Genomic DNA, 72,089 nt, shown 5'->3' on the forward strand with positions numbered 1-72,089 from the left:
TCCACGGATCTTTATGGGGGCACAGGTGTTCCCAGGTTAGGGATGTAGTTTAAACACCTCCACAAACCATAGAGAGGTCATCGCAAATACTTGGTTTTGGAGCCCAAACCACACTTTCCCCCGCACTCCCGCCTAGGCTTTCCATCAGGGAAGACAAGCAAAGGGATTCAATTAGAACCCAGGCGCTGCTGTCAGTTGGAGGAACTTCCCTGCACTAAGAATTCCAGAACACATTCTTAGGTGTGGGAGAGATGTGCAGCCCCACTGCACCCAGATGAATGGAGGAAAAGGTGTTCCGTTTAGGGAGAAGTTCTCTAAGTACTTCCTCAATGGATCAGGGGGCACTCACTGCTACGTGGCCTCCAAGCCCAACCCCCAGCTTTCCCTCATGGCCTGGCCTAAAAGAACACTCAGGGAACAGAAGCGAAGGGATACTAATAGAATCCAGGTGCTGCTGTCAGTTTGAGGAACATCCCCACACTCAGAATACAAGAACACATCTTCGTGTGTGTGCTGGATGTAGGGAAACAGTCAAAGCATTTTTCAGGGGGCACATTTATTCCATGGTTGTGGGTTGTAGGTTAAAAACCCACATCCCATGGATAGGCTCTCGCTTATACTTGGTTTAGAGCCCAACCCCCACTTTCCCCCACTCTCCAGCATAGGCATGCCATCAGGGAAGACAAGCTAAGGGATTCTTTTAGAACCCAGGCGCTGCTGTCATTTGGAGGAGCCTCCCCACAATCAGGATACCTGAGCACGTCTCCGTGTGTGTGCTGGAGGTGGGGAAACAGATTCCACGAATCTTTATGGGGCACAGGTGTTCCAAGGTTGGGGAAGTATTTTAAAACCCTCCACTACCCACAGAGATGCACTCGCTAATACTTGGCTTTAGAGCCCATCCCCCACCATCGCTTACTGCTAGGCCTAGGAAAACACTTATTGAAGTCTAGCTAAGGGATTCTATTACAACCCAGGTGCTGCTGTCTGTTGGAGGAACCTCCCCACACTCAGAACCCCAGAACACTTCTTCCTGTGTGTGCTGGACGTGGGGAAACATAGCACACGCATTTTTCAGGGGTCACAGTAATTCCCAAGTTGTGGGTTGTAGTTTAAACATCTCCACTACCCATGGAGAGGCACACGCTAATACTTAGTTTTAGATCCCAAATCCCACTTTCAACCACACACTGGCCTAGACAAACCATCAGGGAAGACAAGCAAAGGGATTCTATTCAAACCAAGACGCTGATGTCAGTTGGAGGAACTACCCCACCCTCAGGATACTGGAACCCAACCTTGTGTGGTGGGGAGATTTGAAGCCCCACTCCACGCAGATGAATGGGTGCTCAGGTGTTTCCCTTTATGGAGAATTCATCTAAATACTTCCTCAGTCCATCGGGGACACTCGCTACTATTTGGCCTCAAAGCCCAACCCCCAGGTTTCTCTCAGAGTCAGTCCTAGGGAAACACTCAGGGATTACAAGCTAAGGGATTCTATTAGAACCCAGCCGCTTCTGTCACCTGAAATTGCCAGCCCACACTCAGGAGAGCAGAAAACTTCTTCATGTGTGTTCTGGTGGTGGGGATACAGAGTCCACGCTTTTTTCAAGGAGCACAGGTATTCCCATGTTGTGGGCTTTTGGTTAATAACCTCCAAATCCCATGGAGAAGCACTCGCTAATACTTGGATTTAGAGCCCAACCCACCCTTTCCCCAGCACTCCGTATCAGGCAACCAAACAGGGTAGACAAGTTAAGCGATTTTATAAGAACCAAGGCCCTGCTCTCAGTTGGAGGAGGCTGCCCACTCTCAGGATAACTGTGCAAGTGTTCGTGTGTGTGCTGGAGGTGTGGAAACAGACTCCACGGATCTTTATGGGGGCACAGGTGTTCCCAGGTTAGGGATGTAGTTTAAACACCTCCACAAACCATAGAGAGGTCATCGCAAATACTTGGTTTTGGAGCCCAAACCACACTTTCCCCCGCACTCCCGCCTAGGCTTTCCATCAGGGAAGACAAGCAAAGGGATTCAATTAGAACCCAGGCGCTGCTGTCAGTTGGAGGAACTTCCCTGCACTCAGAATTCCAGAACACATTCTTAGGTGTGGGAGAAATGTGCAGCCCCACTGCACCCAGATGAATGCAGTAAAAGGTGTTCCCTTTAGGGAGAAGTCCTCTAAGTACTTCCTCCATGAATCAGGGGGCACTCACTGCTACGTGGCCTCCAAGCCCAACCCCCAGCTTTCCCTCATGGCCTGGCCTAAAAGAACACTCAGGGAACAGAAGCTAAGGGATACTAATAGAATCCAGGTGCTGCTGTCAGTTTGAGGAACATCCCCACACTCAGAATACAAGAACACATCTTCGTGTGTGTGCTGGATGTAGGGAAACAGTCAAAGCATTTTTCAGGGGGCACATTTATTCCATGGTTGTGGGTTGTAGGTTAAAAACCCACATCCCATGGATAGGCTCTCGCTTATACTTGGTTTAGAGCCCAACCCCCACTTTCCCCCACTCTCCAGCCTAGGCATGCCATCAGGGAAGACAAGCTAAGGGATTCTTTTAGAACCCAGGCGCTGCTGTCATTTGGAGGAGCCTCCCCACAATCAGGATACCTGAGCACGTCTCCGTGTGTGTGCTGGAGGTGGGGAAACAGATTCCACGCATCTTTATGGGGCACAGGTATTCCAAGGTTGGGGAAGTAGTTTAAAACCCTCCACTACCCACAGAGATGCACTCGCTAATACTTGGCTTTAGAGCCCATCCCCCACCATCGCTTACTGCTAGGCCTAGGGAAACACTTATTGAAGTCAAGCTAAGGGATTCTATTACAACCCAGGTGCTGCTGTCTGTTGGAGGAACCTCCCCACACTCAGAACCCCAGAACACTTCTTCCTGTGTGTGCTGGACGTGGGGAAACATAGCACACGCATTTTTCAGGGGTCACAGTAATTCCCAAGTTGTGGGTTGTAGTTTAAACATCTCCACTACCCATGGAGAGGCACACGCTAATACTTAGTTTTAGATCCCAAATCCCACTTTCAACCACACACTGGCCTAGGCAAACCATCAGGGAAGACAAGCAAAGGGATTCTATTCAAACCAAGACGCTGATGTCAGTTGGAGGAACTACCCCACCCTCAGGATACTGGAACCCAACCTTGTGTGGTGGGGAGATTTGAAGCCCCACTCCACGCAGATGAATGGGTGCTCAGGTGTTTCCCTTTATGGAGAATTCATCTAAATACTTCCTCAGTCCATCGGGGACACTCGCTACTATTTGGCCTCAAAGCCCAACCCCCAGGTTTCTCTCAGAGTCAGTCCTAGGGAAACACTCAGGGATTACAAGCTAAGGGATTCTATTAGAACCCAGCCGCTTCTGTCACCTGAAATTGCCAGCCCACACTCAGGAGAGCAGAAAACTTCTTCATGTGTGTTCTGGTGGTGGGGATACAGAGTCCACGCTTTTTTCAAGGAGCACAGGTATTCCCATGTTGTGGGCTTTTGGTTAATAACCTCCAAATCCCATGGAGAAGCACTCGCTAATACTTGGATTTAGAGCCCAACCCACCCTTTCCCCAGCACTCCGTATCAGGCAACCAAACAGGGTAGACAAGTTAAGCGATTTTATAAGAACCAAGGCCCTGCTCTCAGTTGGAGGAGGCTGCCCACTCTCAGGATAACTGTGCAAGTGTTCGTGTGTGTGCTGGAGGTGTGGAAACAGACTCCACGGATCTTTATGGGGGCACAGGTGTTCCCAGGTTAGGGATGTAGTTTAAACACCTCCACAAACCATAGAGAGGTCATCGCAAATACTTGGTTTTGGAGCCCAAACCACACTTTCCCCCGCACTCCCGCCTAGGATTTCCATCAGGGAAGACAAGCAAAGGGATTCAATTAGAACCCAGGCGCTGCTGTCAGTTGGAGGAACTTCCCTGCACTCAGAATTCCAGAACACATTCTTAGGTGTGGGAGAGATGTGCAGCCCCACTGCACCCAGATGAATGCAGGAAAAGGTGTTCCCTTTAGGGAGAAGTCCTCTAAGTACTTCCTCCATGAATCAGGGGGCACTCACTGCTACGTGGCCTCCAAGCCCAACCCCCAGCTTTCCCTCATGGCCTGGCCTAAAAGAACACTCAGGGAACAGAAGCTAAGGGATACTAATAGAATCCAGGTGCTGCTGTCAGTTTGAGGAACATCCCCACACTCAGAATACAAGAACACATCTTCGTGTGTGTGCTGGATGTAGGGAAACAGTCAAAGCATCTTTCAGGGGGCACATTTATTCCATGGTTGTGGGTTGTAGGTTAAAAACCCACATCCCATGGATAGGCTCTCGCTTATACTTGGTTTAGAGCCCAACCCCCACTTTCCCCCACTCTCCAGCCTAGGCATGCCATCAGGGAAGACAAGCTAAGGGATTCTTTTAGAACCCAGGCGCTGCTGTCATTTGGAGGAGCCTCCCCACAATCAGGATACCTGAGCACGTCTCCGTGTGTGTGCTGGAGGTGGGGAAACAGATTCCACGCATCTTTATGGGGCACAGGTATTCCAAGGTTGGGGAAGTAGTTTAAAACCCTCCACTACCCACAGAGATGCACTCGCTAATACTTGGCTTTAGAGCCCATCCCCCACCATCGCTTACTGCTAGGCCTAGGGAAACACTTAGGGAAGACAAGCTAAGGGATTCTATTACAACCCAGGTGCTGCTGTCTGTTGGAGGAACCTCCCCACACTCAGAACCCCAGAACACTTCTTCCTGTGTGTGCTGGACGTGGGGAAACATAGCACACGCATTTTTCAGGGGTCACAGTAATTCCCAAGTTGTGGGTTGTAGTTTAAACATCTCCACTACCCATGGAGAGGCACACGCTAATACTTAGTTTTAGATCCCAAATCCCACTTTCAACCACACACTGGCCTAGGCAAACCATCAGGGAATACACGCAAAGGGATTCTATTCAAACCATGACGCTGATGTCAGTTGGAGGAACTACCCCACCCTCAGGATACTGGAACCCAACCTTGTGTGGTGGGGAGATTTGAAGCCCCACTCCACGCAGATGAATGGGTGCTCAGGTGTTTCCCTTTATGGAGAATTCATCTAAATACTTCCTCAGTCCATCGGGGACACTCGCTACTATTTGGCCTCAAAGCCCAACCCCCAGGTTTCTCTCAGAGTCAGTCCTAGGGAAACACTCAGGGATTACAAGCTAAGGGATTCTATTAGAACCCAGCCGCTTCTGTCACCTGAAATTGCCAGCCCACACTCAGGAGAGCAGAAAACTTCTTCATGTGTGTTCTGGTGGTGGGGATACAGAGTCCACGCTTTTTTCAAGGAGCACAGGTATTCCCATGTTGTGGGCTTTTGGTTAATAACCTCCAAATCCCATGGAGAAGCACTCGCTAATACTTGGATTTAGAGCCCAACCCACCCTTTCCCCAGCACTCCGTATCAGGCAACCAAACAGGGTAGACAAGTTAAGCGATTTTATAAGAACCAAGGCCCTGCTCTCAGTTGGAGGAGGCTGCCCACTCTCAGGATAACTGTGCAAGTGTTCGTGTGTGTGCTGGAGGTGTGGAAACAGACTCCACGGATCTTTATGGGGGCACAGGTGTTCCCAGGTTAGGGATGTAGTTTAAACACCTCCACAAACCATAGAGAGGTCATCGCAAATACTTGGTTTTGGAGCCCAAACCACACTTTCCCCCGCACTCCCGCCTAGGCTTTCCATCAGGGAAGACAAGCAAAGGGATTCAATTAGAACCCAGGCGCTGCTGTCAGTTGGAGGAACTTCCCTGCACTCAGAATTCCAGAACACATTCTTAGGTGTGGGAGAGATGTGCAGCCCCACTGCACCCAGATGAATGCAGGAAAAGGTGTTCCATTTAGGGAGAAGTCCTCTAAGTACTTCCTCCATGAATCAGGGGGCACTCACTGCTACGTGGCCTCCAAGCCCAACCCCCAGCTTTCCCTCATGGCCTGGCCTAAAAGAACACTCAGGGAACAGAAGCTAAGGGATACTAATAGAATCCAGGTGCTGCTGTCAGTTTGATGTACATCCCCACACTCGGAATACAAGAACACATCTTCGTGTGTGTGCTGGATGTAGGGAAACAGTCAAAGCATCTTTCAGGGGGCACATTTATTCCATGGTTGTGGGTTGTAGGTTAAAATCTCACATCCCATGGATAGGCTCTCGCTTATACTTGGTTTAGAGCCCAACCCCCACTTTCCCCCACTCTCCAGCCAAGGCATGCCATCAGGGAAGACAAGCTAAGGGATTCTTTTAGAACCCAGGCGCTGCTGTCATTTGGAGGAGCCTCCCCACAATCAGGATACCTGAGCACGTCTCCGTGTGTGTGCTGGAGGTGGGGAAACAGATTCCACGCATCTTTATGGGGCACAGGTATTCCAAGGTTGGGGAAGTAGTTTAAAACCCTCCACTACCCACAGAGATGCACTCGCTAATACTTGGCTTTAGAGCCCATCCCCCACCATCGCTTACTGCTAGGCCTAGGGATACACTTATTGAAGTCAAGCTAAGGGATTCTATTACAACCCAGGTGCTGCTGTCTGTTGGAGGAACCTCCCCACACTCAGAACCCCAGAACACTTCTTCCTGTGTGTGCTGGACGTGGGGAAACATAGCACACGCATTTTTCAGGGGTCACAGTAATTCCCAAGTTGTGGGTTGTAGTTTAAACATCTCCACTACCCATGGAGAGGCACACGCTAATACTTAGTTTTAGATCCCAAATCCCACTTTCAACCACACACTGGCCTAGGCAAACCATCAGGGAAGACAAGCAAAGGGATTCTATTCAAACCAAGACGCTGATGTCAGTTGGAGGAACTACCCCACCCTCAGGATACTGGAACCCAACCTTGTGTGGTGGGGAGATTTGAAGCCCCACTCCACGCAGATGAATGGGTGCTCAGGTGTTTCCCTTTATGGAGAATTCATCTAAATACTTCCTCAGTCCATCGGGGACACTCGCTACTATTTGGCCTCAAAGCCCAACCCCCAGGTTTCTCTCAGAGTCAGTCCTAGGGAAACACTCAGGGATTACAAGCTAAGGGATTCTATTAGAACCCAGCCGCTTCTGTCACCTGAAATTGCCAGCCCACACTCAGGAGAGCAGAAAACTTCTTCATGTGTGTTCTGGTGGTGGGGATACAGAGTCCACGCTTTTTTCAAGGAGCACAGGTATTCCCATGTTGTGGGCTTTTGGTTAATAACCTCCAAATCCCATGGAGAAGCACTCGCTAATACTTGGATTTAGAGCCCAACCCACCCTTTCCCCAGCACTCCGTATCAGGCAACCAAACAGGGTAGACAAGTTAAGCGATTTTATAAGAACCAAGGCCCTGCTCTCAGTTGGAGGAGGCTGCCCACTCTCAGGATAACTGTGCAAGTGTTCGTGTGTGTGCTGGAGGTGTGGAAACAGACTCCACGGATCTTTATGGGGGCACAGGTGTTCCCAGGTTAGGGATGTAGTTTAAACACCTCCACAAACCATAGAGAGGTCATCGCAAATACTTGGTTTTGGAGCCCAAACCACACTTTCCCCCGCACTCCCGCCTAGGCTTTCCATCAGGGAAGACAAGCAAAGGGATTCAATTAGAACCCAGGCGCTGCTGTCAGTTGGAGGAACTTCCCTGCACTCAGAATTCCAGAACACATTCTTAGGTGTGGGAGAGATGTGCAGCCCCACTGCACCCAGATGAATGCAGGAAAAGGTGTTCCATTTAGGGAGAAGTCCTCTAAGTACTTCCTCCATGAATCAGGGGGCACTCACTGCTACGTGGCCTCCAAGTCCAACCCCCAGCTTTCCCTCATGGCCTGGCCTAAAAGAACACTCAGGGAACAGAAGCTAAGGGATACTAATAGAATCCAGGTGCTGCTGTCAGTTTGATGTACATCCCCACACTCGGAATACAAGAACACATCTTCGTGTGTGTGCTGGATGTAGGGAAACAGTCAAAGCATCTTTCAGGGGGCACATTTATTCCATGGTTGTGGGTTGTAGGTTAAAATCTCACATCCCATGGATAGGCTCTCGCTTATACTTGGTTTAGAGCCCAACCCCCACTTTCCCCCACTCTCCAGCCAAGGCATGCCATCAGGGAAGACAAGCTAAGGGATTCTTTTAGAACCCAGGCGCTACTGTCATTTGGAGGAGCCTCCCCACAATCAGGATACCTGAGCACGTCTCCGTGTGTGTGCTGGAGGTGGGGAAACAGATTCCACGCATCTTTATGGGGCACAGGTATTCCAAGGTTGGGGAAGTAGTTTAAAACCCTCCACTACCCACAGAGATGCACTCGCTAATACTTGGCTTTAGAGCCCATCCCCCACCATCGCTTACTGCTAGGCCTAGGGATACACTTATTGAAGTCAAGCTAAGGGATTCTATTACAACCCAGGTGCTGCTGTCTGTTGGAGGAACCTCCCCACACTCAGAACCCCAGAACACTTCTTCCTGTGTGTGCTGGACGTGGGGAAACATAGCACACGCATTTTTCAGGGGTCACAGTAATTCCCAAGTTGTGGGTTGTAGTTTAAACATCTCCACTACCCATGGAGAGGCACACGCTAATACTTAGTTTTAGATCCCAAATCCCACTTTCAACCACACACTGGCCTAGGCAAACCATCAGGGAAGACAAGCAAAGGGATTCTATTCAAACCAAGACGCTGATGTCAGTTGGAGGAACTACCCCACCCTCAGGATACTGGAACCCAACCTTGTGTGGTGGGGAGATTTGAAGCCCCACTCCACGCAGATGAATGGGTGCTCAGGTGTTTCCCTTTATGGAGAATTCATCTAAATACTTCCTCAGTCCATCGGGGACACTCGCTACTATTTGGCCTCAAAGCCCAACCCCCAGGTTTCTCTCAGAGTCAGTCCTAGGGAAACACTCAGGGATTACAAGCTAAGGGATTCTATTAGAACCCAGCCGCTTCTGTCACCTGAAATTGCCAGCCCACACTCAGGAGAGCAGAAAACTTCTTCATGTGTGTTCTGGTGGTGGGGATACAGAGTCCACGCTTTTTTCAAGGAGCACAGGTATTCCCATGTTGTGGGCTTTTGGTTAATAACCTCCAAATCCCATGGAGAAGCACTCGCTAATACTTGGATTTAGAGCCCAACCCACCCTTTCCCCAGCACTCCGTATCAGGCAACCAAACAGGGTAGACAAGTTAAGCGATTTTATAAGAACCAAGGCCCTGCTCTCAGTTGGAGGAGGCTGCCCACTCTCAGGATAACTGTGCAAGTGTTCGTGTGTGTGCTGGAGGTGTGGAAACAGACTCCACGGATCTTTATGGGGGCACAGGTGTTCCCAGGTTAGGGATGTAGTTTAAACACCTCCACAAACCATAGAGAGGTCATCGCAAATACTTGGTTTTGGAGCCCAAACCACACTTTCCCCCGCACTCCCGCCTAGGCTTTCCATCAGGGAAGACAAGCAAAGGGATTCAATTAGAACCCAGGCGCTGCTGTCAGTTGGAGGAACTTCCCTGCACTCAGAATTCCAGAACACATTCTTAGGTGTGGGAGAGATGTGCAGCCCCACTGCACCCAGATGAATGCAGGAAAAGGTGTTCCATTTAGGGAGAAGTCCTCTAAGTACTTCCTCCATGAATCAGGGGGCACTCACTGCTACGTGGCCTCCAAGCCCAACCCCCAGCTTTCCCTCATGGCCTGGCCTAAAAGAACACTCAGGGAACAGAAGCTAAGGGATACTAATAGAATCCAGGTGCTGCTGTCAGTTTGATGTACATCCCCACACTCGGAATACAAGAACACATCTTCGTGTGTGTGCTGGATGTAGGGAAAGAGTCAAAGCATCTTTCAGGGGGCACATTTATTCCATGGTTGTGGGTTGTAGGTTAAAATCTCACATCCCATGGATAGGCTCTCGCTTATACTTGGTTTAGAGCCCAACCCCCACTTTCCCCCACTCTCCAGCCTAGGCATGCCATCAGGGAAGACAAGCTAAGGGATTCTTTTAGAACCCAGGCGCTGCTGTCATTTGGAGGAGCCTCCCCACAATCAGGATACCTGAGCACGTCTCCGTGTGTGTGCTGGAGGTGGGGAAACAGATTCCACGCATCTTTATGGGGCACAGGTATTCCAAGGTTGGGGAAGTAGTTTAAAACCCTCCACTACCCACAGAGATGCACTCGCTAATACTTGGCTTTAGAGCCCATCCCCCACCATCGCTTACTGCTAGGCCTAGGGAAACACTTATTGAAGTCAAGCTAAGGGATTCTATTACAACCCAGGTGCTGCTGTCTGTTGGAGGAACCTCCCCACACTCAGAACCCCAGAACACTTCTTCCTGTGTGTGCTGGACGTGGGGAAACATAGCACACGCATTTTTCAGGGGTCACAGTAATTCCCAAGTTGTGGGTTGTAGTTTAAACATCTCCACTACCCATGGAGAGGCACACGCTAATACTTAGTTTTAGATCCCAAATCCCACTTTCAACCACACACTGGCCTAGGCAAACCATCAGGGAAGACAAGCAAAGGGATTCTATTCAAACCAAGACGCTGATGTCAGTTGGAGGAACTACCCCACCCTCAGGATACTGGAACCCAACCTTGTGTGGTGGGGAGATTTGAAGCCCCACTCCACGCAGATGAATGGGTGCTCAGGTGTTTCCCTTTATGGAGAATTCATCTAAATACTTCCTCAGTCCATCGGGGACACTCGCTACTATTTGGCCTCAAAGCCCAACCCCCAGGTTTCTCTCAGAGTCAGTCCTAGGGAAACACTCAGGGATTACAAGCTAAGGGATTCTATTAGAACCCAGCCGCTTCTGTCACCTGAAATTGCCAGCCCACACTCAGGATAGCAGAAAACTTCTTCATGTGTGTTCTGGTGGTGGGGATACAGAGTCCACGCTTTTTTCAAGGAGCACAGGTATTCCCATGTTGTGGGCTTTTGGTTAATAACCTCCAAATCCCATGGAGAAGCACTCGCTAATACTTGGATTTAGAGCCCAACCCACCCTTTCCCCAGCACTCCGTATCAGGCAACCAAACAGGGTAGACAAGTTAAGCGATTTTATAAGAACCAAGGCCCTGCTCTCAGTTGGAGGAGGCTGCCCAGTCTCAGGATAACTGTGCAAGTGTTCGTGTGTGTGCTGGAGGTGTGGAAACAGACTCCACGGATCTTTATGGGGGCACAGGTGTTCCCAGGTTAGGGATGTAGTTTAAACACCTCCACAAACCATAGAGAGGTCATCGCAAATACTTGGTTTTGGAGCCCAAACCACACTTTCCCCCGCACTCCCGCCTAGGCTTTCCATCAGGGAAGACAAGCAAAGGGATTCAATTAGAACCCAGGCGCTGCTGTCAGTTGGAGGAACTTCCCTGCACTCAGAATTCCAGAACACATTCTTAGGTGTGGGAGAGATGTGCAGCCCCACTGCACCCAGATGAATGCAGGAAAAGGTGTTCCCTTTAGGGAGAAGTCCTCTAAGTACTTCCTCCATGAATCAGGGGGCACTCACTGCTACGTGGCCTCCAAGCCCAACCCCCAGCTTTCCCTCATGGCCTGGCCTAAAAGAACACTCAGGGAACAGAAGCTAAGGGATACTAATAGAATCCAGGTGCTGCTGTCAGTTTGAGGAACATCCCCACACTCAGAATACAAGAACACATCTTCGTGTGTGTGCTGGATGTAGGGAAACAGTCAAAGCATCTTTCAGGGGGCACATTTATTCCATGGTTGTGGGTTGTAGGTTAAAAACCCACATCCCATGGATAGGCTCTCGCTTATACTTGGTTTAGAGCCCAACCCCCACTTTCCCCCACTCTCCAGCCTAGGCATGCCATCAGGGAAGACAAGCTAAGGGATTCTTTTAGAACCCAGGCGCTGCTGTCATTTGGAGGAGCCTCCCCACAATCAGGATACCTGAGCACGTCTCCGTGTGTGTGCTGGAGGTGGGGAAACAGATTCCACGCATCTTTATGGGGCACAGGTATTCCAAGGTTGGGGAAGTAGTTTAAAACCCTCCACTACCCACAGAGATGCACTCGCTAATACTTGGCTTTAGAGCCCATCCCCCACCATCGCTTACTGCTAGGCCTAGGGAAACACTTAGGGAAGACAAGCTTAGGGATTCTATTACAACCCAGGTGCTGCTGTCTGTTGGAGGAACCTCCCCACACTCAGAACCCCAGAACACTTCTTCCTGTGTGTGCTGGACGTGGGGAAACATAGCACACGCATTTTTCAGGGGTCACAGTAATTCCCAAGTTGTGGGTTGTAGTTTAAACATCTCCACTACCCATGGAGAGGCACACGCTAATACTTAGTTTTAGATCCCAAATCCCACTTTCAACCACACACTGGCCTAGGCAAACCATCAGGGAAGACAAGCAAAGGGATTCTATTCAAACCAAGACGCTGATGTCAGTTGGAGGAACTACCCCACCCTCAGGATACTGGAACCCAACCTTGTGTGGTGGGGAGATTTGAAGCCCCACTGCATGCAGATGAATGGGTGCTCAGGTGTTTCCCTTTATGGAGAATTCATCTAAATACTTCCTCAGTCCATCGGGGACACTCGCTACTATTTGGCCTCAAAGCCCAACCCCCAGGTTTCTCTCAGAGTCAGTCCTAGGGAAACACTCAGGGATTACAAGCTAAGGGATTCTATTAGAACCCAGACGCTTCTGTCACCTGAAATTGCCAGCCCACACTCAGGATAGCAGAAAACTTCTTCATGTGTGTTCTGGTGGTGGGGATACAGAGTCCACGCTTTTTTCAAGGAGCACAGGTATTCCCATGTTGTGGGCTTTTGGTTAATAACCTCCAAATCCCATGGAGAAGCACTCGCTAATACTTGGATTTAGAGCCCAACCCACCCTTTCCCCAGCACTCCGTATCAGGCAACCAAACAGGGTAGACAAGTTAAGCGATTTTATAAGAACCAAGGCCCTGCTCTCAGTTGGAGGAGGCTGCCCACTCTCAGGATAACTGTGCAAGTGTTCGTGTGTGTGCTGGAGGTGTGGAAACAGACTCCACGGATCTTTATGGGGGCACAGGTGTTCCCAGGTTAGGGATGTAGTTTAAACACCTCCACAAACCATAGAGAGGTCATCGCAAATACTTGGTTTTGGAGCCCAAACCACACTTTCCCCCACACTCCCGCCTAGGCTTTCCATCAGGGAAGACAAGCAAAGGAATTCAATTAGAACCCAGGCGCTGCTGTCAGTTGGAGGAATTTCCCTGCACTCAGAATTCCAGAACACATTCTTAGGTGTGGGAGAGATGTGCAGCCCCACTGCACCCAGAAGAATGCAGGAAAAGGTGTTCCCTTTAGGGAGAAGTCCTCTAAGTACTTCCTCCATGAATCAGGGGGCACTCACTGCTACGTGGCCTCCAAGCCCAACCCCCAGCTTTCCCTCATGGCCTGGCCTAAAAGAACACTCAGGGAACAGAAGCTAAGGGATAGTAATAGAATCCAGGTGCTGCTGTCAGTTTGAGGAACATCCCCACACTCAGAATACAAGAACACATCTTCGTGTGTGTGCTGGATGTAGGGAAACAGTCAAAGCATCTTTCAGGGGGCACATTTATTCCATGGTTGTGGGTTGTAGGTTAAAAACCCACATCCCATGGATAGGCTCTCGCTTATACTTGGTTTAGAGCCCAACCCCCACTTTCCCCCACTCTCCAGCCTAGGCATGCCATCAGGGAAGACAAGCTAAGGGATTCTTTTAGAACCCAGGCGCTGCTGTCATTTGGAGGAGCCTCCCCACAATCAGGATACCTGAGCACGTCTCCGTGTGTGTGCTGGAGGTGGGGAAACAGATTCCACGCATCTTTATGGGGCACAGGTGTTCCAAGGTTGGGGAAGTAGTTTAAAACCCTCCACTACCCACAGAGATGCACTCGCTAATACTTGGCTTTAGAGCCCATCCCCCACCATCGCTTACTGCTAGGCCTAGGTAAACACTTAGGGAAGTCAAGCTAAGGGATTCTATTACAACCCAGGTGCTGCTGTCTGTTGGAGGAACCTCCCCACACTCAGAACCCGAGAACAATTCTTCCTGTGTGTGCTGGACGTGGGGAAACATAGCACACGCATTTTTCAGGGGTCACAGTAATTCCCAAGTTGTGGGTTGTAGTTTAAACATCTCCACTACCCATGGAGAGGCACACGCTAATACTTAGTTTTAGATCCCAAATCCCACTTTCAACCACACACTGGCCTAGGCAAACCATCAGGGAAGACACGCAAAGGGATTCTATTCAAACCAAGACGCTGATGTCAGTTGGAGGAACTACCCCACCCTCAGGATACTGGAACCCAACCTTGTGTGGTGGGGAGATTTGAAGCCCCACTCCACGCAGATGAATGGGTGCTCAGGTGTTTCCCTTTATGGAGAATTCATCTAAATACTTCCTCAGTCCATCGGGGACACTCGCTACTATTTGGCCTCAAAGCCCAACCCCCAGGTTTCTCTCAGAGTCAGTCCTAGGGAAACACTCAGGGATTACAAGCTAAGGGATTCTATTAGAACCCAGCCGCTTCTGTCACCTGAAATTGCCAGCCCACACTCAGGATAGCAGAAAACTTCTTCATGTGTGTTCTGGTGGTGGGGATACAGAGTCCACGCTTTTTTCAAGGAGCACAGGTATTCCCATGTTGTGGGCTTTTGGTTAATAACCTCCAAATCCCATGGAGAAGCACTCGCTAATACTTGGATTTAGAGCCCAACCCACCCTTTCCCCAGCACTCCGTATCAGGCAACCAAACAGGGTAGACAAGTTAAGCGATTTTATAAGAACCAAGGCCCTGCTCTCAGTTGGAGGAGGCTGCCCACTCTCAGGATAACTGTGCAAGTGTTCGTGTGTGTGCTGGAGGTGTGGAAACAGACTCCACGGATCTTTATGGGGGCACAGGTGTTCCCAGGTTAGGGATGTAGTTTAAACACCTCCACAAACCATAGAGAGGTCATCGCAAATACTTGGTTTTGGAGCCCAAACCACACTTTCCCCCGCACTCCCGCCTAGGCTTTCCATCAGGGAAGACAAGCAAAGGGATTCAATTAGAACCCAGGCGCTGCTGTCAGTTGGAGGAACTTCCCTGCACTCAGAATTCCAGAACACATTCTTAGGTGTGGGAGAGATGTGCAGCCCCACTGCACCCAGATGAATGCAGGAAAAGGTGTTCCCTTTAGGGAGAAGTCCTCAAAGTACTTCCTCCATGAATCAGGGGGCACTCACTGCTACGTGGCCTCCAAGCCCAACCCCCAGCTTTCCCTCATGGCCTGGCCTAAAAGAACACTCAGGGAACAGAAGCTAAGGGATACTAATAGAATCCAGGTGCTGCTGTCAGTTTGAGGTACATCCCCACACTCGGAATACAAGAACACATCTTCGTGTGTGTGCTGGATGTAGGGAAACAGTCAAAGCATCTTTCAGGGGGCACATTTATTCCATGGTTGTGGGTTGTAGGTTAAAAACCCACATCCCATGGATAGGCTCTCGCTTATACTTGGTTTAGAGCCCAACCCCCACTTTCCCCCACTCTCCAGCCTAGGCATGCCATCAGGGAAGACAAGCTAAGGGATTCTTTTAGAACCCAGGCGCTGCTGTCATTTGGAGGAGCCTCCCCACAATCAGGATACCTGAGCACGTCTCCGTGTGTGTGCTGGAGGTGGGGAAACAGATTCCACGCATCTTTATGGGGCACAGGTATTCCAAGGTTGGGGAAGTAGTTTAAAACCCTCCACTACCCACAGAGATGCACTCGCTAATACTTGGATTTAGAGCCCATCCCCCACCATCGCTTACTGCTAGGCCTAGGGAAACACTTAGGGAAGACAAGCTAAGGGATTCTATTACAACCCAGGTGCTGCTGTCTGTTGGAGGAACCTCCCCACACTCAGAACCCCAGAACACTTCTTCCTGTGTGTGGTGGACGTGGGGAAACATAGCACACGCATTTTTCAGGGGTCACAGTAATTCCCAAGTTGTGGGTTGTAGTTTAAACATCTCCACTACCCATGGAGAGGCACACGCTAATACTTAGTTTTAGATCCCAAATCCCACTTTCAACCACACACTGGCCTAGTCAAACCATCAGGGAAGACAAGCAAAGGGATTCTATTCAAACCAAGACGCTGATGTCAGTTGGAGGAACTACCCCACCCTCAGGATACTGGAACCCAACCTTGTGTGGTGGGGAGATTTGAAGCCCCACTCCACGCAGATGAATGGGTGCTCAGGTGTTTCCCTTTATGGAGAATTCATCTAAATACTTCCTCAGTCCATCGGGGACACTCGCTACTATTTGGCCTCAAAGCCCAACCCCCAGGTTTCTCTCAGAGTCAGTCCTAGGGAAACACTCAGGGATTACAAGCTAAGGGATTCTATTAGAACCCAGCCGCTTCTGTCACCTGAAATTGCCAGCCCACACTCAGGATAGCAGAAAACTTCTTCATGTGTGTTCTGGTGGTGGGGATACAGAGTCCACGCTTTTTTCAAGGAGCACAGGTATTCCCATGTTGTGGGCTTTTGGTTAATAACCTCCAAATCCCATGGAGAAGCACTCGCTAATACTTGGATTTAGAGCCCAACCCACCCTTTCCCCAGCACTCCGTATCAGGCAACCAAACAGGGTAGACAAGTTAAGCGATTTTATAAGAACCAAGGCCCTGCTCTCAGTTGGAGGAGGCTGCCCAGTCTCAGGATAACTGTGCAAGTGTTCGTGTGTGTGCTGGAGGTGTGGAAACAGACTCCACGGATCTTTATGGGGGCACAGGTGTTCCCAGGTTAGGGATGTAGTTTAAACACCTCCACAAACCATAGAGAGGTCATCGCAAATACTTGGTTTTGGAGCCCAAACCACACTTTCCCCCGCACTCCCGCCTAGGCTTTCCATCAGGGAAGACAAGCAAAGGGATTCAATTAGAACCCAGGCGCTGCTGTCAGTTGGAGGAACTTCCCTGCACTCAGAATTCCAGAACACATTCTTAGGTGTGGGAGAGATGTGCAGCCCCACTGCACCCAGATGAATGCAGGAAAAGGTGTTCCCTTTAGGGAGAAGTCCTCTAAGTACTTCCTCCATGAATCAGGGGGCACTCACTGCTACGTGGCCTCCAAGCCCAACCCCCAGCTTTCCCTCATGGCCTGGCCTAAAAGAACACTCAGGGAACAGAAGCTAAGGGATACTAATAGAATCCAGGTGCTGCTGTCAGTTTGAGGAACATCCCCACACTCAGAATACAAGAACACATCTTCGTGTGTGTGCTGGATGTAGGGAAACAGTCAAAGCATCTTTCAGGGGGCACATTTATTCCATGGTTGTGGGTTGTAGGTTAAAAACCCACATCCCATGGATAGGCTCTCGCTTATACTTGGTTTAGAGCCCAACCCCCACTTTCCCCCACTCTCCAGCCTAGGCATGCCATCAGGGAAGACAAGCTAAGGGATTCTTTTAGAACCCAGGCGCTGCTGTCATTTGGAGGAGCCTCCCCACAATCAGGATACCTGAGCACGTCTCCGTGTGTGTGCTGGAGGTGGGGAAACAGATTCCACGCATCTTTATGGGGCACAGGTATTCCAAGGTTGGGGAAGTAGTTTAAAACCCTCCACTACCCACAGAGATGCACTCGCTAATACTTGGCTTTAGAGCCCATCCCCCACCATCGCTTACTGCTAGGCCTAGGGAAACACTTAGGGAAGACAAGCTTAGGGATTCTATTACAACCCAGGTGCTGCTGTCTGTTGGAGGAACCTCCCCACACTCAGAACCCCAGAACACTTCTTCCTGTGTGTGCTGGACGTGGGGAAACATAGCACACGCATTTTTCAGGGGTCACAGTAATTCCCAAGTTGTGGGTTGTAGTTTAAACATCTCCACTACCCATGGAGAGGCACACGCTAATACTTAGTTTTAGATCCCAAATCCCACTTTCAACCACACACTGGCCTAGGCAAACCATCAGGGAAGACAAGCAAAGGGATTCTATTCAAACCAAGACGCTGATGTCAGTTGGAGGAACTACCCCACCCTCAGGATACTGGAACCCAACCTTGTGTGGTGGGGAGATTTGAAGCCCCACTGCATGCAGATGAATGGGTGCTCAGGTGTTTCCCTTTATGGAGAATTCATCTAAATACTTCCTCAGTCCATCGGGGACACTCGCTACTATTTGGCCTCAAAGCCCAACCCCCAGGTTTCTCTCAGAGTCAGTCCTAGGGAAACACTCAGGGATTACAAGCTAAGGGATTCTATTAGAACCCAGACGCTTCTGTCACCTGAAATTGCCAGCCCACACTCAGGATAGCAGAAAACTTCTTCATGTGTGTTCTGGTGGTGGGGATACAGAGTCCACGCTTTTTTCAAGGAGCACAGGTATTCCCATGTTGTGGGCTTTTGGTTAATAACCTCCAAATCCCATGGAGAAGCACTCGCTAATACTTGGATTTAGAGCCCAACCCACCCTTTCCCCAGCACTCCGTATCAGGCAACCAAACAGGGTAGACAAGTTAAGCGATTTTATAAGAACCAAGGCCCTGCTCTCAGTTGGAGGAGGCTGCCCACTCTCAGGATAACTGTGCAAGTGTTCGTGTGTGTGCTGGAGGTGTGGAAACAGACTCCACGGATCTTTATGGGGGCACAGGTGTTCCCAGGTTAGGGATGTAGTTTAAACACCTCCACAAACCATAGAGAGGTCATCGCAAATACTTGGTTTTGGAGCCCAAACCACACTTTCCCCCACACTCCCGCCTAGGCTTTCCATCAGGGAAGACAAGCAAAGGAATTCAATTAGAACCCAGGCGCTGCTGTCAGTTGGAGGAATTTCCCTGCACTCAGAATTCCAGAACACATTCTTAGGTGTGGGAGAGATGTGCAGCCCCACTGCACCCAGAAGAATGCAGGAAAAGGTGTTCCCTTTAGGGAGAAGTCCTCTAAGTACTTCCTCCATGAATCAGGGGGCACTCACTGCTACGTGGCCTCCAAGCCCAACCCCCAGCTTTCCCTCATGGCCTGGCCTAAAAGAACACTCAGGGAACAGAAGCTAAGGGATAGTAATAGAATCCAGGTGCTGCTGTCAGTTTGAGGAACATCCCCACACTCAGAATACAAGAACACATCTTCGTGTGTGTGCTGGATGTAGGGAAACAGTCAAAGCATCTTTCAGGGGGCACATTTATTCCATGGTTGTGGGTTGTAGGTTAAAAACCCACATCCCATGGATAGGCTCTCGCTTATACTTGGTTTAGAGCCCAACCCCCACTTTCCCCCACTCTCCAGCCTAGGCATGCCATCAGGGAAGACAAGCTAAGGGATTCTTTTAGAACCCAGGCGCTGCTGTCATTTGGAGGAGCCTCCCCACAATCAGGATACCTGAGCACGTCTCCGTGTGTGTGCTGGAGGTGGGGAAACAGATTCCACGCATCTTTATGGGGCACAGGTGTTCCAAGTTTGGGGAAGTAGTTTAAAACCCTCCACTACCCACAGAGATGCACTCGCTAATACTTGGCTTTAGAGCCCATCCCCCACCATCGCTTACTGCTAGGCCTAGGTAAACACTTAGTGAAGTCAAGCTAAGGGATTCTATTACAACCCAGGTGCTGCTGTCTGTTGGAGGAACCTCCCCACACTCAGAACCCCAGAACACTTCTTCCTGTGTGTGCTGGACGTGGGGAAACATAGCACACGCATTTTTCAGGGGTCACAGTAATTCCCAAGTTGTGGGTTGTAGTTTAAACATCTCCACTACCCATGGAGAGGCACACGCTAATACTTAGTTTTAGATCCCAAATCCCACTTTCAACCACACACTGGCCTAGGCAAACCATCAGGGAAGACAAGCAAAGGGATTCTATTCAAACCAAGATGCTGATGTCAGTTGGAGGAACTACCCCACCCTCAGGATACTGGAACCCAACCTTGTGTGGTGGGGAGATTTGAAGCCCCACTCCACGCAGATGAATGGGTGCTCAGGTGTTTCCCTTTATGGAGAATTCATCTAAATACTTCCTCAGTCCATCGGGGACACTCGCTACTATTTGTCCTCAAAGCCCAACCCCCAGGATTCTCTCAGAGTCAGTCCTAGGGAAACACTCAGGGATTACAAGCTAAGGGATTCTATTAGAACCCAGCCGCTTCTGTCACCTGAAATTGCCAGCCCACACTCAGGATAGCAGAAAACTTCTTCATGTGTGTTCTGGTGGTGGGGATACAGAGTCCACGCTTTTTTCAAGGAGCACAGGTATTCCCATGTTGTGGGCTTTTGGTTAATAACCTCCAAATCCCATGGAGAAGCACTCGCTAATACTTGGATTTAGAGCCCAACCCACCCTTTCCCCAGCACTCCGTATCAGGCAACCAAACAGGGTAGACAAGTTAAGCGATTTTATAAGAACCAAGGCCCTGCTCTCAGTTGGAGGAGGCTGCCCACTCTCAGGATAACTGTGCAAGTGTTCGTGTGTGTGCTGGAGGTGTGGAAACAGACTCCACGGATCTTTATGGGGGCACAGGTGTTCCCAGGTTAGGGATGTAGTTTAAACACCTCCACAAACCATAGAGAGGTCATTGCAAATACTTGGTTTTGGAGCCCAAACCACACTTTCCCCCGCACTCCCGCCTAGGCTTTCCATCAGGGAAGACAAGCAAATGGATTCAATTAGAACCCAGGCGCTGCTGTCAGTTGGAGGAACTTCCCTGCACTCAGAATTCCAGAACACATTCTTAGGTGTGGGAGAGATGTGCAGCCCCACTGCACCCAGATGAATGCAGTAAAAGGTGTTCCCTTTAGGGAGAAGTCCTCTAAGTACTTCCTCAATGGATCAGGGGGCACTCAGTGCTACGTGGCCTCCAAGCCCAACCCCCAGCTTTCCCTCATGGCCTGGCCTAAAAGAACACTCAGGGAACAGAAGCTAAGGGTTAGTAATAGAATTCAGGTGCTGCTGTCAGTTTGAGGAACTTCCCCACACTCAGAATACAAGAACACATCTTCGTGTGTGTGCTGGATGTAGGGAAACAGTCAAAGCATCTTTCAGGGGGCACATTTATTCCATGGTTGTGGGTTGTAGGTTAAAAACCCACATCCCATGGATAGGCTCTCGCTTATACTTGGTTTAGAGCCCAACCCCCACTTTCCCCCACTCTCCAGCCTAGGCATGCCATCAGGGAAGACAAGCTAAGGGATTCTTTTAGAACCCAGGCGCTGCTGTCATTTGGAGGAGCCTCCCCACAATCAGGATACCTGAGCACGTCTCCGTGTGTGTGCTGGAGGTGGGGAAACAGATTCCACGCATCTTTATGGGGCACAGGTGTTCCAAGGTTGGGGAAGTAGTTTAAAACCCTCCACTACCCACAGAGATGCACTCGCTAATACTTGGCTTTAGAGCCCATCCCCCACCATCGCTTACTGCTAGGCCTAGGTAAACACTTAGGGAAGTCAAGCTAAGGGATTCTATTACAACCCAGGTGCTGCTGTCTGTTGGAGGAACCTCCCCACACTCAGAACCCGAGAACAATTCTTCCTGTGTGTGCTGGACGTGGGGAAACATAGCACACGCATTTTTCAGGGGTCACAGTAATTCCCAAGTTGTGGGTTGTAGTTTAAACATCTCCACTACCCATGGAGAGGCACACGCTAATACTTAGTTTTAGATCCCAAATCCCACTTTCAACCACACACTGGCCTAGGCAAACCATCAGGGAAGACACGCAAAGGGATTCTATTCAAACCAAGACGCTGATGTCAGTTGGAGGAACTACCCCACCCTCAGGATACTGGAACCCAACCTTGTGTGGTGGGGAGATTTGAAGCCCCACTCCACGCAGATGAATGGGTGCTCAGGTGTTTCCCTTTATGGAGAATTCATCTAAATACTTCCTCAGTCCATCGGGGACACTCGCTACTATTTGGCCTCAAAGCCCAACCCCCAGGTTTCTCTCAGAGTCAGTCCTAGGGAAACACTCAGGGATTACAAGCTAAGGGATTCTATTAGAACCCAGCCGCTTCTGTCACCTGAAATTGCCAGCCCACACTCAGGATAGCAGAAAACTTCTTCATGTGTGTTCTGGTGGTGGGGATACAGAGTCCACGCTTTTTTCAAGGAGCACAGGTATTCCCATGTTGTGGGCTTTTGGTTAATAACCTCCAAATCCCATGGAGAAGCACTCGCTAATACTTGGATTTAGAGCCCAACCCACCCTTTCCCCAGCACTCCGTATCAGGCAACCAAACAGGGTAGACAAGTTAAGCGATTTTATAAGAACCAAGGCCCTGCTCTCAGTTGGAGGAGGCTGCCCACTCTCAGGATAACTGTGCAAGTGTTCGTGTGTGTGCTGGAGGTGTGGAAACAGACTCCACGGATCTTTATGGGGGCACAGGTGTTCCCAGGTTAGGGATGTAGTTTAAACACCTCCACAAACCATAGAGAGGTCATCGCAAATACTTGGTTTTGGAGCCCAAACCACACTTTCCCCCGCACTCCCGCCTAGGCTTTCCATCAGGGAAGACAAGCAAAGGGATTCAATTAGAACCCAGGCGCTGCTGTCAGTTGGAGGAACTTCCCTGCACTCAGAATTCCAGAACACATTCTTAGGTGTGGGAGAGATGTGCAGCCCCACTGCACCCAGATGAATGCAGGAAAAGGTGTTCCCTTTAGGGAGAAGTCCTCAAAGTACTTCCTCCATGAATCAGGGGGCACTCACTGCTACGTGGCCTCCAAGCCCAACCCCCAGCTTTCCCTCATGGCCTGGCCTAAAAGAACACTCAGGGAACAGAAGCTAAGGGATACTAATAGAATCCAGGTGCTGCTGTCAGTTTGAGGTACATCCCCACACTCGGAATACAAGAACACATCTTCGTGTGTGTGCTGGATGTAGGGAAACAGTCAAAGCATCTTTCAGGGGGCACATTTATTCCATGGTTGTGGGTTGTAGGTTAAAAACCCACATCCCATGGATAGGCTCTCGCTTATACTTGGTTTAGAGCCCAACCCCCACTTTCCCCCACTCTCCAGCCTAGGCATGCCATCAGGGAAGACAAGCTAAGGGATTCTTTTAGAACCCAGGCGCTGCTGTCATTTGGAGGAGCCTCCCCACAATCAGGATACCTGAGCACGTCTCCGTGTGTGTGCTGGAGGTGGGGAAACAGATTCCACGCATCTTTATGGGGCACAGGTATTCCAAGGTTGGGGAAGTAGTTTAAAACCCTCCACTACCCACAGAGATGCACTCGCTAATACTTGGATTTAGAGCCCATCCCCCACCATCGCTTACTGCTAGGCCTAGGGAAACACTTAGGGAAGACAAGCTAAGGGATTCTATTACAACCCAGGTGCTGCTGTCTGTTGGAGGAACCTCCCCACACTCAGAACCCCAGAACACTTCTTCCTGTGTGTGGTGGACGTGGGGAAACATAGCACACGCATTTTTCAGGGGTCACAGTAATTCCCAAGTTGTGGGTTGTAGTTTAAACATCTCCACTACCCATGGAGAGGCACACGCTAATACTTAGTTTTAGATCCCAAATCCCACTTTCAACCACACACTGGCCTAGTCAAACCATCAGGGAAGACAAGCAAAGGGATTCTATTCAAACCAAGACGCTGATGTCAGTTGGAGGAACTACCCCACCCTCAGGATACTGGAACCCAACCTTGTGTGGTGGGGAGATTTGAAGCCCCACTCCACGCAGATGAATGGGTGCTCAGGTGTTTCCCTTTATGGAGAATTCATCTAAATACTTCCTCAGTCCATCGGGGACACTCGCTACTATTTGGCCTCAAAGCCCAACCCCCAGGTTTCTCTCAGAGTCAGTCCTAGGGAAACACTCAGGGATTACAAGCTAAGGGATTCTATTAGAACCCAGCCGCTTCTGTCACCTGAAATTGCCAGCCCACACTCAGGAGAGCAGAAAACTTCTTCATGTGTGTTCTGGTGGTGGGGATACAGAGTCCACGCTTTTTTCAAGGAGCACAGGTATTCCCATGTTGTGGGCTTTTGGTTAATAACCTCCAAATCCCATGGAGAAGCACTCGCTAATACTTGGATTTAGAGCCCAACCCACCCTTTCCCCAGCACTCCGTATCAGGCAACCAAACAGGGTAGACAAGTTAAGCGATTTTATAAGAACCAAGGCCCTGCTCTCAGTTGGAGGAGGCTGCCCACTCTCAGGATAACTGTGCAAGTGTTCGTGTGTGTGCTGGAGGTGTGGAAACAGACTCCACGGATCTTTATGGGGGCACAGGTGTTCCCAGGTTAGGGATGTAGTTTAAACACCTCCACAAACCATAGAGAGGTCATCGCAAATACTTGGTTTAGAGCCCAACCCCCACTTTCCCCCACTCTCCAGCCTAGGCATGCCATCAGGGAAGACAAGCTAAGGGATTCTTTTAGAACCCAGGCGCTGCTGTCATTTGGAGGAGCCTCCCCACAATCAGGATACCTGAGCACGTCTCCGTGTGTGTGCTGGAGGTGGGGAAACAGATTCCACGCATCTTTATGGGGCACAGGTATTCCAAGGTTGGGGAAGTAGTTTAAAACCCTCCACTACCCACAGAGATGCACTCGCTAATACTTGGATTTAGAGCCCATCCCCCACCATCGCTTACTGCTAGGCCTAGGGAAACACTTAGGGAAGACAAGCTAAGGGATTCTATTACAACCCAGGTGCTGCTGTCTGTTGGAGGAACCTCCCCACACTCAGAACCCCAGAACACTTCTTCCTGTGTGTGGTGGACGTGGGGAAACATAGCACACGCATTTTTCAGGGGTCACAGTAATTCCCAAGTTGTGGGTTGTAGTTTAAACATCTCCACTACCCATGGAGAGGCACACGCTAATACTTAGTTTTAGATCCCAAATCCCACTTTCAACCACACACTGGCCTAGTCAAACCATCAGGGAAGACAAGCAAAGGGATTCTATTCAAACCAAGACGCTGATGTCAGTTGGAGGAACTACCCCACCCTCAGGATACTGGAACACAACCTTGTGTGGTGGGGAGATTTGAAGCCCCACTCCACGCAGATGAATGGGTGCTCAGGTGTTTCCCTTTATGGAGAATTCATCTAAATACTTCCTCAGTCCATCGGGGACACTCGCTACTATTTGGCCTCAAAGCCCAACCCCCAGGTTTCTCTCAGAGTCAGTCCTAGGGAAACACTCAGGGATTACAAGCTAAGGGATTCTATTAGAACCCAGCCGCTTCTGTCACCTGAAATTGCCAGCCCACACTCAGGAGAGCAGAAAACTTCTTCATGTGTGTTCTGGTGGTGGGGATACAGAGTCCACGCTTTTTTCAAGGAGCACAGGTATTCCCATGTTGTGGGCTTTTGGTTAATAACCTCCAAATCCCATGGAGAAGCACTCGCTAATACTTGGATTTAGAGCCCAACCCACCCTTTCCCCAGCACTCCGTATCAGGCAACCAAACAGGGTAGACAAGTTAAGCGATTTTATAAGAACCAAGGCCCTGCTCTCAGTTGGAGGAGGCTGCCCACTCTCAGGATAACTGTGCAAGTGTTCGTGTGTGTGCTGGAGGTGTGGAAACAGACTCCACGGATCTTTATGGGGGCACAGGTGTTCCCAGGTTAGGGATGTAGTTTAAACACCTCCACAAACCATAGAGAGGTCATCGCCAATACTTGGTTTTGGAGCCCAAACCACACTTTCCCCCGCACTCCCGCCTAGGCTTTCCATCAGGGAAGACAAGCAAAGGGATTCAATTAGAACCCAGGCGCTGCTGTCAGTTGGAGGAACTTCCCTGCACTCAGAATTCCAGAACACATTTTTAGGTGTGGGAGAGATGTGCAGCCCCACTGCACCCAGATGAATGCAGGAAAAGGTGTTCCATTTAGGGAGAAGTCCTCTAAGTACTTCCTCCATGAATCAGGGGGCACTCACTGCTACGTGGCCTCCAAGCCCAACCCCCAGCTTTCCCTCATGGCCTGGCCTAAAAGAACACTCAGGGAACAGAAGCTAAGGGATACTAATAGAATCCAGGTGCTGCTGTCAGTTTGATGTACATCCCCACACTCGGAATACAAGAACACATCTTCGTGTGTGTGCTGGATGTAGGGAAACAGTCAAAGCATCTTTCAGGGGGCACATTTATTCAATGGTTGTGGGTTGTAGGTTAAAATCTCACATCCCATGGATAGGCTCTCGCTTATACTTGGTTTAGAGCCCAACCCCCACTTTCCCCCACTCTCCAGCCTAGGCATGCCATCAGGGAAGACAAGCTAAGGGATTCTTTTAGAACCCAGGCGCTGCTGTCATTTGGAGGAGCCTCCCCACAATCAGGATACCTGAGCACGTCTCCGTGTGTGTGCTGGAGGTGGGGAAACAGATTCCACGCATCTTTATGGGGCACAGGTATTCCAAGGTTGGGGAAGTAGTTTAAAACCCTCCACTACCCACAGAGATGCACTCGCTAATACTTGGCTTTAGAGCCCATCCCCCACCATCGCTTACTGCTAGGCCTAGGGATACACTTATTGAAGTCAAGCTAAGGGATTCTATTACAACCCAGGTGCTGCTGTCTGTTGGAGGAACCTCCCCACACTCAGAACCCCAGAACACTTCTTCCTGTGTGTGCTGGACGTGGGGAAACATAGCACACGCATTTTTCAGGGGTCACAGTAATTCCCAAGTTGTGGGTTGTAGTTTAAACATCTCCACTACCCATGGAGAGGCACACGCTAATACTTAGTTTTAGATCCCAAATCCCACTTTCAACCACACACTGGCCTAGGCAAACCATCAGGGAAGACAAGCAAAGGGATTCTATTCAAACCAAGACGCTGATGTCAGTTGGAGGAACTACCCCACCCTCAGGATACTGGAACCCAACCTTGTGTGGTGGGGAGATTTGAAGCCCCACTCCACGCAGATGAATGGGTGCTCAGGTGTTTCCCTTTATGGAGAATTCATCTAAATACTTCCTCAGTCCATCGGGGACACTCGCTACTATTTGGCCTCAAAGCCCAACCCCCAGGTTTCTCTCAGAGTCAGTCCTAGGGAAACACTCAGGGATTACAAGCTAAGGGATTCTATTAGAACCCAGCCGCTTCTGTCACCTGAAATTGCCAGCCCACACTCAGGATAGCAGAAAACTTCTTCATGTGTGTTCTGGTGGTGGGGATACAGAGTCCACGCTTTTTTCAAGGAGCACAGGTATTCCCATGTTGTGGGCTTTTGGTTAATAACCTCCAAATCCCATGGAGAAGCACTCGCTAATACTTGGATTTAGAGCCCAACCCACCCTTTCCCCAGCACTCCGTATCAGGCAACCAAACAGGGTAGACAAGTTAAGCGATTTTATAAGAACCAAGGCCCTGCTCTCAGTTGGAGGAGGCTGCCCACTCTCAGGATAACTGTGCAAGAGTTCGTGTGTGTGCTGGAGGTGTGGAAACAGACTCCACGGATCTTTATGGGGGCACAGGTGTTCCCAGGTTAGGGATGTAGTTTAAACACCTCCACAAACCATAGAGAGGTCATCGCAAATACTTGGTTTTGGAGCCCAAACCACACTTTCCCCCGCACTCCCGCCTAGGATTTCCATCAGGGAAGACAAGCAAAGGGATTCAATTAGAACCCAGGCGCTGCTGTCAGTTGGAGGAACTTCCCTGCACTCAGAATTCCAGAACACATTCTTAGGTGTGGGAGAGATGTGCAGCCCCACTGCACCCAGATGAATGCAGGAAAAGGTGTTCCCTTTAGGGAGAAGTCCTCTAAGTAATTCCTCCATGAATCAGGGGGCACTCACTGCTACGTGGCCTCCAAGCCCAACCCCCAGCTTTCCCTCATGGCCTGGCCTAAAAGAACACTCAGGGAACAGAAGCTAACGGATACTAATAGAATCCAGGTGCTGCTGTCAGTTTGAGGAACATCCCCACACTCAGAATACAAGAACACATCTTCGTGTGTTTGCTGGATGTAGGGAAACAGTCAAAGCATCTTTCAGGGGGCACATTTATTCCATGGTTGTGGGTTGTAGGTTAAAAACCCACATCCCATGGATAGGCTCTCGCTTATACTTGGTTTAGAGCCCAACCCCCACTTTCCCCCACTCTCCAGCCTAGGCATGCCATCAGGGAAGACAAGCTAAGGGATTCTTTTAGAACCCAGGCGCTGCTGTCATTTGGAGGAGCCTCCCCACAATCAGGATACCTAGCACGTCTCCGTGTGTGTGCTGGAGGTGGGGAAACAGATTCCACGCATCTTTATGGGGCACAGGTATTCCAAGGTTGGGGAAGTAGTTTAAAACCCTCCACTACCCACAGAGATGCACTCGCTAATACTTGGCTTTAGAGCCCATCCCCCACCATCGCTTACTGCTAGGCCTAGGGAAACACTTAGGGAAGACAAGCTAAGGGATTCTATTACAACCCAGGTGCTGCTGTCTGTTGGAGGAACCTCCCCACACTCAGAACCCCAGAACACTTCTTCCTGTGTGTGCTGGACGTGGGGAAACATAGCACACGCATTTTTCAGGGGTCACAGTAATTCCCAAGTTGTGGGTTGTAGTTTAAACATCTCCACTACCCATGGAGAGGCACACGCTAATACTTAGTTTTAGATCCCAAATCCCACTTTCAACCACACACTGGCCTAGGCAAACCATCAGGGAAGACAAGCAAAGGGATTCTATTGAAACCAAGACGCTGATGTCAGTTGGAGGAACTACCCCACCCTCAGGATACTGGAACCCAACCTTGTGTGGTGGGGAGATTTGAAGCCCCACTCCACGCAGATGAATGGGTGCTCAGGTGTTTCCCTTTATGGAGAATTCATCTAAATACTTCCTCAGTCCATCGGGGACACTCGCTACTATTTGGCCTCAAAGCCCAACCCCCAGGTTTCTCTCAGAGTCAGTCCTAGGGAAACACTCAGGGATTACAAGCTAAGGGATTCTATTAGAACCCAGACGCTTCTGTCACCTGAAATTGCCAGCCCACACTCAGGATAGCAGAAAACTTCTTCATGTGTGTTCTGGTGGTGGGGATACAGAGTCCACGCTTTTTTCAAGGAGCACAGGTATTCCCATGTTGTGGGCTTTTGGTTAATAACCTCCAAATCCCATGGAGAAGCACTCGCTAATACTTGGATTTAGAGCCCAACCCACCCTTTCCCCAGCACTCCGTATCAGGCAACCAAACAGGGTAGACAAGTTAAGCGATTTTATAAGAACCAAGGCCCTGCTCTCAGTTGGAGGAGGCTGCCCACTCTCAGGATAACTGTGCAAGTGTTCGTGTGTGTGCTGGAGGTGTGGAAACAGACTCCACGGATCTTTATGGGGGCACAGGTGTTCCCAGGTTAGGGATGTAGTTTAAACACCTCCACAAACCATAGAGAGGTCATCGCAAATACTTGGTTTTGGAGCCCAAACCACACTTTCCCCCGCACTCCCGCCTAGGCTTTCCATCAGGGAAGACAAGCAAAGGGATTCAATTAGAACCCAGGCGCTGCTGTCAGTTGGAGGAACTTCCCTGCACTCAGAATTCCAGAACACATTCTTAGGTGTGGGAGAGATGTGCAGCCCCACTGCACCCAGATGAATGCAGGAAAAGGTGTTCCATTTAGGGAGAAGTCCTCTAAGTACTTCCTCCATGAATCAGGGGGCACTCACTGCTACGTGGCCTCCAAGCCCAACCCCCAGCTTTCCCTCATGGCCTGGCCTAAAAGAACACTCAGGGAACAGAAGCTAAGGGATACTAATAGAATCCAGGTGCTGCTGTCAGTTTGATGTACATCCCCACACTCGGAATACAAGAACACATCTTCGTGTGTGTGCTGGATGTAGGGAAAGAGTCAAAGCATCTTTCAGGGGGCACATTTATTCCATGGTTGTGGGTTGTAGGTTAAAATCTCACATCCCATGGATAGGCTCTCGCTTATACTTGGTTTAGAGCCCAACCCCCACTTTCCCCCACTCTCCAGCCTAGGCATGCCATCAGGGAAGACAAGCTAAGGGATTCTTTTAGAACCCAGGCGCTGCTGTCATTTGGAGGAGCCTCCCCACAATCAGGATACCTGAGCACGTCTCCGTGTGTGTGCTGGAGGTGGGGAAACAGATTCCACGCATCTTTATGGGGCACAGGTATTCCAAGGTTGGGGAAGTAGTTTAAAACCCTCCACTACCCACAGAGATGCACTCGCTAATACTTGGCTTTAGAGCCCATCCCCCACCATCGCTTACTGCTAGGCCTAGGGAAACACTTATTGAAGTCAAGCTAAGGGATTCTATTACAACCCAGGTGCTGCTGTCTGTTGGAGGAACCTCCCCACACTCAGAACCCCAGAACACTTCTTCCTGTGTGTGCTGGACATGGGGAAACAGAGCACACGCATTTTTCAGGGGTCACAGTAATTCCCAAGTTGTGGGTTGTAGTTTAAACATCTCCACTACCCATGGAGAGGCACACGCTAATACTTAGTTTTAGATCCCAAATCCCACTTTCAACCACACACTGGCCTAGGCAAACCATCAGGGAAGACAAGCAAAGGGATTCTATTCAAACCAAGACGCTGATGTCAGTTGGAGGAACTACCCCACCCTCAGGATACTGGAACCCAACCTTGTGTGGTGGGGAGATTTGAAGCCCCACTCCACGCAGATGAATGGGTGCTCAGGTGTTTCCCTTTATGGAGAATTCATCTAAATACTTCCTCAGTCCATCGGGGACACTCGCTACTATTTGGCCTCAAAGCCCAACCCCCAGGTTTCTCTCAGAGTCAGTCCTAGGGAAACACTCAGGGATTACAAGCTAAGGGATTCTATTAGAACCCAGCCGCTTCTGTCACCTGAAATTGCCAGCCCACACTCAGGATAGCAGAAAACTTCTTCATGTGTGTTCTGGTGGTGGGGATACAGAGTCCACGCTTTTTTCAAGGAGCACAGGTATTCCCATGTTGTGGGCTTTTGGTTAATAACCTCCAAATCCCATGGAGAAGCACTCGCTAATACTTGGATTTAGAGCCCAACCCACCCTTTCCCCAGCACTCCGTATCAGGCAACCAAACAGGGTAGACAAGTTAAGCGATTTTATAAGAACCAAGGCCCTGCTCTCAGTTGGAGGAGGCTGCCCACTCTCAGGATAACTGTGCAAGTGTTCGTGTGTGTGCTGGAGGTGTGGAAACAGACTCCACGGATCTTTATGGGGGCACAGGTGTTCCCAGGTTAGGGATGTAGTTTAAACACCTCCACAAACCATAGAGAGGTCATCGCAAATACTTGGTTTTGGAGCCCAAACCACACTTTCCCCCGCACTCCCGCCTAGGCTTTCCATCAGGGAAGACAAGCAAAGGGATTCAATTAGAACCCAGGCGCTGCTGTCAGTTGGAGGAACTTCCCTGCACTCAGAATTCCAGAACACATTCTTAGGTGTGGGAGAGATGTGCAGCCCCACTGCACCCAGATGAATGCAGGAAAAGGTGTTCCCTTTAGGGAGAAGTCCTCAAAGTACTTCCTCCATGAATCAGGGGGCACTCACTGCTACGTGGCCTCCAAGCCCAACCCCCAGCTTTCCCTCATGGCCTGGCCTAAAAGAACACTCAGGGAACAGAAGCTAAGGGATACTAATAGAATCCAGGTGCTGCTGTCAGTTTGAGGTACATCCCCACACTCGGAATACAAGAACACATCTTCGTGTGTGTGCTGGATGTAGGGAAACAGTCAAAGCATCTTTCAGGGGGCACATTTATTCCATGGTTGTGGGTTGTAGGTTAAAAACCCACATCCCATGGATAGGCTCTCGCTTATACTTGGTTTAGAGCCCAACCCCCACTTTCCCCCACTCTCCAGCCTAGGCATGCCATCAGGGAAGACAAGCTAAGGGATTCTTTTAGAACCCAGGCGCTGCTGTCATTTGGAGGAGCCTCCCCACAATCAGGATACCTGAGCACGTCTCCGTGTGTGTGCTGGAGGTGGGGAAACAGATTCCACGCATCTTTATGGGGCACAGGTATTCCAAGGTTGGGGAAGTAGTTTAAAACCCTCCACTACCCACAGAGATGCACTCGCTAATACTTGGATTTAGAGCCCATCCCCCACCATCGCTTACTGCTAGGCCTAGGGAAACACTTAGGGAAGACAAGCTAAGGGATTCTATTACAACCCAGGTGCTGCTGTCTGTTGGAGGAACCTCCCCACACTCAGAACCCCAGAACACTTCTTCCTGTGTGTGGTGGACGTGGGGAAACATAGCACACGCATTTTTCAGGGGTCACAGTAATTCCCAAGTTGTGGGTTGTAGTTTAAACATCTCCACTACCCATGGAGAGGCACACGCTAATACTTAGTTTTAGATCCCAAATCCCACTTTCAACCACACACTGGCCTAGTCAAACCATCAGGGAAGACAAGCAAAGGGATTCTATTCAAACCAAGACGCTGATGTCAGTTGGAGGAACTACCCCACCCTCAGGATACTGGAACCCAACCTTGTGTGGTGGGGAGATTTGAAGCCCCACTCCACGCAGATGAATGGGTGCTCAGGTGTTTCCCTTTATGGAGAATTCATCTAAATACTTCCTCAGTCCATCGGGGACACTCGCTACTATTTGGCCTCAAAGCCCAACCCCCAGGTTTCTCTCAGAGTCAGTCCTAGGGAAACACTCAGGGATTACAAGCTAAGGGATTCTATTAGAACCCAGCCGCTTCTGTCACCTGAAATTGCCAGCCCACACTCAGGATAGCAGAAAACTTCTTCATGTGTGTTCTGGTGGTGGGGATACAGAGTCCACGCTTTTTTCAAGGAGCACAGGTATTCCCATGTTGTGGGCTTTTGGTTAATAACCTCCAAATCCCATGGAGAAGCACTCGCTAATACTTGGATTTAGAGCCCAACCCACCCTTTCCCCAGCACTCCGTATCAGGCAACCAAACAGGGTAGACAAGTTAAGCGATTTTATAAGAACCAAGGCCCTGCTCTCAGTTGGAGGAGGCTGCCCACTCTCAGGATAACTGTGCAAGTGTTCGTGTGTGTGCTGGAGGTGTGGAAACAGACTCCACGGATCTTTATGGGGGCACAGGTGTTCCCAGGTTAGGGATGTAGTTTAAACACCTCCACAAACCATAGAGAGGTCATCGCAAATACTTGGTTTTGGAGCCCAAACCACACTTTCCCCCGCACTCCCGCCTAGGCTTTCCATCAGGGAAGACAAGCAAAGGGATTCAATTAGAACCCAGGCGCTGCTGTCAGTTGGAGGAACTTCCCTGCACTCAGAATTCCAGAACACATTCTTAGGTGTGGGAGAGATGTGCAGCCCCACTGCACCCAGATGAATGCAGGAAAAGGTGTTCCCTTTAGGGAGAAGTCCTCAAAGTACTTCCTCCATGAATCAGGGGGCACTCACTGCTACGTGGCCTCCAAGCCCAACCCCCAGCTTTCCCTCATGGCCTGGCCTAAAAGAACACTCAGGGAACAGAAGCTAAGGGATACTAATAGAATCCAGGTGCTGCTGTCAGTTTGAGGTACATCCCCACACTCGGAATACAAGAACACATCTTCGTGTGTGTGCTGGATGTAGGGAAACAGTCAAAGCATCTTTCAGGGGGCACATTTATTCCATGGTTGTGGGTTGTAGGTTAAAAACCCACATCCCATGGATAGGCTCTCGCTTATACTTGGTTTAGAGCCCAACCCCCACTTTCCCCCACTCTCCAGCCTAGGCATGCCATCAGGGAAGACAAGCTAAGGGATTCTTTTAGAACCCAGGCGCTGCTGTCATTTGGAGGAGCCTCCCCACAATCAGGATACCTGAGCACGTCTCCGTGTGTGTGCTGGAGGTGGGGAAACAGATTCCACGCATCTTTATGGGGCACAGGTATTCCAAGGTTGGGGAAGTAGTTTAAAACCCTCCACTACCCACAGAGATGCACTCGCTAATACTTGGATTTAGAGCCCATCCCCCACCATCGCTTACTGCTAGGCCTAGGGAAACACTTAGGGAAGACAAGCTAAGGGATTCTATTACAACCCAGGTGCTGCTGTCTGTTGGAGGAACCTCCCCACACTCAGAACCCCAGAACACTTCTTCCTGTGTGTGGTGGACGTGGGGAAACATAGCACACGCATTTTTCAGGGGTCACAGTAATTCCCAAGTTGTGGGTTGTAGTTTAAACATCTCCACTACCCATGGAGAGGCACACGCTAATACTTAGTTTTAGATCCCAAATCCCACTTTCAACCACACACTGGCCTAGTCAAACCATCAGGGAAGACAAGCAAAGGGATTCTATTCAAACCAAGACGCTGATGTCAGTTGGAGGAACTACCCCACCCTCAGGATACTGGAACCCAACCTTGTGTGGTGGGGAGATTTGAAGCCCCACTCCACGCAGATGAATGGGTGCTCAGGTGTTTCCCTTTATGGAGAATTCATCTAAATACTTCCTCAGTCCATCGGGGACACTCGCTACTATTTGGCCTCAAAGCCCAACCCCCAGGTTTCTCTCAGAGTCAGTCCTAGGGAAACACTCAGGGATTACAAGCTAAGGGATTCTATTAGAACCCAGACGCTTCTGTCACCTGAAATTGCCAGCCCACACTCAGGATAGCAGAAAACTTCTTCATGTGTGTTCTGGTGGTGGGGATACAGAGTCCACGCTTTTTTCAAGGAGCACAGGTATTCCCATGTTGTGGGCTTTTGGTTAATAACCTCCAAATCCCATGGAGAAGCACTCGCTAATACTTGGATTTAGAGCCCAACCCACCCTTTCCCCAGCACTCCGTATCAGGCAACCAAACAGGGTAGACAAGTTAAGCGATTTTATAAGAACCAAGGCCCTGCTCTCAGTTGGAGGAGGCTGCCCACTCTCAGGATAACTGTGCAAGTGTTCGTGTGTGTGCTGGAGGTGTGGAAACAGACTCCACGGATCTTTATGGGGGCACAGGTGTTCCCAGGTTAGGGATGTAGTTTAAACACCTCCACAAACCATAGAGAGGTCATCGCCAATACTTGGTTTTGGAGCCCAAACCACACTTTCCCCCGCACTCCCGCCTAGGCTTTCCATCAGGGAAGACAAGCAAAGGGATTCAATTAGAACCCAGGCGCTGCTGTCAGTTGGAGGAACTTCCCTGCACTCAGAATTCCAGAACACATTTTTAGGTGTGGGAGAGATGTGCAGCCCCACTGCACCCAGATGAATGCAGGAAAAGGTGTTCCATTTAGGGAGAAGTCCTCTAAGTACTTCCTCCATGAATCAGGGGGCACTCACTGCTACGTGGCCTCCAAGCCCAACCCCCAGCTTTCCCTCATGGCCTGGCCTAAAAGAACACTCAGGGAACAGAAGCTAAGGGATACTAATAGAATCCAGGTGCTGCTGTCAGTTTGATGTACATCCCCACACTCGGAATACAAGAACACATCTTCGTGTGTGTGCTGGATGTAGGGAAACAGTCAAAGCATCTTTCAGGGGGCACATTTATTCAATGGTTGTGGGTTGTAGGTTAAAATCTCACATCCCATGGATAGGCTCTCGCTTATACTTGGTTTAGAGCCCAACCCCCACTTTCCCCCACTCTCCAGCCTAGGCATGCCATCAGGGAAGACAAGCTAAGGGATTCTTTTAGAACCCAGGCGCTGCTGTCATTTGGAGGAGCCTCCCCACAATCAGGATACCTGAGCACGTCTCCGTGTGTGTGCTGGAGGTGGGGAAACAGATTCCACGCATCTTTATGGGGCACAGGTATTCCAAGGTTGGGGAAGTAGTTTAAAACCCTCCACTACCCACAGAGATGCACTCGCTAATACTTGGCTTTAGAGCCCATCCCCCACCATCGCTTACTGCTAGGCCTAGGGATACACTTATTGAAGTCAAGCTAAGGGATTCTATTACAACCCAGGTGCTGCTGTCTGTTGGAGGAACCTCCCCACACTCAGAACCCCAGAACACTTCTTCCTGTGTGTGCTGGACGTGGGGAAACATAGCACACGCATTTTTCAGGGGTCACAGTAATTCCCAAGTTGTGGGTTGTAGTTTAAACATCTCCACTACCCATGGAGAGGCACACGCTAATACTTAGTTTTAGATCCCAAATCCCACTTTCAACCACACACTGGCCTAGGCAAACCATCAGGGAAGACAAGCAAAGGGATTCTATTCAAACCAAGACGCTGATGTCAGTTGGAGGAACTACCCCACCCTCAGGATACTGGAACCCAACCTTGTGTGGTGGGGAGATTTGAAGCCCCACTCCACGCAGATGAATGGGTGCTCAGGTGTTTCCCTTTATGGAGAATTCATCTAAATACTTCCTCAGTCCATCGGGGACACTCGCTACTATTTGGCCTCAAAGCCCAACCCCCAGGTTTCTCTCAGAGTCAGTCCTAGGGAAACACTCAGGGATTACAAGCTAAGGGATTCTATTAGAACCCAGCCGCTTCTGTCACCTGAAATTGCCAGCCCACACTCAGGATAGCAGAAAACTTCTTCATGTGTGTTCTGGTGGTGGGGATACAGAGTCCACGCTTTTTTCAAGGAGCACAGGTATTCCCATGTTGTGGGCTTTTGGTTAATAACCTCCAAATCCCATGGAGAAGCACTCGCTAATACTTGGATTTAGAGCCCAACCCACCCTTTCCCCAGCACTCCGTATCAGGCAACCAAACAGGGTAGACAAGTTAAGCGATTTTATAAGAACCAAGGCCCTGCTCTCAGTTGGAGGAGGCTGCCCACTCTCAGGATAACTGTGCAAGAGTTCGTGTGTGTGCTGGAGGTGTGGAAACAGACTCCACGGATCTTTATGGGGGCACAGGTGTTCCCAGGTTAGGGATGTAGTTTAAACACCTCCACAAACCATAGAGAGGTCATCGCAAATACTTGGTTTTGGAGCCCAAACCACACTTTCCCCCGCACTCCCGCCTAGGATTTCCATCAGGGAAGACAAGCAAAGGGATTCAATTAGAACCCAGGCGCTGCTGTCAGTTGGAGGAACTTCCCTGCACTCAGAATTCCAGAACACATTCTTAGGTGTGGGAGAGATGTGCAGCCCCACTGCACCCAGATGAATGCAGGAAAAGGTGTTCCCTTTAGGGAGAAGTCCTCTAAGTAATTCCTCCATGAATCAGGGGGCACTCACTGCTACGTGGCCTCCAAGCCCAACCCCCAGCTTTCCCTCATGGCCTGGCCTAAAAGAACACTCAGGGAACAGAAGCTAACGGATACTAATAGAATCCAGGTGCTGCTGTCAGTTTGAGGAACATCCCCACACTCAGAATACAAGAACACATCTTCGTGTGTTTGCTGGATGTAGGGAAACAGTCAAAGCATCTTTCAGGGGGCACATTTATTCCATGGTTGTGGGTTGTAGGTTAAAAACCCACATCCCATGGATAGGCTCTCGCTTATACTTGGTTTAGAGCCCAACCCCCACTTTCCCCCACTCTCCAGCCTAGGCATGCCATCAGGGAAGACAAGCTAAGGGATTCTTTTAGAACCCAGGCGCTGCTGTCATTTGGAGGAGCCTCCCCACAATCAGGATACCTAGCACGTCTCCGTGTGTGTGCTGGAGGTGGGGAAACAGATTCCACGCATCTTTATGGGGCACAGGTATTCCAAGGTTGGGGAAGTAGTTTAAAACCCTCCACTACCCACAGAGATGCACTCGCTAATACTTGGCTTTAGAGCCCATCCCCCACCATCGCTTACTGCTAGGCCTAGGGAAACACTTAGGGAAGACAAGCTAAGGGATTCTATTACAACCCAGGTGCTGCTGTCTGTTGGAGGAACCTCCCCACACTCAGAACCCCAGAACACTTCTTCCTGTGTGTGCTGGACGTGGGGAAACATAGCACACGCATTTTTCAGGGGTCACAGTAATTCCCAAGTTGTGGGTTGTAGTTTAAACATCTCCACTACCCATGGAGAGGCACACGCTAATACTTAGTTTTAGATCCCAAATCCCACTTTCAACCACACACTGGCCTAGGCAAACCATCAGGGAAGACAAGCAAAGGGATTCTATTCAAACCAAGACGCTGATGTCAGTTGGAGGAACTACCCCACCCTCAGGATACTGGAACCCAACCTTGTGTGGTGGGGAGATTTGAAGCCCCACTCCACGCAGATGAATGGGTGCTCAGGTGTTTCCCTTTATGGAGAATTCATCTAAATACTTCCTCAGTCCATCGGGGACACTCGCTACTATTTGGCCTCAAAGCCCAACCCCCAGGTTTCTCTCAGAGTCAGTCCTAGGGAAACACTCAGGGATTACAAGCTAAGGGATTCTATTAGAACCCAGACGCTTCTGTCACCTGAAATTGCCAGCCCACACTCAGGATAGCAGAAAACTTCTTCATGTGTGTTCTGGTGGTGGGGATACAGAGTCCACGCTTTTTTCAAGGAGCACAGGTATTCCCATGTTGTGGGCTTTTGGTTAATAACCTCCAAATCCCATGGAGAAGCACTCGCTAATACTTGGATTTAGAGCCCAACCCACCCTTTCCCCAGCACTCCGTATCAGGCAACCAAACAGGGTAGACAAGTTAAGCGATTTTATAAGAACCAAGGCCCTGCTCTCAGTTGGAGGAGGCTGCCCACTCTCAGGATAACTGTGCAAGTGTTCGTGTGTGTGCTGGAGGTGTGGAAACAGACTCCACGGATCTTTATGGGGGCACAGGTGTTCCCAGGTTAGGGATGTAGTTTAAACACCTCCACAAACCATAGAGAGGTCATCGCAAATACTTGGTTTTGGAGCCCAAACCACACTTTCCCCCGCACTCCCGCCTAGGCTTTCCATCAGGGAAGACAAGCAAAGGGATTCAATTAGAACCCAGGCGCTGCTGTCAGTTGGAGGAACTTCCCTGCACTCAGAATTCCAGAACACATTCTTAGGTGTGGGAGAGATGTGCAGCCCCACTGCACCCAGATGAATGCAGGAAAAGGTGTTCCATTTAGGGAGAAGTCCTCTAAGTACTTCCTCCATGAATCAGGGGGCACTCACTGCTACGTGGCCTCCAAGCCCAACCCCCAGCTTTCCCTCATGGCCTGGCCTAAAAGAACACTCAGGGAACAGAAGCTAAGGGATACTAATAGAATCCAGGTGCTGCTGTCAGTTTGATGTACATCCCCACACTCGGAATACAAGAACACATCTTCGTGTGTGTGCTGGATGTAGGGAAAGAGTCAAAGCATCTTTCAGGGGGCACATTTATTCCATGGTTGTGGGTTGTAGGTTAAAATCTCACATCCCATGGATAGGCTCTCGCTTATACTTGGTTTAGAGCCCAACCCCCACTTTCCCCCACTCTCCAGCCTAGGCATGCCATCAGGGAAGACAAGCTAAGGGATTCTTTTAGAACCCAGGCGCTGCTGTCATTTGGAGGAGCCTCCCCACAATCAGGATACCTGAGCACGTCTCCGTGTGTGTGCTGGAGGTGGGGAAACAGATTCCACGCATCTTTATGGGGCACAGGTATTCCAAGGTTGGGGAAGTAGTTTAAAACCCTCCACTACCCACAGAGATGCACTCGCTAATACTTGGCTTTAGAGCCCATCCCCCACCATCGCTTACTGCTAGGCCTAGGGAAACACTTATTGAAGTCAAGCTAAGGGATTCTATTACAACCCAGGTGCTGCTGTCTGTTGGAGGAACCTCCCCACACTCAGAACCCCAGAACACTTCTTCCTGTGTGTGCTGGACATGGGGAAACAGAGCACACGCATTTTTCAGGGGTCACAGTAATTCCCAAGTTGTGGGTTGTAGTTTAAACATCTCCACTACCCATGGAGAGGCACACGCTAATACTTAGTTTTAGATCCCAAATCCCACTTTCAACCACACACTGGCCTAGGCAAACCATCAGGGAAGACAAGCAAAGGGATTCTATTCAAACCAAGACGCTGATGTCAGTTGGAGGAACTACCCCACCCTCAGGATACTGGAACCCAAGCTTGTGTGGTGGGGAGATTTGAAGCCCCACTCCACGCAGATGAATGGGTGCTCAGGTGTTTCCCTTTATGGAGAATTCATCTAAATACTTCCTCAGTCCATCGGGGACACTCGCTACTATTTGTCCTCAAAGCCCAACCCCCAGGATTCTCTCAGAGTCAGTCCTAGGGAAACACTCAGGGATTACAAGCTAAGGGATTCTATTAGAATCCAGCCGCTTCTGTCACCTGAAATTGCCAGCCCACACTCAGGATAGCAGAAAACTTCTTCATGTGTGTTCTGGTGGTGGGGATACAGAGTCCACGCTTTTTTCAAGGAGCACAGGTATTCCCATGTTGTGGGCTTTTGGTTAATAACCTCCAAATCCCATGGAGAAGCACTCGCTAATACTTGGATTTAGAGCCCAACCCACCCTTTCCCCAGCACTCCGTATCAGGCAACCAAACAGGGTAGACAAGTTAAGCGATTTTATAAGAACCAAGGCCCTGCTCTCAGTTGGAGGAGGCTGCCCACTCTCAGGATAACTGTGCAAGTGTTCGTGTGTGTGCTGGAGGTGTGGAAACAGACTCCACGGATCTTTATGGGGGCACAGGTGTTCCCAGGTTAGGGATGTAGTTTAAACACCTCCACAAACCATAGAGAGGTCATTGCAAATACTTGGTTTTGGAGCCCAAACCACACTTTCCCCCGCACTCCCGCCTAGGCTTTCCATCAGGGAAGACAAGCAAATGGATTCAATTAGAACCCAGGCGCTGCTGTCAGTTGGAGGAACTTCCCTGCACTCAGAATTCCAGAACACATTCTTAGGTGTGGGAGAGATGTGCAGCCCCACTGCACCCAGATGAATGCAGTAAAAGGTGTTCCCTTTAGGGAGAAGTCCTCTAAGTACTTCCTCCATGAATCAGGGGGCACTCACTGCTACGTGGCCTCCAAGCCCAACCCCCAGCTTTCCCTCATGGCCTGGCCTAAAAGAACACTCAGGGAACAGAAGCTAAGGGATAGTAATAGAATCCAGGTGCTGCTGTCAGTTTGAGGAACATCCCCACACTCAGAATACAAGAACACATCTTCGTGTGTGTGCTGGATGTAGGGAAACAGTCAAAGCATATTTCAGGGGGCACATTTATTCCATGGTTGTGGGTTGTAGGTTAAAAACCCACATCCCATGGATAGGCTCTCGCTTATACTTGGTTTAGAGCCCAACCCCCACTTTCCCCCACTCTCCAGCCTAGGCATGCCATCAGGGAAGACAAGCTAAGGGATTCTTTTAGAACCCAGGCGCTGCTGTCATTTGGAGGAGCCTCCCCACAATCAGGATACCTAGCACGTCTCCGTGTGTGTGCTGGAGGTGGGGAAACAGATTCCACGCATCTTTATGGGGCACAGGTATTCCAAGGTTGGGGAAGTAGTTTAAAACCCTCCACTACCCACAGAGATGCACTCGCTAATACTTGGCTTTAGAGCCCATCCCCCACCATCGCTTACTGCTAGGCCTAGGGAAACACTTAGGGAAGACAAGCTAAGGGATTCTATTACAACCCAGGTGCTGCTGTCTGTTGGAGGAACCTCCCCACACTCAGAACCCCAGAACACTTCTTCCTGTGTGTGCTGGACGTGGGGAAACATAGCACACGCATTTTTCAGGGGTCACAGTAATTCCCAAGTTGTGGGTTGTAGTTTAAACATCTCCACTACCCATGGAGAGGCACACGCTAATACTTAGTTTTAGATCCCAAATCCCACTTTCAACCACACACTGGCCTAGGCAAACCATCAGGGAAGACAAGCAAAGGGATTCTATTCAAACCAAGACGCTGATGTCAGTTGGAGGAACTACCCCACCCTCAGGATACTGGAACCCAACCTTGTGTGGTGGGGAGATTTGAAGCCCCACTCCACGCAGATGAATGGGTGCTCAGGTGTTTCCCTTTATGGAGAATTCATCTAAATACTTCCTCAGTCCATCGGGGACACTCGCTACTATTTGGCCTCAAAGCCCAACCCCCAGGTTTCTCTCAGAGTCAGTCCTAGGGAAACACTCAGGGATTACAAGCTAAGGGATTCTATTAGAACCCAGACGCTTCTGTCACCTGAAATTGCCAGCCCACACTCAGGATAGCAGAAAACTTCTTCATGTGTGTTCTGGTGGTGGGGATACAGAGTCCACGCTTTTTTCAAGGAGCACAGGTATTCCCATGTTGTGGGCTTTTGGTTAATAACCTCCAAATCCCATGGAGAAGCACTCGCTAATACTTGGATTTAGAGCCCAACCCACCCTTTCCCCAGCACTCCGTATCAGGCAACCAAACAGGGTAGACAAGTTAAGCGATTTTATAAGAACCAAGGCCCTGCTCTCAGTTGGAGGAGGCTGCCCACTCTCAGGATAACTGTGCAAGTGTTCGTGTGTGTGCTGGAGGTGTGGAAACAGACTCCACGGATCTTTATGGGGGCACAGGTGTTCCCAGGTTAGGGATGTAGTTTAAACACCTCCACAAACCATAGAGAGGTCATCGCAAATACTTGGTTTTGGAGCCCAAACCACACTTTCCCCCGCACTCCCGCCTAGGCTTTCCATCAGGGAAGACAAGCAAAGGGATTCAATTAGAACCCAGGCGCTGCTGTCAGTTGGAGGAACTTCCCTGCACTCAGAATTCCAGAACACATTCTTAGGTGTGGGAGAGATGTGCAGCCCCACTGCACCCAGATGAATGCAGGAAAAGGTGTTCCATTTAGGGAGAAGTCCTCTAAGTACTTCCTCCATGAATCAGGGGGCACTCACTGCTACGTGGCCTCCAAGCCCAACCCCCAGCTTTCCCTCATGGCCTGGCCTAAAAGAACACTCAGGGAACAGAAGCTAAGGGATACTAATAGAATCCAGGTGCTGCTGTCAGTTTGATGTACATCCCCACACTCGGAATACAAGAACACATCTTCGTGTGTGTGCTGGATGTAGGGAAAGAGTCAAAGCATCTTTCAGGGGGCACATTTATTCCATGGTTGTGGGTTGTAGGTTAAAATCTCACATCCCATGGATAGGCTCTCGCTTATACTTGGTTTAGAGCCCAACCCCCACTTTCCCCCACTCTCCAGCCTAGGCATGCCATCAGGGAAGACAAGCTAAGGGATTCTTTTAGAACCCAGGCGCTGCTGTCATTTGGAGGAGCCTCCCCACAATCAGGATACCTGAGCACGTCTCCGTGTGTGTGCTGGAGGTGGGGAAACAGATTCCACGCATCTTTATGGGGCACAGGTATTCCAAGGTTGGGGAAGTAGTTTAAAACCCTCCACTACCCACAGAGATGCACTCGCTAATACTTGGCTTTAGAGCCCATCCCCCACCATCGCTTACTGCTAGGCCTAGGGAAACACTTATTGAAGTCAAGCTAAGGGATTCTATTACAACCCAGGTGCTGCTGTCTGTTGGAGGAACCTCCCCACACTCAGAACCCCAGAACACTTCTTCCTGTGTGTGCTGGACATGGGGAAACAGAGCACACGCATTTTTCAGGGGTCACAGTAATTCCCAAGTTGTGGGTTGTAGTTTAAACATCTCCACTACCCATGGAGAGGCACACGCTAATACTTAGTTTTAGATCCCAAATCCCACTTTCAACCACACACTGGCCTAGGCAAACCATCAGGGAAGACAAGCAAAGGGATTCTATTCAAACCAAGACGCTGATGTCAGTTGGAGGAACTACCCCACCCTCAGGATACTGGAACCCAAGCTTGTGTGGTGGGGAGATTTGAAGCCCCACTCCACGCAGATGAATGGGTGCTCAGGTGTTTCCCTTTATGGAGAATTCATCTAAATACTTCCTCAGTCCATCGGGGACACTCGCTACTATTTGGCCTCAAAGCCCAACCCCCAGGTTTCTCTCAGAGTCAGTCCTAGGGAAACACTCAGGGATTACAAGCTAAGGGATTCTATTAGAACCCAGCCGCTTCTGTCACCTGAAATTGCCAGCCCACACTCAGGAGAGCAGAAAACTTCTTCATGTGTGTTCTGGTGGTGGGGATACAGAGTCCACGCTTTTTTCAAGGAGCACAGGTATTCCCATGTTGTGGGCTTTTGGTTAATAACCTCCAAATCCCATGGAGAAGCACTCGCTAATACTTGGATTTAGAGCCCAACCCACCCTTTCCCCAGCACTCCGTATCAGGCAACCAAACAGGGTAGACAAGTTAAGCGATTTTATAAGAACCAAGGCCCTGCTCTCAGTTGGAGGAGGCTGCCCACTCTCAGGATAACTGTGCAAGTGTTCGTGTGTGTGCTGGAGGTGTGGAAACAGACTCCACGGATCTTTATGGGGGCACAGGTGTTCCCAGGTTAGGGATGTAGTTTAAACACCTCCACAAACCATAGAGAGGTCATCGCAAATACTTGGTTTTGGAGCCCAAACCACACTTTCCCCCGCACTCCCGCCTAGGCTTTCCATCAGGGAAGACAAGCAAAGGGATTCAATTAGAACCCAGGCGCTGCTGTCAGTTGGAGGAACTTCCCTGCACTCAGAATTCCAGAACACATTCTTAGGTGTGGGAGAGATGTGCAGCCCCACTGCACCCAGATGAATGCAGGAAAAGGTGTTCCCTTTAGGGAGAAGTCCTCTAAGTACTTCCTCCATGAATCAGGGGGCACTCACTGCTACGTGGCCTCCAAGCCCAACCCCCAGCTTTCCCTCATGGCCTGGCCTAAAAGAACACTCAGGGAACAGAAGCTAAGGGATACTAATAGAATCCAGGTGCTGCTGTCAGTTTGAGGAACATCCCCACACTCAGAATACAAGAACACATCTTCGTGTGTGTGCTGGATGTAGGGAAACAGTCAAAGCATCTTTCAGGGGGCACATTTATTCCATGGTTGTGGGTTGTAGGTTAAAAACCCACATCCCATGGATAGGCTCTCGCTTATACTTGGTTTAGAGCCCAACCCCCACTTTCCCCCACTCTCCAGCCTAGGCATGCCATCAGGGAAGACAAGCTAAGGGATTCTTTTAGAACCCAGGCGCTGCTGTCATTTGGAGGAGCCTCCCCACAATCAGGATACCTGAGCACGTCTCCGTGTGTGTGCTGGAGGTGGGGAAACAGATTCCACGCATCTTTATGGGGCACAGGTATTCCAAGGTTGGGGAAGTAGTTTAAAACCCTCCACTACCCACAGAGATGCACTCGCTAATACTTGGCTTTAGAGCCCATCCCCCACCATCGCTTACTGCTAGGCCTAGGTAAACACTTAGTGAAGTCAAGCTAAGGGATTCTATTACAACCCAGGTGCTGCTGTCTGTTGGAGGAACCTCCCCACACTCAGAACCCCAGAACACTTCTTCCTGTGTGTGCTGGACGTGGGGAAACATAGCACACGCATTTTTCAGGGGTCACAGTAATTCCCAAGTTGTGGGTTGTAGTTTAAACATCTCCACTACCCATGGAGATGCACACGCTAATACTTAGTTTTAGATCCCAAATCCCACTTTCAACCACACACTGGCCTAGGCAAACCATCAGGGAAGACAAGCAAAGGGATTCTATTCAAACCAAGATGCTGATGTCAGTTGGAGGAACTACCCCACCCTCAGGATACTGGAACCCAACCTTGTGTGGTGGGGAGATTTGAAGCCCCACTCCACGCAGATGAATGGGTGCTCAGGTGTTTCCCTTTATGGAGAATTCATCTAAATACTTCCTCAGTCCATCGGGGACACTCGCTACTATTTGTCCTCAAAGCCCAACCCCCAGGATTCTCTCAGAGTCAGTCCTAGGGAAACACTCAGGGATTACAAGCTAAGGGATTCTATTAGAATCCAGCCGCTTCTGTCACCTGAAATTGCCAGCCCACACTCAGGATAGCAGAAAACTTCTTCATGTGTGTTCTGGTGGTGGGGATACAGAGTCCACGCTTTTTTCAAGGAGCACAGGTATTCCCATGTTGTGGGCTTTTGGTTAATAACCTCCAAATCCCATGGAGAAGCACTCGCTAATACTTGGATTTAGAGCCCAACCCACCCTTTCCCCAGCACTCCGTATCAGGCAACCAAACAGGGTAGACAAGTTAAGCGATTTTATAAGAACCAAGGCCCTGCTCTCAGTTGGAGGAGGCTGCCCACTCTCAGGATAACTGTGCAAGTGTTCGTGTGTGTGCTGGAGGTGTGGAAACAGACTCCACGGATCTTTATGGGGGCACAGGTGTTCCCAGGTTAGGGATGTAGTTTAAACACCTCCACAAACCATAGAGAGGTCATTGCAAATACTTGGTTTTGGAGCCCAAACCACACATTCCCCCGCACTCCCGCCTAGGCTTTCCATCAGGGAAGACAAGCAAATGGATTCAATTAGAACCCAGGCGCTGCTGTCAGTTGGAGGAACTTCCCTGCACTCAGAATTCCAGAACACATTCTTAGGTGTGGGAGAGATGTGCAGCCCCACTGCACCCAGATGAATGCAGGAAAAGGTGTTCCATTTAGGGAGAAGTCCTCTAAGTACTTCCTCCATGAATCAGGGGGCACTCACTGCTACGTGGCCTCCAAGCCCAACCCCCAGCTTTCCCTCATGGCCTGGCCTAAAAGAACACTCAGGGAACAGAAGCTAAGGGATACTAATAGAATCCAGGTGCTGCTGTCAGTTTGATGTACATCCCCACACTCGGAATACAAGAACACATCTTCGTGTGTGTGCTGGATGTAGGGAAAGAGTCAAAGCATCTTTCAGGGGGCACATTTATTCCATGGTTGTGGGTTGTAGGTTAAAATCTCACATCCCATGGATAGGCTCTCGCTTATACTTGGTTTAGAGCCCAACCCCCACTTTCCCCCACTCTCCAGCCTAGGCATGCCATCAGGGAAGACAAGCTAAGGGATTCTTTTAGAACCCAGGCGCTGCTGTCATTTGGAGGAGCCTCCCCACAATCAGGATACCTGAGCACGTCTCCGTGTGTGTGCTGGAGGTGGGGAAACAGATTCCACGCATCTTTATGGGGCACAGGTATTCCAAGGTTGGGGAAGTAGTTTAAAACCCTCCACTACCAACAGAGATGCACTCGCTAATACTTGGCTTTAGAGCCCATCCCCCACCATCGCTTACTGCTAGGCCTAGGGAAACACTTATTGAAGTCAAGCTAAGGGATTCTATTACAACCCAGGTGCTGCTGTCTGTTGGAGGAACCTCCCCACACTCAGAACCCCAGAACACTTCTTCCTGTGTGTGCTGGACGTGGGGAAACATAGCACACGCATTTTTCAGGGGTCACAGTAATTCCCAAGTTGTGGGTTGTAGTTTAAACATCTCCACTACCCATGGAGAGGCACACGCTAATACTTAGTTTTAGATCCCAAATCCCACTTTCAACCACACACTGGCCTAGGCAAACCATCAGGGAAGACAAGCAAAGGGATTCTATTCAAACCAAGATGCTGATGTCAGTTGGAGGAACTACCCCACCCTCAGGATACTGGAACCCAACCTTGTGTGGTGGGGAGATTTGAAGCCCCACTCCACGCAGATGAATGGGTGCTCAGGTGTTTCCCTTTATGGAGAATTCATCTAAATACTTCCTCAGTCCATCGGGGACACTCGCTACTATTTGTCCTCAAAGCCCAACCCCCAGGATTCTCTCAGAGTCAGTCCTAGGGAAACACTCAGGGATTACAAGCTAAGGGATTCTATTAGAACCCAGCCGCTTCTGTCACCTGAAATTGCCAGCCCACACTCAGGATAGCAGAAAACTTCTTCATGTGTGTTCTGGTGGTGGGGATACAGAGTCCACGCTTTTTTCAAGGAGCACAGGTATTCCCATGTTGTGGGCTTTTGGTTAATAACCTCCAAATCCCATGGAGAAGCACTCGCTAATACTTGGATTTAGAGCCCAACCCACCCTTTCCCCAGCACTCCGTATCAGGCAACCAAACAGGGTAGACAAGTTAAGCGATTTTATAAGAACCAAGGCCCTGCTCTCAGTTGGAGGAGGCTGCCCACTCTCAGGATAACTGTGCAAGTGTTCGTGTGTGTGCTGGAGGTGTGGAAACAGACTCCACGGATCTTTATGGGGGCACAGGTGTTCCCAGGTTAGGGATGTAGTTTAAACACCTCCACAAACCATAGAGAGGTCATCGCAAATACTTGGTTTTGGAGCCCAAACCACACTTTCCCCCGCACTCCCGCCTAGGCTTTCCATCAGGGAAGACAAGCAAAGGGATTCAATTAGAACCCAGGCGCTGCTGTCAGTTGGAGGAACTTCCCTGCACTCAGAATTCCAGAACACATTCTTAGGTGTGGGAGAGATGTGCAGCCCCACTGCACCCAGATGAATGCAGGAAAAGGTGTTCCATTTAGGGAGAAGTCCTCTAAGTACTTCCTCCATGAATCAGGGGGCACTCACTGCTACGTGGCCTCCAAGCCCAACCCCCAGCTTTCCCTCATGGCCTGGCCTAAAAGAACACTCAGGGAACAGAAGCTAAGGGATACTAATAGAATCCAGGTGCTGCTGTCAGTTTGATGTACATCCCCACACTCGGAATACAAGAACACATCTTCGTGTGTGTGCTGGATGTAGGGAAAGAGTCAAAGCATCTTTCAGGGGGCACATTTATTCCATGGTTGTGGGTTGTAGGTTAAAATCTCACATCCCATGGATAGGCTCTCGCTTATACTTGGTTTAGAGCCCAACCCCCACTTTCCCCCACTCTCCAGCCTAGGCATGCCATCAGGGAAGACAAGCTAAGGGATTCTTTTAGAACCCAGGCGCTGCTGTCATTTGGAGGAGCCTCCCCACAATCAGGATACCTGAGCACGTCTCCGTGTGTGTGCTGGAGGTGGGGAAACAGATTCCACGCATCTTTATGGGGCACAGGTATTCCAAGGTTGGGGAAGTAGTTTAAAACCCTCCACTACCCACAGAGATGCACTCGCTAATACTTGGCTTTAGAGCCCATCCCCCACCATCGCTTACTGCTAGGCCTAGGGAAACACTTATTGAAGTCAAGCTAAGGGATTCTATTACAACCCAGGTGCTGCTGTCTGTTGGAGGAACCTCCCCACACTCAGAACCCCAGAACACTTCTTCCTGTGTGTGCTGGACGTGGGGAAACATAGCACACGCATTTTTCAGGAGTCACAGTAATTCCCAAGTTGTGGGTTGTAGTTTAAACATCTCCACTACCCATGGAGAGGCACACGCTAATACTTAGTTTTAGATCCCAAATCCCACTTTCAACCACACACTGGCCTAGGCAAACCATCAGGGAAGACAAGCAAAGGGATTCTATTCAAACCAAGACGCTGATGTCAGTTGGAGGAACTACCCCACCCTCAGGATACTGGAACCCAACCTTGTGTGGTGGGGAGATTTGAAGCCCCACTCCACGCAGATGAATGGGTGCTCAGGTGTTTCCCTTTATGGAGAATTCATCTAAATACTTCCTCAGTCCATCGGGGACACTCGCTACTATTTGGCCTCAAAGCCCAACCCCCAGGTTTCTCTCAGAGTCAGTCCTAGGGAAACACTCAGGGATTACAAGCTAAGGGATTCTATTAGAACCCAGCCGCTTCTGTCACCTGAAATTGCCAGCCCACACTCAGGATAGCAGAAAACTTCTTCATGTGTGTTCTGGTGGTGGGGATACAGAGTCCACGCTTTTTTCAAGGAGCACAGGTATTCCCATGTTGTGGGCTTTTGGTTAATAACCTCCAAATCCCATGGAGAAGCACTCGCTAATACTTGGATTTAGAGCCCAACCCACCCTTTCCCCAGCACTCCGTATCAGGCAACCAAACAGGGTAGACAAGTTAAGCGATTTTATAAGAACCAAGGCCCTGCTCTCAGTTGGAGGAGGCTGCCCACTCTCAGGATAACTGTGCAAGTGTTCGTGTGTGTGCTGGAGGTGTGGAAACAGACTCCACGGATCTTTATGGGGGCACAGGTGTTCCCAGGTTAGGGATGTAGTTTAAACACCTCCACAAACCATAGAGAGGTCATCGCAAATACTTGGTTTTGGAGCCCAAACCACACTTTCCCCCGCACTCCCGCCTAGGCTTTCCATCAGGGAAGACAAGCAAAGGGATTCAATTAGAACCCAGGCGCTGCTCTCAGTTGGAGGAACTTCCCTGCACTCAGAATTCCAGAACACATTCTTAGGTGTGGGAGAGATGTGCAGCCCCACTGCACCCAGATGAATGCAGGAAAAGGTGTTCCATTTAGGGAGAAGTCCTCTAAGTACTTCCTCCATGAATCAGGGGGCACTCACTGCTACGTGGCCTCCAAGCCCAACCCCCAGCTTTCCCTCATGGCCTGGCCTAAAAGAACACTCAGGGAACAGAAGCTAAGGGATACTAATAGAATCCAGGTGCTGCTGTCAGTTTGATGTACATCCCCACACTCGGAATACAAGAACACATCTTCGTGTGTGTGCTGGATGTAGGGAAAGAGTCAAAGCATCTTTCAGGGGGCACATTTATTCCATGGTTGTGGGTTGTAGGTTAAAATCTCACATCCCATGGATAGGCTCTCGCTTATACTTGGTTTAGAGCCCAACCCCCACTTTCCCCCACTCTCCAGCCTAGGCATGCCATCAGGGAAGACAAGCTAAGGGATTCTTTTAGAACCCAGGCGCTGCTGTCATTTGGAGGAGCCTCCCCACAATCAGGATACCTGAGCACGTCTCCGTGTGTGTGCTGGAGGTGGGGAAACAGATTCCACGCATCTTTATGGGGCACAGGTATTCCAAGGTTGGGGAAGTAGTTTAAAACCCTCCACTACCAACAGAGATGCACTCGCTAATACTTGGCTTTAGAGCCCATCCCCCACCATCGCTTACTGCTAGGCCTAGGGAAACACTTATTGAAGTCAAGCTAAGGGATTCTATTACAACCCAGGTGCTGCTGTCTGTTGGAGGAACCTCCCCACACTCAGAACCCCAGAACACTTCTTCCTGTGTGTGCTGGACGTGGGGAAACATAGCACACGCATTTTTCAGGGGTCACAGTAATTCCCAAGTTGTGGGTTGTAGTTTAAACATCTCCACTACCCATGGAGAGGCACACGCTAATACTTAGTTTTAGATCCCAAATCCCACTTTCAACCACACACTGGCCTAGGCAAACCATCAGGGAAGACAAGCAAAGGGATTCTATTCAAACCAAGATGCTGATGTCAGTTGGAGGAACTACCCCACCCTCAGGATACTGGAACCCAACCTTGTGTGGTGGGGAGATTTGAAGCCCCACTCCACGCAGATGAATGGGTGCTCAGGTGTTTCCCTTTATGGAGAATTCATCTAAATACTTCCTCAGTCCATCGGGGACACTCGCTACTATTTGTCCTCAAAGCCCAACCCCCAGGATTCTCTCAGAGTCAGTCCTAGGGAAACACTCAGGGATTACAAGCTAAGGGATTCTATTAGAACCCAGCCGCTTCTGTCACCTGAAATTGCCAGCCCACACTCAGGATAGCAGAAAACTTCTTCATGTGTGTTCTGGTGGTGGGGATACAGAGTCCACGCTTTTTTCAAGGAGCACAGGTATTCCCATGTTGTGGGCTTTTGGTTAATAACCTCCAAATCCCATGGAGAAGCACTCGCTAATACTTGGATTTAGAGCCCAACCCACCCTTTCCCCAGCACTCCGTATCAGGCAACCAAACAGGGTAGACAAGTTAAGCGATTTTATAAGAACCAAGGCCCTGCTCTCAGTTGGAGGAGGCTGCCCACTCTCAGGATAACTGTGCAAGTGTTCGTGTGTGTGCTGGAGGTGTGGAAACAGACTCCACGGATCTTTATGGGGGCACAGGTGTTCCCAGGTTAGGGATGTAGTTTAAACACCTCCACAAACCATAGAGAGGTCATCGCAAATACTTGGTTTTGGAGCCCAAACCACACTTTCCCCCGCACTCCCGCCTAGGCTTTCCATCAGGGAAGACAAGCAAAGGGATTCAATTAGAACCCAGGCGCTGCTGTCAGTTGGAGGAACTTCCCTGCACTCAGAATTCCAGAACACATTCTTAGGTGTGGGAGAGATGTGCAGCCCCACTGCACCCAGATGAATGCAGGAAAAGGTGTTCCATTTAGGGAGAAGTCCTCTAAGTACTTCCTCCATGAATCAGGGGGCACTCACTGCTACGTGGCCTCCAAGCCCAACCCCCAGCTTTCCCTCATGGCCTGGCCTAAAAGAACACTCAGGGAACAGAAGCTAAGGGATACTAATAGAATCCAGGTGCTGCTGTCAGTTTGATGTACATCCCCACACTCGGAATACAAGAACACATCTTCGTGTGTGTGCTGGATGTAGGGAAAGAGTCAAAGCATCTTTCAGGGGGCACATTTATTCCATGGTTGTGGGTTGTAGGTTAAAATCTCACATCCCATGGATAGGCTCTCGCTTATACTTGGTTTAGAGCCCAACCCCCACTTTCCCCCACTCTCCAGCCTAGGCATGCCATCAGGGAAGACAAGCTAAGGGATTCTTTTAGAACCCAGGCGCTGCTGTCATTTGGAGGAGCCTCCCCACAATCAGGATACCTGAGCACGTCTCCGTGTGTGTGCTGGAGGTGGGGAAACAGATTCCACGCATCTTTATGGGGCACAGGTATTCCAAGGTTGGGGAAGTAGTTTAAAACCCTCCACTACCCACAGAGATGCACTCGCTAATACTTGGCTTTAGAGCCCATCCCCCACCATCGCTTACTGCTAGGCCTAGGGAAACACTTATTGAAGTCAAGCTAAGGGATTCTATTACAACCCAGGTGCTGCTGTCTGTTGGAGGAACCTCCCCACACTCAGAACCCCAGAACACTTCTTCCTGTGTGTGCTGGACGTGGGGAAACATAGCACACGCATTTTTCAGGAGTCACAGTAATTCCCAAGTTGTGGGTTGTAGTTTAAACATCTCCACTACCCATGGAGAGGCACACGCTAATACTTAGTTTTAGATCCCAAATCCCACTTTCAACCACACACTGGCCTAGGCAAACCATCAGGGAAGACAAGCAAAGGGATTCTATTCAAACCAAGACGCTGATGTCAGTTGGAGGAACTACCCCACCCTCAGGATACTGGAACCCAACCTTGTGTGGTGGGGAGATTTGAAGCCCCACTCCACGCAGATGAATGGGTGCTCAGGTGTTTCCCTTTATGGAGAATTCATCTAAATACTTCCTCAGTCCATCGGGGACACTCGCTACTATTTGGCCTCAAAGCCCAACCCCCAGGTTTCTCTCAGAGTCAGTCCTAGGGAAACACTCAGGGATTACAAGCTAAGGGATTCTATTAGAACCCAGCCGCTTCTGTCACCTGAAATTGCCAGCCCACACTCAGGATAGCAGAAAACTTCTTCATGTGTGTTCTGGTGGTGGGGATACAGAGTCCACGCTTTTTTCAAGGAGCACAGGTATTCCCATGTTGTGGGCTTTTGGTTAATAACCTCCAAATCCCATGGAGAAGCACTCGCTAATACTTGGATTTAGAGCCCAACCCACCCTTTCCCCAGCACTCCGTATCAGGCAACCAAACAGGGTAGACAAGTTAAGCGATTTTATAAGAACCAAGGCCCTGCTCTCAGTTGGAGGAGGCTGCCCACTCTCAGGATAACTGTGCAAGTGTTCGTGTGTGTGCTGGAGGTGTGGAAACAGACTCCACGGATCTTTATGGGGGCACAGGTGTTCCCAGGTTAGGGATGTAGTTTAAACACCTCCACAAACCATAGAGAGGTCATCGCAAATACTTGGTTTTGGAGCCCAAACCACACTTTCCCCCGCACTCCCGCCTAGGCTTTCCATCAGGGAAGACAAGCAAAGGGATTCAATTAGAACCCAGGCGCTGCTGTCAGTTGGAGGAACTTCCCTGCACTCAGAATTCCAGAACACATTCTTAGGTGTGGGAGAGATGTGCAGCCCCACTGCACCCAGATGAATGCAGGAAAAGGTGTTCCCTTTAGGGAGAAGTCCTCTAAGTACTTCCTCCATGAATCAGGGGGCACTCACTGCTACGTGGCCTCCAAGCCCAACCCCCAGCTTTCCCTCATGGCCTGGCCTAAAAGAACACTCAGGGAACAGAAGCTAAGGGATACTAATAGAATCCAGGTGCTGCTGTCAGTTTGAGGAACATCCCCACACTCAGAATACAAGAACACATCTTCGTGTGTGTGCTGGATGTAGGGAAACAGTCAAAGCATCTTTCAGGGGGCACATTTATTCCATGGTTGTGGGTTGTAGGTTAAAAACCCACATCCCATGGATAGGCTCTCGCTTATACTTGGTTTAGAGCCCAACCCCCACTTTCCCCCACTCTCCAGCCTAGGCATGCCATCAGGGAAGACAAGCTAAGGGATTCTTTTAGAACCCAGGCGCTGCTGTCATTTGGAGGAGCCTCCCCACAATCAGGATACCTGAGCACGTCTCCGTGTGTGTGCTGGAGGTGGGGAAACAGATTCCACGCATCTTTATGGGGCACAGGTATTCCAAGGTTGGGGAAGTAGTTTAAAACCCTCCACTACCCACAGAGATGCACTCGCTAATACTTGGCTTTAGAGCCCATCCCCCACCATCGCTTACTGCTAGGCCTAGGGAAACACTTATTGAAGTCAAGCTAAGGGATTCTATTACAACCCAGGTGCTGCTGTCTGTTGGAGGAACCTCCCCACACTCAGAACCCCAGAACACTTCTTCCTGTGTGTGCTGGACGTGGGGAAACATAGCACACGCATTTTTCAGGGGTCACAGTAATTCCCAAGTTGTGGGTTGTAGTTTAAACATCTCCACTACCCATGGAGAGGCACACGCTAATACTTAGTTTTAGATCCCAAATCCCACTTTCAACCACACACTGGCCTAGGCAAACCATCAGGGAAGACAAGCAAAGGGATTCTATTCAAACCAAGACGCTGATGTCAGTTGGAGGAACTACCCCACCCTCAGGATACTGGAACCCAACCTTGTGTGGTGGGGAGATTTGAAGCCCCACTCCACGCAGATGAATGGGTGCTCAGGTGTTTCCCTTTATGGAGAATTCATCTAAATACTTCCTCAGTCCATCGGGGACACTCGCTACTATTTGGCCTCAAAGCCCAACCCCCAGGTTTCTCTCAGAGTCAGTCCTAGGGAAACACTCAGGGATTACAAGCTAAGGGATTCTATTAGAACCCAGACGCTTCTGTCACCTGAAATTGCCAGCCCACACTCAGGATAGCAGAAAACTTCTTCATGTGTGTTCTGGTGGTGGGGATACAGAGTCCACGCTTTTTTCAAGGAGCACAGGTATTCCCATGTTGTGGGCTTTTGGTTAATAACCTCCAAATCCCATGGAGAAGCACTCGCTAATACTTGGATTTAGAGCCCAACCCACCCTTTCCCCAGCACTCCGTATCAGGCAACCAAACAGGGTAGACAAGTTAAGCGATTTTATAAGAACCAAGGCCCTGCTCTCAGTTGGAGGAGGCTGCCCACTCTCAGGATAACTGTGCAAGTGTTCGTGTGTGTGCTGGAGGTGTGGAAACAGACTCCACGGATCTTTATGGGGGCACAGGTGTTCCCAGGTTAGGGATGTAGTTTAAACACCTCCACAAACCATAGAGAGGTCATCGCAAATACTTGGTTTTGGAGCCCAAACCACACTTTCCCCCACACTCCCGCCTAGGCTTTCCATCAGGGAAGACAAGCAAAGGAATTCAATTAGAACCCAGGCGCTGCTGTCAGTTGGAGGAATTTCCCTGCACTCAGAATTCCAGAACACATTCTTAGGTGTGGGAGAGATGTGCAGCCCCACTGCACCCAGAAGAATGCAGGAAAAGGTGTTCCCTTTAGGGAGAAGTCCTCTAAGTACTTCCTCCATGAATCAGGGGGCACTCACTGCTACGTGGCCTCCAAGCCCAACCCCCAGCTTTCCCTCATGGCCTGGCCTAAAAGAACACTCAGGGAACAGAAGCTAAGGGATAGTAATAGAATCCAGGTGCTGCTGTCAGTTTGAGGAACATCCCCACACTCAGAATACAAGAACACATCTTCGTGTGTGTGCTGGATGTAGGGAAACAGTCAAAGCATCTTTCAGGGGGCACATTTATTCCATGGTTGTGGGTTGTAGGTTAAAAACCCACATCCCATGGATAGGCTCTCGCTTATACTTGGTTTAGAGCCCAACCCCCACTTTCCCCCACTCTCCAGCCTAGGCATGCCATCAGGGAAGACAAGCTAAGGGATTCTTTTAGAACCCAGGCGCTGCTGTTATTTGTAGGAGCCTATAAACAATCAGGATACCTGAGCACGTCTCCGTGTGTGTGCTGGAGGTGGGGAAACAGATTCCACGCATCTTTATGGGGCACAGGTGTTCCAAGGTTGGGGAAGTAGTTTAAAACCCTCCACTACCCACAGAGATGCACTCGCTAATACTTGGCTTTAGAGCCCATCCCCCACCATCGCTTACTGCTAGGCCTAGGTAAACACTTAGGGAAGTCAAGCTAAGGGATTCTATTACAACCCAGGTGCTGCTGTCTGTTGGAGGAACCTCCCCACACTCAGAATACAAGAACACATCTTCGTGTGTGTGCTGGATGTAGGGAAACAGTCAAAGCATCTTTCAGGGGGCACATTTATTCCATGGTTGTGGGTTGTAGGTTAAAAACCCCCATCCCATGGATAGGCTCTCGCTTATACTTGGTTTAGAGCCCAACCCCCACTTTCCCCCACTCTCCAGCCTAGGCATGCCATCAGGGAAGACAAGCTCAGGGATTCTTTTAGAACCCAGGCGCTGCTGTTATTTGTAGGAGCCTATAAACAATCAGGATACCTGAGCACGTCTCCGTGTGTGTGCTGGAGGTGGGGAAACAGATCCCACGCATCTTTATGGGGCACAGGTGTTCCAAGGTTGGGGAAGTAGTTTAAAACCCTCCACTACCCACAGAGATGCACTCGCTAATACTTGGCTTTAGAGCCCATCCCCCACCATCGCTTACTGCTTGGCCTAGGTAAACACTTAGGGAAGTCAAGCTAAGGGATTGTATTACAACCCAGGTGCTGCTGTCTGTTGGAGGAACCTCCCCACACTCAGAACCCGAGAACAATTCTTCCTGTGTGTGCTGGACGTGGGGAAACATAGCACACGCATTTTTCAGGGGTCACAGTAATTCCCAAGTTGTGGGTTGTAGTTTAAACATCTCCACTACCCATGGAGAGGCACACGCTAATACTTAGTTTTAGATCCCAAATCCCACTTTGAACCACACACTGGCCTAGGCAAACCATCAGGGAATACACGCAAAGGGATTCTATTCAAACCATGACGCTGATGTCAGTTGGAGGAACTACCCCACCCTCAGGATACTGGAACCCAACCTTGTGTGGTGGGGAGATTTGAAGCCCCACTCCACGCAGATGAATGGGTGCTCAGGTGTTTCCCTTTATGGAGAATTCATCTAAATACTTCCTCAGTCCATCGGGGACACTCGCTACTATTTGGCCTCAAAGCCCAACCCCCAGGTTTCTCTCAGAGTCAGTCCTAGGGAAACACTCAGGGATTACAAGCTAAGGGATTCTATTAGAACCCAGCCGCTTCTGTCACCTGAAATTGCCAGCCCACACTCAGGAGAGCAGAAAACTTCTTCATGTGTGTTCTGGTGGTGGGGATACAGAGTCCACGCTTTTTTCAAGGAGCACAGGTATTCCCATGTTGTGGGCTTTTGGTTAATAACCTCCAAATCCCATGGAGAAGCACTCGCTAATACTTGGATTTAGAGCCCAACCCACCCTTTCCCCAGCACTCCGTATCAGGCAACCAAACAGGGTAGACAAGTTAAGCGATTTTATAAGAACCAAGGCCCTGCTCTCAGTTGGAGGAGGCTGCCCACTCTCAGGATAACTGTGCAAGTGTTCGTGTGTGTGCTGGAGGTGTGGAAACAGACTCCACGGATCTTTATGGGGGCACAGGTGTTCCCAGGTTAGGGATGTAGTTTAAACACCTCCACAAACCATAGAGAGGTCATCGCAAATACTTGGTTTTGGAGCCCAAACCACACTTTCCCCCGCACTCCCGCCTAGGCTTTCCATCAGGGAAGACAAGCAAAGGGATTCAATTAGAACCCAGGCGCTGCTGTCAGTTGGAGGAACTTCCCTGCACTCAGAATTCCAGAACACATTCTTAGGTGTGGGAGAGATGTGCAGCCCCACTGCACCCAGATGAATGCAAGAAAAGGTGTTCCCTTTAGGGAGAAGTCCTCTAAGTACTTCCTCCATGAATCAGGGGGCACTCACTGCTACGTGGCCTCCAAGCCCAACCCCCAGCTTTCCCTCATGGCCTGGTCTAAAAGAACACTCAGGGAACAGAAGCTAAGGGATACTAATAGAATCCAGGTGCTGCTGTCAGTTTGAGGTACATCCCCACACTCGGAATACAAGAACACATCTTCGTGTGTGTGCTGGATGTAGGGAAACAGTCAAAGCATCTTTCAGGGGGCACATTTATTCCATGGTTGTGGGTTGTAAGTTAAAAACTCACATCCCATGGATAGGCTCTCGCTTATACTTGGTTTAGAGCCCAACCCCCACTTTCCCCCACTCTCCAGCCTAGGCATGCCATCAGGGAAGACAAGCTAAGGGATACTTTTAGAACCCAGGCGCTGCTGTCATTTGGAGGAGCCTCCCCACAATCAGGATACCTGAGCACGTCTCCGTGTGTGTGCTGGAGGTGGGGAAACAGATTCCACGCATCTTTATGGGGCACAGGTGTTCCAAGTTTGGGGAAGTAGTTTAAAACCCTCCACTACCCACAGAGATGCACTCGTTAATACTTGGCTTTAGAGCCCATCCCCCACCATCGATTACTGCTAGGCCTAGGTAAACACTTAGGGAAGTCAAGCTAAGGGATCCTATTACAACCCAGGTGCTGCTCTCTGTTGGAGGAACCTCCCCACACTCAGAACCCCAGAACACTTCTTCCTGTGTGTGCTGGACGTGGGGAAACATAGCACACGCATTTTTCAGGAGTCACAGTAATTCCCAAGTTGTGGGTTGTAGTTTAAACATCTCCACTACCCATGGAGAGGCACACGCTAATACTTAGTTTTAGATCCCAAATCCCACTTTCAACCACACACTGGCCTAGGCAAACCATCAGGGAAGACAAGCAAAGGGATTCTATTCAAACCAAGACGCTGATGTCAGTTGGAGGAACTACCCCACCCTCAGGATACTGGAACCCAACCTTGTGTGGTGGGGAGATTTGAAGCCCCACTCCACGCAGATGAATGGGTGCTCAGGTGTTTCCCTTTATGGAGAATTCATCTAAATACTTCCTCAGTCCATCGGGGACACTCGCTACTATTTGTCCTCAAAGCCCAACCCCCAGGATTCTCTCAGAGTCAGTCCTAGGGAAACACTCAGGGATTACAAGCTAAGGGATTCTATTAGAACCCAGCCGCTTCTGTCACCTGAAATTGCCAGCCCACACTCAGGATAGCAGAAAACTTCTTCATGTGTGTTCTGGTGGTGGGGATACAGAGTCCACGCTTTTTTCAAGGAGCACAGGTATTCCCATGTTGTGGGCTTTTGGTTAATAACCTCCAAATCCCATGGAGAAGCACTCGCTAATACTTGGATTTAGAGCCCAACCCACCCTTTCCCCAGCACTCCGTATCAGGCAACCAAACAGGGTAGACAAGTTAAGCGATTTTATAAGAACCAAGGCCCTGCTCTCAGTTGGAGGAGGCTGCCCACTCTCAGGATAACTGTGCAAGTGTTCGTGTGTGTGCTGGAGGTGTGGAAACAGACTCCACGGATTTTTATGGGGGCACAGGTTTTCCCAGGTTAGGGATGTAGTTTAAACACCTCCACAAACCATAGAGAGGTCATCGCAAATCCTTGGTTTTGGAGCCCAAACCACACTTTCCCCCGCACTCCCGCCTAGGCTTTCCATCAGGGAAGACAAGCAAAGGGATTCAATTAGAACCCAGGCGCTGCTGTCAGTTGGAGGAACTTGCCTGCACTCAGAATTCCAGAACACATTCTTAGGTGTGGGAGAGATGTGCAGCCCCACTGCACCCAGATGAATGCAGGAAAAGGTGTTCCCTTTAGGGAGAAGTCCTCTAAGTACTTCCTCAATGGATCAGGGGGCACTCAGTGCTACGTGGCCTCCAAGCCCAACCCCCAGCTTTCCCTCATGGCCTGGCCTCAAAGAACACTCAGGGAACAGAAGCTAAGGGATACTAATAGAATTCAGGTGCTGCTGTCAGTTTGAGGAACTTCCCCACACTCAGAATACAAGAACACATCTTCGTGTGTGTGCTGGATGTAGGGAAACAGTCAAAGCATCTTTCAGGGGGCACATTAATTCCATGGTTGTGGGTTGTAGGTTAAAAACCTACATCCCATGGATAGGCTCTCGCTTATACTTGGTTTAGAGCCCAACCCCCACTTTCCCCCACTCTCCAGCCTAGGCATGACATCAGGGAAGACAAGCTAAGGGATTCTTTTAGAACCCAGGCGCTGCTGTTATTTGTAGGAGCCTATAAACAATCAGGATACCTGAGCACGTCTCCGTGTGTGTGCTGGAGGTGGGGAAACAGATTCCACGCATCTTTATGGGGCACAGGTGTTCCAAGGTTGGGGAAGTAGTTTAAAACCCTCCACTACCCACAGAGATGCACTCGCTAATACTTGGCTTTAGAGCCCATCCCCCACCATCGCTTACTGCTAGGCCTAGGTAAACACTTAGGGAAGTCAAGCTAAGGGATTCTATTACAACCCAGGTGCTGCTGTCTGTTGGAGGAACCTCCGCACAGTCAGAACCCGAGAACAATTCTTCCTGTGTGTGCTGGACGTGGGGAAACATAGCACACGCATTTTTCAGGGGTCACAGTAATTCCCAAGTTGTGGGTTGTAGTTTAAACATCTCCACTACCCATGGAGAGGCACACGCTAATACTTAGTTTTAGATCCCAAATCCCACTTTGAACCACACACTGGCCTAGGCAAACCATCAGGGAATACACGCAAAGGGATTCTATTCAAACCATGACGCTGATGTCAGTTGGAGGAACTACCCCACCCTCAGGATACTGGAACCCAACCTTGTGTGGTGGGGAGATTTGAAGCCCCACTCCACGCAGATGAATGGGTGCTCAGGTGTTTCCCTTTATGGAGAATTCATCTAAATACTTCCTCAGTCCATCGGGGACACTCGCTACTATTTGGCCTCAAAGCCCAACCCCCAGGTTTCTCTCAGAGTCAGTCCTAGGGAAACACTCAGGGATTACAAGCTAAGGGATTCTATTAGAACCCAGCCGCTTCTGTCACCTGAAATTGCCAGCCCACACTCAGGAGAGCAGAAAACTTCTTCATGTGTGTTCTGGTGGTGGGGATACAGAGTCCACGCTTTTTTCAAGGAGCACAGGTATTCCCATGTTGTGGGCTTTTGGTTAATAACCTCCAAATCCCATGGAGAAGCACTCGCTAATACTTGGATTTAGAGCCCAACCCACCCTTTCCCCAGCACTCCGTATCAGGCAACCAAACAGGGTAGACAAGTTAAGCGATTTTATAAGAACCAAGGCCCTGCTCTCAGTTGGAGGAGGCTGCCCACTCTCAGGATAACTGTGCAAGTGTTCGTGTGTGTGCTGGAGGTGTGGAAACAGACTCCACGGATCTTTATGGGGGCACAGGTGTTCCCAGGTTAGGGATGTAGTTTAAACACCTCCACAAACCATAGAGAGGTCATCGCAAATACTTGGTTTTGGAGCCCAAACCACACTTTCCCCCGCACTCCCGCCTAGGCTTTCCATCAGGGAAGACAAGCAAAGGGATTCAATTAGAACCCAGGCGCTGCTGTCAGTTGGAGGAACTTCCCTGCACTCAGAATTCCAGAACACATTCTTAGGTGTGGGAGAGATGTGCAGCCCCACTGCACCCAGATGAATGCAAGAAAAGGTGTTCCCTTTAGGGAGAAGTCCTCTAAGTACTTCCTCCATGAATCAGGGGGCACTCACTGCTGCGTGGCCTCCAAGCCCAACCCCCAGCTTTCCCTCATGGCCTGGTCTAAAAGAACACTCAGGGAACAGAAGCTAAGGGATACTAATAGAATCCAGGTGCTGCTGTCAGTTTGAGGTACATCCCCACACTCGGAATACAAGAACACATCTTCGTGTGTGTGCTGGATGTAGGGAAACAGTCAAAGCATCTTTCAGGGGGCACATTTATTCCATGGTTGTGGGTTGTAAGTTAAAAACTCACATCCCATGGATAGGCTCTCGCTTATACTTGGTTTAGAGCCCAACCCCCACTTTCCCCCACTCTCCAGCCTAGGCATGCCATCAGGGAAGACAAGCTAAGGGATACTTTTAGAACCCAGGCGCTGCTGTCATTTGGAGGAGCCTCCCCACAATCAGGATACCTGAGCACGTCTCCGTGTGTGTGCTGGAGGTGGGGAAACAGATTCCACGCATCTTTATGGGGCACAGGTGTTCCAAGTTTGGGGAAGTAGTTTAAAACCCTCCACTACCCACAGAGATGCACTCGTTAATACTTGGCTTTAGAGCCCATCCCCCACCATCGATTACTGCTAGGCCTAGGTAAACACTTAGGGAAGTCAAGCTAAGGGATCCTATTACAACCCAGGTGCTGCTCTCTGTTGGAGGAACCTCCCCACACTCAGAACCCCAGAACACTTCTTCCTGTGTGTGCTGGACGTGGGGAAACATAGCACACGCATTTTTCAGGAGTCACAGTAATTCCCAAGTTGTGGGTTGTAGTTTAAACATCTCCACTACCCATGGAGAGGCACACGCTAATACTTAGTTTTAGATCCCAAATCCCACTTTCAACCACACACTGGCCTAGGCAAACCATCAGGGAAGACAAGCAAAGGGATTCTATTCAAACCAAGACGCTGATGTCAGTTGGAGGAACTACCCCACCCTCAGGATACTGGAACCCAACCTTGTGTGGTGGGGAGATTTGAAGCCCCACTCCACGCAGATGAATGGGTGCTCAGGTGTTTCCCTTTATGGAGAATTCATCTAAATACTTCCTCAGTCCATCGGGGACACTCGCTACTATTTGTCCTCAAAGCCCAACCCCCAGGATTCTCTCAGAGTCAGTCCTAGGGAAACACTCAGGGATTACAAGCTAAGGGATTCTATTAGAACCCAGCCGCTTCTGTCACCTGAAATTGCCAGCCCACACTCAGGATAGCAGAAAACTTCTTCATGTGTGTTCTGGTGGTGGGGATACAGAGTCCACGCTTTTTTCAAGGAGCACAGGTATTCCCATGTTGTGGGCTTTTGGTTAATAACCTCCAAATCCCATGGAGAAGCACTCGCTAATACTTGGATTTAGAGCCCAACCCACCCTTTCCCCAGCACTCCGTATCAGGCAACCAAACAGGGTAGACAAGTTAAGCGATTTTATAAGAACCAAGGCCCTGCTCTCAGTTGGAGGAGGCTGCCCACTCTCAGGATAACTGTGCAAGTGTTCGTGTGTGTGCTGGAGGTGTGGAAACAGACTCCACGGATTTTTATGGGGGCACAGGTTTTCCCAGGTTAGGGATGTAGTTTAAACACCTCCACAAACCATAGAGAGGTCATCGCAAATCCTTGGTTTTGGAGCCCAAACCACACTTTCCCCCGCACTCCCGCCTAGGCTTTCCATCAGGGAAGACAAGCAAAGGGATTCAATTAGAACCCAGGCGCTGCTGTCAGTTGGAGGAACTTGCCTGCACTCAGAATTCCAGAACACATTCTTAGGTGTGGGAGAGATGTGCAGCCCCACTGCACCCAGATGAATGCAGGAAAAGGTGTTCCCTTTAGGGAGAAGTCCTCTAAGTACTTCCTCAATGGATCAGGGGGCACTCAGTGCTACGTGGCCTCCAAGCCCAACCCCCAGCTTTCCCTCATGGCCTGGCCTCAAAGAACACTCAGGGAACAGAAGCTAAGGGATACTAATAGAATTCAGGTGCTGCTGTCAGTTTGAGGAACTTCCCCACACTCAGAATACAAGAACACATCTTCGTGTGTGTGCTGGATGTAGGGAAACAGTCAAAGCATCTTTCAGGGGGCACATTAATTCCATGGTTGTGGGTTGTAGGTTAAAAACCTACATCCCATGGATAGGCTCTCGCTTATACTTGGTTTAGAGCCCAACCCCCACTTTCCCCCACTCTCCAGCCTAGGCATGACATCAGGGAAGACAAGCTAAGGGATTCTTTTAGAACCCAGGCGCTGCTGTTATTTGTAGGAGCCTATAAACAATCAGGATACCTGAGCACGTCTCCGTGTGTGTGCTGGAGGTGGGGAAACAGATTCCACGCATCTTTATGGGGCACAGGTGTTCCAAGGTTGGGGAAGTAGTTTAAAACCCTCCACTACCCACAGAGATGCACTCGCTAATACTTGGCTTTAGAGCCCATCCCCCACCATCGCTTACTGCTAGGCCTAGGTAAACACTTAGGGAAGTCAAGCTAAGGGATTCTATTACAACCCAGGTGCTGCTGTCTGTTGGAGGAACCTCCGCACAGTCAGAACCCGAGAACAATTCTTCCTGTGTGTGCTGGACGTGGGGAAACATAGCACACGCATTTTTCAGGGGTCACAGTAATTCCCAAGTTGTGGGTTGTAGTTTAAACATCTCCACTACCCATGGAGAGGCACACGCTAATACTTAGTTTTAGATCCCAAATCCCACTTTCAACCACACACTGTCCTAGGCAAACCATCAGGGAAAACACGCAAAGGGATTCTATTCAAACCAAGACACTGATGTCAGTTGGAGGAACTACCCCACCCTCAGGATACTGGAACCCAACCTTGTGTGGTGGGGAGATTTGAAGCCCCACTCCACGCAGATGAATGGGTGCTCAGGTGTTTCCCTTTATGGAGAATTCATCTAAATACTTCCTCAGTCCATCGGGGACACTCGCTACTATTTGGCCTCAAAGCCCAACCCCCAGGTTTCTCTCAGAGTCAGTCCTAGGGAAACACTCAGGGATTACAAGCTAAGGGATTCTATTAGAACCCAGCCGCTTCTGTCACCTGAAATTGCCAGCCCACACTCAGGAGAGCAGAAAACTTCTTCATGTGTGTTCTGGTGGTGGGGATACAGAGTCCACGCTTTTTTCAAGGAGCACAGGTATTCCCATGTTGTGGGCTTTTGGTTAATAACCTCCAAATCCCATGGAGAAGCACTCGCTAATACTTGGATTTAGAGCCCAACCCACCCTTTCCCCAGCACTCCGTATCAGGCAACCAAACAGGGTAGACAAGTTAAGCGATTTTATAAGAACCAAGGCCCTGCTCTCAGTTGGAGGAGGCTGCCCACTCTCAGGATAAGTGTGCAAGTGTTCTTGTGTGTGCTGGAGGTGTGGAAACAGACTCCACGGATCTTTATGGGGGCACAGGTGTTCCCAGGTTAGGGATGTAGTTTAAACACCTCCACAAACCATAGAGAGGTCATCGCAAATACTTGGTTTTGGAGCCCAAACCACACTTTCCCCCGCACTCCCGCCTAGGCTTTCCATCAGGGAAGACAAGCAAAGGGATTCAATTAGAACCCAGGCGCTGCTGTCAGTTGGAGGAACTTCCCTGCACTCAGAATTCCAGAACACATTCTTAGGTGTGGGAGAGATGTGCAGCCCCACTGCACCCAGATGAATGCAGGAAAAGGTGTTCCATTTAGGGAGAAGTCCTCTAAGTACTTCCTCCATGAATCAGGGGGCACTCACTGCTACGTGGCCTCCAAGCCCAACCCCCAGCTTTCCCTCATGGCCTGGTCTAAAAGAACACTCAGGGAACAGAAGCTAAGGGATACTAATAGAATCCAGGTGCTGCTGTAAGTTTGAGGTACATCCCCACACTCGGAATACAAGAACACATCTTCGTGTGTGTGCTGGATGTAGGGAAACAGTCAAAGCATCTTTCAGGGGGCACATTTATTCCATGGTTGTGGGTTGTAGGTTAAAAACTCACATCCCATGGATAGGCTCTCGCTTATACTTGGTTTAGAGCCCAACCCCCACTTTCCCCCACTCTCCAGCCTAGGCATGCCATCAGGGAAGACAAGCTAAGGGATTCTTTTAGAACCCAGGCGCTGCTGTCATTTGGAGGAGCCTCCCCACAATCAGGATACCTGAGCACGTCTCCGTGTGTGTGCTGGAGGTGGGGAAACAGATTCCACGCATCTTTATGGGGCACAGGTGTTCCAAGTTTGGGGAAGTAGTTTAAAACCCTCCTCTACCCCCAGAGATGCACTCGCTAATACTTGGCTTTAGAGCCCATCCCCCACCATCGCTTACTGCTAGGCCTAGGTAAACACTTAGGGAAGTCAAGCTAAGGGATTCTATTACAACCCAGGTGCTGCTCTCTGTTGGAGGAACCTCCCCACACTCAGAACCCCAGAACACTTCTTCCTGTGTGTGCTGGACGTGGGGAAACATAGCACACGCATTTTTCAGGGGTCACAGTAATTCCCAAGTTGTGGGTTGTAGTTTAAACATCTCCACTACCCATGGAGAGGCACACGCTAATACTTAGTTTTGAATCCCAAAGCCCACTTTCAATCACACACTGGCCTAGGCGAACCATCAGGGAAGACAAGCAAAGGGATTCTATTCAAACCAAGACGCTGATGTCAGTTGGAGGAACTACCCCACCCTCAGGAAACTGGAACCCAACCTTGTGTGGTGGGGAGATTTGAAGCCCCACTCCACGCAGATGAATGGGTGCTCAGGTGTTTCCCTTTATGGAGAATTCATCTAAATACTTCCTCAGTCCATCGGGGACACTCGCTACTATTTGGCCTCAAAGCCCAACCCCCAGGTTTCTCTCAGAGTCAGTCCTAGGGAAACACTCAGGGATTACAAGCTAAGGGATTCTATTAGAACCCAGCCGCTTCTGTCACCTGAAATTGCCAGCCCACACTCAGGATAGCAGAAAACTTCTTCATGTGTGTTCTGGTGGTGGGGATACAGAGTCCACGCTTTTTTCAAGGAGCACAGGTATTCCCATGTTGTGGGCTTTTGGTTAATAACCTCCAAATCCCATGGAGAAGCACTCGCTAATACTTGGATTTAGAGCCCAACCCACCCTTTCCCCAGCACTCCGTATCAGGCAACCAAACAGGGTAGACAAGTTAAGCGATTTTATAAGAACCAAGGCCCTGCTCTCAGTTGGAGGAGGCTGCCCACTCTCAGGATAACTGTGCAAGTGTTCGTGTGTGTGCTGGAGGTGTGGAAACAGACTCCACGGATCTTTATGGGGGCACAGGTGTTCCCAGGTTAGGGATGTAGTTTAAACACCTCCACAAACCATAGAGAGGTCATCGCAAATCCTTGGTTTTGGAGCCCAAACCACACTTTCCCCCGCACTCCCGCCTAGGCTTTCCATCAGGGAAGACAAGCAAAGGGATTCAATTAGAACCCAGGCGCTGCTGTCAGTTGGAGGAACTTGCCTGCACTCAGAATTCCAGAACACATTCTTAGGTGTGGGAGAGATGTGCAGCCCCACTGCACCCAGATGAATGCAGGAAAAGGTGTTCCCTTTAGGGAGAAGTCCTCTAAGTACTTCCTCAATGGATCAGGGGGCACTCAGTGCTACGTGGCCTCCAAGCCCAACCCCCAGCTTTCCCTCATGGCCTGGCCTCAAAGAACACTCAGGGAACAGAAGCTAAGGGATACTAATAGAATTCAGGTGCTGCTGTCAGTTTGAGGAACTTCCCCACACTCAGAATACAAGAACACATCTTCGTGTGTGTGCTGGATGTAGGGAGAGAGTCAAAGCATTTTTCAGGGGGCACATTAATTCCATGGTTGTGGGTTGTAGGTTAAAAACCTACATCCCATGGATAGGCTCTCGCTTATACTTGGTTTAGAGCCCAACCCCCACTTTCCCCCACTCTCCAGCCTAGGCATGCCATCAGGGAAGACAAGCTAAGGGATTCTTTTAGAACCCAGGCGCTGCTGTCATTTGGAGGAGCCTCCCCACAATCAGGATACCTGAGCACGTCTCCGTGTGTGTGCTGGAGGTGGGGAAACAGATTCCACGCATCTTTATGGGGCACAGGTGTTCCAAGTTTGGGGAAGTAGTTTAAAACCCTCCTCTACCCCCAGAGATGCACTCGCTAATACTTGGCTTTAGAGCCCATCCCCCACCATCGCTTACTGCTAGGCCTAGGTAAACACTTAGGGAAGTCAAGCTAAGGGATTCTATTACAACCCAGGTGCTGCTCTCTGTTGGAGGAACCTCCCCACACTCAGAACCCCAGAACACTTCTTCCTGTGTGTGCTGGACGTGGGGAAACATAGCACACGCATTTTTCAGGGGTCACAGTAATTCCCAAGTTGTGGGTTGTAGTTTAAACATCTCCACTACCCATGGAGAGGCACACGCTAATACTTAGTTTTGAATCCCAAAGCCCACTTTCAATCACACACTGGCCTAGGCGAACCATCAGGGAAGACAAGCAAAGGGATTCTATTCAAACCAAGACGCTGATGTCAGTTGGAGGAACTACCCCACCCTCAGGAAACTGGAACCCAACCTTGTGTGGTGGGGAGATTTGAAGCCCCACTCCACGCAGATGAATGGGTGCTCAGGTGTTTCCCTTTATGGAGAATTCATCTAAATACTTCCTCAGTCCATCGGGGACACTCGCTACTATTTGGCCTCAAAGCCCAACCCCCAGGTTTCTCTCAGAGTCAGTCCTAGGGAAACACTCAGGGATTACAAGCTAAGGGATTCTATTAGAACCCAGCCGCTTCTGTCACCTGAAATTGCCAGCCCACACTCAGGATAGCAGAAAACTTCTTCATGTGTGTTCTGGTGGTGGGGATACAGAGTCCACGCTTTTTTCAAGGAGCACAGGTATTCCCATGTTGTGGGCTTTTGGTTAATAACCTCCAAATCCCATGGAGAAGCACTCGCTAATACTTGGATTTAGAGCCCAACCCACCCTTTCCCCAGCACTCCGTATCAGGCAACCAAACAGGGTAGACAAGTTAAGCGATTTTATAAGAACCAAGGCCCTGCTCTCAGTTGGAGGAGGCTGCCCACTCTCAGGATAACTGTGCAAGTGTTCGTGTGTGTGCTGGAGGTGTGGAAACAGACTCCACGGATCTTTATGGGGGCACAGGTGTTCCCAGGTTAGGGATGTAGTTTAAACACCTCCACAAACCATAGAGAGGTCATCGCAAATCCTTGGTTTTGGAGCCCAAACCACACTTTCCCCCGCACTCCCGCCTAGGCTTTCCATCAGGGAAGACAAGCAAAGGGATTCAATTAGAACCCAGGCGCTGCTGTCAGTTGGAGGAACTTGCCTGCACTCAGAATTCCAGAACACATTCTTAGGTGTGGGAGAGATGTGCAGCCCCACTGCACCCAGATGAATGCAGGAAAAGGTGTTCCCTTTAGGGAGAAGTCCTCTAAGTACTTCCTCAATGGATCAGGGGGCACTCAGTGCTACGTGGCCTCCAAGCCCAACCCCCAGCTTTCCCTCATGGCCTGGCCTCAAAGAACACTCAGGGAACAGAAGCTAAGGGATACTAATAGAATTCAGGTGCTGCTGTCAGTTTGAGGAACTTCCCCACACTCAGAATACAAGAACACATCTTCGTGTGTGTGCTGGATGTAGGGAGAGAGTCAAAGCATTTTTCAGGGGGCACATTAATTCCATGGTTGTGGGTTGTAGGTTAAAAACCTACATCCCATGGATAGGCTCTCGCTTATACTTGGTTTAGAGCCCAACCCCCACTTTCCCCCACTCTCCAGCCTAGGCATGACATCAGGGAAGACAAGCTAAGGGATTCTTTTAGAACCCAGGCGCTGCTGTTATTTGTAGGAGCCTATAAACAATCAGGATACCTGAGCACGTCTCCGTGTGTGTGCTGGAGGTGGGGAAACAGATTCCACGCATCTTTATGGGGCACAGGTGTTCCAAGGTTGGGGAAGTAGTTTAAAACCCTCCACTACCCACAGAGATGCACTCGCTAATACTTGGCTTTAGAGCCCATCCCCCACCATCGCTTACTGCTAGGCCTAGGTAAACACTTAGGGAAGTCAAGCTAAGGGATTCTATTACAACCCAGGTGCTGCTGTCTGTTGGAGGAACCTCCCCACACTCAGAACCCGAGAACAATTCTTCCTGTGTGTGCTGGACGTGGGGAAACATAGCACACGCATTTTTCAGGGGTCACAGTAATTCCCAAGTTGTGGGTTGTAGTTTAAACATCTCCACTACCCATGGAGAGGCACACGCTAATACTTAGTTTTAGATCCCAAATCCCACTTTCAACCACACACTGGCCTAGGCAAACCATCAGGGAAAACACGCAAAGGGATTCTATTCAAACCAAGACGCTGATGTCAGTTGGAGGAACTACCCCACCCTCAGGATACTGGAACCCAACCTTGTGTGGTGGGGAGATTTGAAGCCCCACTCCACGCAGATGAATGGGTGCTCAGGTGTTTCCCTTTATGGAGAATTCATCTAAATACTTCCTCAGTCCATCGGGGACACTCGCTACTATTTGGCCTCAAAGCCCAACCCCCAGGTTTCTCTCAGAGTCAGTCCTAGGGAAACACTCAGGGATTACAAGCTAAGGGATTCTATTAGAACCCAGCCGCTTCTGTCACCTGAAATTGCCAGCCCACACTCAGGAGAGCAGAAAACTTCTTCATGTGTGTTCTGGTGGTGGGGATACAGAGTCCACGCTTTTTTCAAGGAGCACAGGTATTCCCATGTTGTGGGCTTTTGGTTAATAACCTCCAAATCCCATGGAGAAGCACTCGCTAATACTTGGATTTAGAGCCCAACCCACCCTTTCCCCAGCACTCCGTATCAGGCAACCAAACAGGGTAGACAAGTTAAGCGATTTTATAAGAACCAAGGCCCTGCTCTCAGTTGGAGGAGGCTGCCCACTCTCAGGATAACTGTGCAAGTGTTCGTGTGTGTGCTGGAGGTGTGGAAACAGACTCCACGGATCTTTATGGGGGCACAGGTGTTCCCAGGTTAGGGATGTAGTTTAAACACCTCCACAAACCATAGAGAGGTCATCGCAAATCCTTGGTTTTGGAGCCCAAACCACACTTTCCCCCGCACTCCCGCCTAGGCTTTCCATCAGGGAAGACAAGCAAAGGGATTCAATTAGAACCCAGGCGCTGCTGTCAGTTGGAGGAACTTGCCTGCACTCAGAATTCCAGAACACATTCTTAGGTGTGGGAGAGATGTGCAGCCCCACTGCACCCAGATGAATGCAGGAAAAGGTGTTCCCTTTAGGGAGAAGTCCTCTAAGTACTTCCTCAATGGATCAGGGGGCACTCAGTGCTACGTGGCCTCCAAGCCCAACCCCCAGCTTTCCCTCATGGCCTGGCCTCAAAGAACACTCAGGGAACAGAAGCTAAGGGATACTAATAGAATTCAGGTGCTGCTGTCAGTTTGAGGAACTTCCCCACACTCAGAATACAAGAACACATCTTCGTGTGTGTGCTGGATGTAGGGAGAGAGTCAAAGCATTTTTCAGGGGGCACATTAATTCCATGGTTGTGGGTTGTAGGTTAAAAACCTACATCCCATGGATAGGCTCTCGCTTATACTTGGTTTAGAGCCCAACCCCCACTTTCCCCCACTCTCCAGCCTAGGCATGACATCAGGGAAGACAAGCTAAGGGATTCTTTTAGAACCCAGGCGCTGCTGTTATTTGTAGGAGCCTATAAACAATCAGGATACGTGAGCACGTCTCCGTGTGTGTGCTGGAGGTGGGGAAACAGATTCCACGCATCTTTATGGGGCACAGGTGTTCCAAGGTTGGGGAAGTAGTTTAAAACCCTCCACTACCCACAGAGATGCACTCGCTAATACTTGGCTTTAGAGCCCATCCCCCACCATCGCTTACTGCTAGGCCTAGGTAAACACTTAGGGAAGTCAAGCTAAGGGATTCTATTACAACCCAGGTGCTGCTGTCTGTTGGAGGAACCTCCCCACACTCAGAACCCGAGAACAATTCTTCCTGTGTGTGCTGGACGTGGGGAAACATAGCACACGCATTTTTCAGGGGTCACAGTAATTCCCAAGTTGTGGGTTGTAGTTTAAACATCTCCACTACCCATGGAGAGGCACACGCTAATACTTAGTTTTAGATCCCAAATCCCACTTTCAACCACACACTGGCCTAGGCAAACCATCAGGGAAAACACGCAAAGGGATTCTATTCAAACCAAGACGCTGATGTCAGTTG

This window comes from Vicugna pacos, unplaced genomic scaffold (assembly GCF_048564905.1).
Source record: "Vicugna pacos unplaced genomic scaffold, VicPac4 scaffold_19, whole genome shotgun sequence".
NCBI classification, from domain to species: Eukaryota; Metazoa; Chordata; class Mammalia; order Artiodactyla; family Camelidae; genus Vicugna; species Vicugna pacos.